Source organism: Triturus cristatus, chromosome 4_1, assembly GCF_964204655.1.
Source record: "Triturus cristatus chromosome 4_1, aTriCri1.1, whole genome shotgun sequence".
NCBI lineage: Eukaryota > Metazoa > Chordata > Amphibia > Caudata > Salamandridae > Triturus > Triturus cristatus.
In genome coordinates, this window is record NC_140585.1 from 768,584,581 (window position 1) to 768,656,669 (window position 72,089).

Here is a 72,089-nt window from a genome sequence, read left to right on the forward strand (position 1 = left end):
TTTTGCCATTTCATTTGAATATTCAGACCACCTCCTATTTCCCTTCTCTCAAAGAAAAGGATAAAAAAAAAGCTAATGCCTGTGTCAGAAACTTTCATGACAATAACCTGTCTGTCATAGAACATAAGATCTCCTTAAAACTGTTGAATAGTCAGGCCAACGCAGTGCCTTGCGCTACCATGACATGTGTTATTACAGTCTTGATGGAGGTGAGCGATGAACTTGCCTACTTAAAATTAATAAGCCACAATAGGCCCATTCGCTAATTACCCACTCACAGGTACTGCAACCCACTCCCATATAAAACAGTGAAGGCAAGGACTTGATATAACATAGGAATGTATTTTAAATAAATACATTTCTTTTTTATTTAAAAAAATATGTATATTGTTAACAATTATGCCTAATTGTTAAATCATGTATTGGCTTAAAATGTAATAACAATACACATAATTAAAACAATACATTATTTTAAATTGTAAAATTAGAATTAAATTAATTCTACACTTTACACAATTTATAAAATACAAAATCAAAATGTTACTGTGGGGCAATTTTTAATTATTCTTCCAAAAATATTTATAAGTTAAATATAATTTGATAATACTCTTAATTTAATGTGTTAATATGCTTTATATTTTATTGTATTAGTTCTAAGTTTATAATAAACGTTTGAAATTATTTAACATTTATATTTCATGTATTATTATTTTTTTTAGAAAAATAAACTTTAATAACTTTCCGTATCAAGCCTTCAAGCTGAATCTAGAAACTGTACAAAATAAATATACCAGCCAGGTTAAGTAACTTTCACGAGTCAGACATCACCTTAACTCAAAATCGTACTGGAAAGCTCATTGACTTGGTGTTCTGCTTGGGTTTTCGGATCAGATAGAACCTGCTCATCAGAGCCTCACTAACCCAGACAGAACGTTACCCCCTCCCTAGGGCCTATTTACAATAGTGCAACCACATATATCTACCACCTAAGGACAGGGAATTCCTACTATACATACCAAGACCTCTTATAATCGGCGGCCTCGCGATCCCATACGGATCCAAACCTCTCTGCCCATACGACAGTATCACAAGTGGCGGCCTCGCGATCCCATACGAATCCAGACCTCTCTGCCCATACGACAGTATCACAAGTGGCGGCCTCGCGATCCCATACGAATCCAGACCTCTCTGCCCATACGACAGTATCACAAGTGGCGGCCTCGCGATCCCATACGAATCCAGATCTCTCTACCCAGACGGCAGTCTCAGCACAATCGGCGGCCTCGCGATCCCATACGAATCCAGACCTCTCTGCCCATACGACAGTATCACAAGTGGCGGCCTCGCGATCCCATACGAATCCAGACCTCTCTACCCAGACGGCAGTCTCAGCACAAGTGGCGGCCTCGCGATCCCATACGAATCCAGACCTCTCTACCCAGACGGCAGTCTCAGCACAATCGGCGGCCTCGCGATCCCCTACGAATCCAGACCTCTCTGCCCATACGACAGTATCACAAGTGGCGGCCTCGCGATCCTTTACGAATCCAGACCTCTCTACCTAGACGGCAGTCTCATACGACAGTTCATCCTATGATCACCATAACATACAAAAAGGGAATCAGTCTCACTATTCATCAGATCACACAAGGATTGCCAGTTCGAGCATAGCCTGTTCTCAGGTTCGAGGGGCTCCTCTTTCCCTTATTCAGTTACCACTTACCTGATCAGGGTTAACATCTGTTCATGTAGCCGCAGCTGACTAGAAGAATAGGCTACCCTCTCATACAAGAACACGCAGCACATGTTGGTTCACTACAAACTGGGTACTTTATTACTCATTACATACACAATCACATAACATTACGATATAACACATAACCTGCAAAGAAAAGTGAAAGATTAAGTTGTACACTCTAATAAGAAAGGGTCGACATCACCTTAGTAGTATGTAGCCTGCACTCAGTGGTCATCTAGGTTCCCTTCTCGTTTGTGCCTCGGCTCGCCTGGAAGTCACACCTCCGCAGTCACGGATACATGTCTGCACCACTATGCGCTGTTCTCTTCACCCTTCTCCGAGTCACTGGGACCTCTTCCTTCTCGGCTACTCTCTCCTCTCTGGCTATTCTGCTAGGAGAGTATCTGTCTCTCGGTTCTTTTCCGCCTTCAAGATGGCGTCTGTCTTCCCTGGAATAAGTAGTAGCTTTACTGCTAACGGCTAGATGCCGCCTACGGACTGAACATGTAACTGCCTCAGACTTTCACTAATATAGAGGTGCGTTTTCCTCATGGAAAATTCCGGCCTGTAACCTGCCGCCCACCAAATTCTTGTACCTCCCCGTACCAAGGACACGTTCCCAGCCGGCCGGCCTGATGTAGTGTCTTCGGCATGAAGAAAAATACAATCCTTCGATAAGGGCCGGCCTGAACCGGTTCTCTCCAAGCGAATAACACCTCATAACTAAAACATTACATTTGACCTAGAAGCATCCCAAGCTGCCGGAGCAGAAAGAAAGATGGAGTCTCTCCCGTTTGAGGCCTACCAGGCCTGAATTCAGCACAGCTCCATGAAATACCCTCACTACAGGACAGGTTATCCCTAATACTAACGAATCTATCCCCTAGGCTATGTGTGCAAGCCCTGATCTATGGGGAAGAGCACAGAATCATGTCGAAGTGCCTAGTAAATAGGCTCCATTCACTACTCTAACCCTTAGACTTGAATGATAAGAGACTGAAGTCACATTCCATCATTGTCCCTCACAAGAAGGCCGGGAAAATCGAGCAGAACATTTCACCCTTGACTTCAGTCTATTATACATTCATTAAACAGAACTAATATCTGTGGAAGAATAATATGAAACAAGACTAACTGATCTATGTCTAGTACCAGGTGTGCAGAATTGAAGTAGTGAAGGAATACACTGAATAAAGCAACAGATAGAAATCAAAATGCCGATAGTAATCAGAATACCTCCTAATATCTGACGTAACATATGCAAATCAGGTAACCAATTAAAGAGCCAGTCAAACCAGCCCTGGTCAATGTGTTTTCTAACTTCTTCTGTCAAGTCATGTAGTTTATCAATGTGAGCTTGAATGGATTTTGTATGATCCGACAAGTTAAAACAACAAAGACCCTCAAAATCAGAACAATCGTGTCCATGTTTAAGCAAAAGATAATCAATGGCCGCTCGATTTTGCAAGATAGCCCTACGTTCACCCTGGGCGTCTAATAGCATGTCAGACAGGACTGTAGAAGTATGATTGATGGATTTTACCATCCAGCAGGCCATTTTCCCAATAGATTTGGCATTATAAACTGCCAAAGCAGGAACACCAACAATTGAAATAGCCAGGCTAAGGTATTCAGACTTGGAATATAAATGCAAAGATGAGTCACAATCCTCCTGTAACCTCACTGTATCTCGAATCACACGAGAGTTGGCATTCGGATGTGATGAAAACATTAACAAGCTCAGTCTAGTAATGGCACAAGGGCCTCCAGAAATATTTGCGGGAATATATGGCCAGGAAGTATTACCACATGAGAAAAGCCATCCGGCAGGTAGTAACATCGTGCGATAATGACTGGGGGTAACTACCAAACTCTTGCAAGTCATGTTATTCTGAACAGAAGTACATGTTTTCGGTGTCCTTTGAAGGCACAAAGTTCGTTCATGAGCGGTGAATGAAGTGGCACCTTTCAATCTTAAACGCATACATTCAGAAATCGCACTAGGATCACAAGTAAGGAAAAAACACAAATCACCCTGTGTGATATTATAGGTAACTATTTGGGACTGGATGGGGGGTATCGGGTCTGACAGTACAGTACACAAGGGGCAATACTCATGGGCAGCAAAATCGCCCAGAAGAACATTGGGGCGAGCATTCGATATATTAAAAATATGAGTCAAAGTCTCCAATGAAGCAGGGACAGCAACTAAACAAGTCGCTAGAATGTCCGTCACCGATCTCATCGGTGTCAAGCAGAAATGAGGGGCTTTAGTCACTTGATTGGCTAATGTAATCCAAAAGTTCGACGACGAATCCCACGCAGCGAAGGAACACGACACTCGGGTTCTCAACTCAGCCCGGGTTGATGGGATCCCTCCTCTCTCGTCGTACCAGCCCAAAAGGAGTCCAACGCCGACACATCCTGCAGAAACAGTCCAAAGAATGATCTGAAAGAGAATCAAATACAGGCATTATTCATTCTCGTAAGTAACATTTGTCAGCCGGGACTGCTTCCCAGCTATCTTTCCCTGGTCTCAAAACTAAAATGGTGTTGTCTTGACCGGTTGCAATGACTTCTGCTTGTTCAGGGGGATTCTTAGGCGACTGCACCCAAACTCTGGCCCCAGGATTATCTGTGGAGCCAAAACCTTTCTGGCCTCGTACAGTTAGCAACGTTGGGGCAGTGCCTTTTGTGATCTCACCACTGAAAACAGGCATTATTAGCAATTGAGCCACTCGGTCAGTTTGATGTATCAGTAAGTCAACCTCACTGCTATTCAGCAGGAGCACCTTAATCTCTCCCTGATAATCACTATCAATGATTCCTCCAAGCACCTGAATGCCTTTTACAGCCAGCCCCGAACTAGGGGCGATTAATCCGAAATTTCCAGTTGGTATATGAACACCAACACCAGTTTCAATGATGACTCGATCCTTACTTTTTATAACGGTGTCATCCATGGCATGCAAGTCTAAACCTGCCGACCCTGGGGTCGCTCTACATGGAGCCAAAGCTCCGGGAGTAATTTCCCAGTACATCACAGTCTCTCTGATTTCATTGGGCTTAGCATCAACATTCGGAGGAAACAAACGCATAAGTGGGGATTCAGCATTTAGAAAAGGACGGTTATTCAAAATCAATAGCGCTTGAGGCAAAAAGTCTCGCCAATTTTTATACTTGTCATCTGTTAATTTACGTAGCTGATCTTTCAGCAGGCCATTCAACCTCTCCACAAGACCCGAGGCCTGTGGATAATATGGTATATGAAACACCCATTCAATATTGTTTTCCACACAGAATTCCTGCACCAATCTTCCACGAAAATGGGATGCATTATCAGATTGAATTTGGAATGGCACACCATAATACATCATAATCAATTCCACTGTTTTAATAGTATTCAATTGGGTAGCTTGCTTACAGGGAAGGGCCACCAACAGGCCACTGTATGTATCAACAATAGTGCAAACATATTGACAATTCCTACTCATAGGAAGTGGACCAATGTAATCAATCTGCCAAATTTGAGCGGGCAATTTCCAGCGATGTAAATGACCTTTAACAATTTGGGGCACTTTGCGCTGCCTGATATGCTGACAAATGGGACAATGTAGAATAACATTTTTGATTAAATCTAGGGGAATATAAATTCCTCGATCAGCAGCCCACCTGCTAGTGGCTTTCTCTCCAAAGTGTCCTGCTTTCTGGTGGGCCCATTTCGCCAATCCCGCAATATCAGAATCTTGCCTGTCAACCACTGCCTCAGCAATTTTAGATTTCTCATCTGCAATATTATGAAAGAATTTGTCAAGAGAGTCTATCGGGGTATGAGCATCCACATGGAAGATTGTAACAGTACTCTGTGGGAGCATTTCCCAAATCTCCTGCCATAATTCTTTTCCCCACAGTTCTTTTGAATGGATTTTCCAACTATGGGAATGCCAAGTCGGTAACCAAACTGCCAGTCCATTGGCAGTAGACCAAGAATCGGTGAAAATATGACATGTGCCAGGTAACTCTTGTTTCAGAACTTGATAAACAGCATAGAGTTCAGCAAATTGACTGCTCTTACCCTCACCAGTTGTACTCAGCAATTTTTGTGTGATCGGATTATAGGACACCGCCTTCCAATGCCGTTTCGTCCCTATGAACCTTGCTGAACCATCCGTAAACCAGACATGGTTTCTGTCCTCTGCGGACAAATCATCAAAAGGTCTACCCCACTGAACAGGAGACTCCTGTACTAAAGGTACGGAACATTCACTCTCAGTCTCAGTCGATGGCGCCCGTGCCACCTGCTCATGCAAAGATGCAACTCCTTTTTGTCCCACACGTGCCCTGTCTTGTATATACCATTTCCATTTAATCACACTCGCCTCTTGAGCGTGTCCAATTCGGTGAGTTTTCGGCGAACTCATAACCCACTGCATGATAGGAATTTCAGGTCGCAAAACTATATCATGTCCCAAAGTCAATTGCTCGGTATCCACCAGAGCCCAATAACATGCAAGTAACTGTTTCTCAAAAGGTGTATAACGCTCACCAGCATCAGGTAACTTTTTGGTCCACAAACCTAACGGTACTCTACTCTTGCCTTGTTTCTGCCACAAACTCCAATTCGCATAAAGGCCTTGTACGGACACATTCAAATCCACATCACCATCACATACAGGCCATAAATCCAGAGCATGCTGAATTGCTTCTTTTGCCAGACTGAACGCATCTTGCTGTGGTTTATCCCATTCAAATGCATTCTTTTTACGAGTGACACAGTACAAAGGGGCCAATATTTGACTCAAATGAGGAATATGCTGGCGCCAAAAACCAAACAAACCAATGAAGCTTTGGGCTTCTTTCCTGTTCCTCGGAACTGCAAAATCAAGAATTTTCTGTTTAACCTGAGGGATCACTTCTCGGTGCCCCTCATGCCAATTAATACCCAAAAATTTCACAGCCTGGGACGGACCTTGTAATTTATCCGGGTTGATTTCCCAACCTTTCTCACGCAGGCACTCAATGACTCTGTCCAATTGGGTCTGAACATCCTCTTGTGTTTCACCTTGGATCAAAATATCATCAATATAGTGACATATCTGAATTCGCGGATGAACCGGTACCTCAGCCAAATGCTCTGCCACCAGCCGGTGACATATCGTAGGACTATGCACATAGCCCTGGGGAAGACTTCTAAACGTCATCTGACGCCCGTTCCACGTAAAACTGAATTGTTCCTGACACTCAGGGGCAATCGGAATCGAAAAGAAAGCATTAGCAATATCAATGGACGCATACCATGTACCTGGATGTTTTTGGATTCTTTCAATTAGGGTAATAACATCCGGTACTGCAACAGTCAAAGGGGGTGTGTGTCTATTCAATTCTCGATAATCAACAGTCATGCGCCAAGAATTATCACTCTTACGTACAGGCCAAACAGGATTATTCCAAGCAGAAGTAACTGGGGTTATAACTCCTGCATCCACCAACTCCTGAATAGTGGTACTAATCTCTTCATGACCACCTGGAATACGATACTGCTTCTGACGAACCACTTTTGTCGCCTGGGGAACTTTTATGGGGGGCATTCTTAAACGACCAACCCGTACAGGCCTGGACGATATATAATGTTTAGTTCCAAATTGGTAACATCCATCATCTAAGTGCAAAGTCATTCCTTTCAAAATATCAATTCCAATTATGAATTCTAAGAGTGGTACCACTAATACAGAGTATTCTTTTCTAGGAATTCTACCTATTCTCATTTCAAGTAAAGTTTGAACTGCGGGAGTTTCCTTTCCACCTAATCCGGTAATTGTAAAAGGCTGACCTTTAAACTTCTTTGATTTTCCATGAATAAGAGTGGCCTCCGCTCCTGTATCTACCAATGCTCGGGCCCTTTGGACATTACGATGTCTCCAATAAATATCAATATCTACATAGGGTCTATTATCTCTGTGAGCCCATCTGTGTACTGGAGCTTGACCTATTTCCTAGTCATTTTTACTGCGTTCTGTGTACCAGGATAAATCAGGATAAAGACTCTCACATTTCCCAGGTATCGATACCTCCTGTTCATATCCATCTCCATTACGAAATGGATTCCTGTCCTCTGCATTGTACTGCGGGTTTCGATCGGCCAATCTGTGTCGATCCTCTCTCCTTCTCAACTCAGGGGATTGATCCCTATCATCTCTACGTCTGCTGTTAACATAATCATCTCTCCCCCTCTCTCTTTCCCCCTCTCTCTCCCTGTCTCTCTCACGACGGGGGGACAAATCACGTACATAACGTCGATCATCACGACGATCAGAGCGCCCACGGCGGTCGTCATCACCGCTACCGTCAGAAAAACCACGATCACACTCAGTCGTCCGAACACGCCGGGCACCCTCCTTTCGATCCAAGCCACGTTTGCGAAACATTTCCCACAAACGAGAAGTAGTCTCACCGTCAATGTCCTCCTTCTGCACACCATCGGCCATAAGACCAAAAAACATATCACGTCTAGTAAGTTTATTGTCACCAGGAGTACGAGTGTCAGGCCGGGATTGCCGTTCAGGTTTAAACCACTCACCCAACTCACCGAGTTGGCGTACCGATTCCAGCACCATAGACAATACGTTACCAGTCTGATTAATCAATAAAGTCATCATGACCTGCTTATAAGCAACAGGGGAAGAACGAATAATACGATTCCGCACAGAAGATGTCAACAAACCATCAAGCAACCTGTCAGCAGTATTCAGAAAAATTGCCGTTTTCATCACCTCCTCTTTGAGACGTTGTGCAGCATCGCGCAAAGTATACCACGGTTTGTCATTCACAGGCCAGTCAGACTCAGTAGGATATTTTTGATTACAACCCTCAGTCGCCAATTGAAGCAAAGAAATTTGACCACCAACATTAAAGTTACGAAAATGATCCTGGACAGTAGAATCCGAACTCAAGGAACAAAACTTCAAACAATCACCAGCATCCAACATAATGCCAGCAGCGCCCAGTTCATAAAGGCGCACCATCCATGTGAGTAAGGACTCACCAGCTCGCTGCCGAAATCGCTGCAAAATATCACTAATTTCTTGTTGAGTAAAATCCTCCAAAGAGTCTAAAGCAATACCATTCGGAGCACCGGGAGCTTGCTGCAACTTCCGCCGAAAAACTGGATGCACCGAGACCGCGGGACGAGCATCACAAGGAGCTCGACCAGTACACATAGAGGAACAATCAGTGTAAGAAGCATCGACCCCACTCGAAGGACGAGCGCAATCATGGGGTGCACCATCAGAGGCGCAAGAAGCAGACTTACAATCACGGCCGGAGCGAGAGGACTCGCGCTTGGCAGACTCCTCACCCGAGGAAGGAGAATCACTCGAGTTCCAGATATTACCATCCCATTCATCAGGATTCCAATCCAGTCCGGCTTTCGCCACGACCAGACGCACCTTTCGCGTCGAAACCCGACCACGCCGATTCTTGTATTTATAACGAGCAATTCGCACAGCCGCCCTCTCGGCAATAGTTTGGTACGTCTCAAGTTTGTCAGCAAGCAACTTATTTTGACACCGCAACAAAGTATGAGCATTCTGAATCTCAACAAAGTTCGCTTCCACATCCTTATGCAATTTCTGCAACTTCAACAACCTCTCATGCAGAATCCTGTACGCAGACAGAACAATCCAACCTCTGTGCCCCAAAACGGGAAGCTCATCACCCTTAGATACCGGCGCCTTCTGTTAACAAGTAATCACATTAGCCGGCTCCGCCAGCTCCAAAAAAGAATTCCAATTCTCACTCAAACCAGTAGAATCAGCCCACTCACGGGCTAAGGCTTCATAAGGCGTTGAATCCCAGCCGGGAATATCAACGGGCAACTTAAAAGTAGATTTCGACTTTCTAGAAAACATCTCGGAAAAGAAAGAAAAAGAGAAAAAGAGAAAGAAGAAAGAAGAAAGAGCAAAAAACGACACTCACAATTATATAGAAATAATATACAAACGAAACCACGCACGCGCCGTAAGCAAACACGATACAACCACAACGCACACAGGTTTCGTAAACGGTTCGTGACGCCAAATGTTCTGCTTGGGTTTTCGGATCAGATAGAACCCGCTCATCAGAGCCTCACTAACCCAGACAGAACGTTACCCCCTCCCTAGGGCCTATTTACAATAGTGCAACCACATATATCTACCACCTAAGGACAGGGAATTCCTACTATACATACCAAGACCTCTTATAATCGGCGGCCTCGCGATCCCATACGGATCCAAACCTCTCTGCCCATACGACAGTATCACAAGTGGCGGCCTCGCGATCCCATACGAATCCAGACCTCTCTGCCCATACGACAGTATCACAAGTGGCGGCCTCGCGATCCCATACGAATCCAGACCTCTCTGCCCATACAACAGTATCACAAGTGGCGGCCTCGCGATCCCATACGAATCCAGACCTCTCTACCTAGACGGCAGTCTCAGCACAATCGGCGGCCTCGCGATCCCATACGAATCCAGACCTCTCTGCCCATACGACAGTATCACAAGTGGCGGCCTCGCGATCCCATACGAATCCAGACCTCTCTACCCAGACGGCAGTCTCAGCACAATCGGCGGCCTCGCGATCCCATACGAATCCAGACCTCTCTGCCCATACGACAGTATCACAAGTGGCGGCCTCGCGATCCCATACGAATCCAGATCTCTCTACCCAGACGGCAGTCTCAGCACAATCGGCGGCCTCGCGATCCCATACGAATCCAGACCTCTCTGCCCATACGACAGTATCACAAGTGGCGGCCTCGCGATCCCATACGAATCCAGACCTCTCTACCCAGACGGCAGTCTCAGCACAAGTGGCGGCCTCGCGATCCCATACGAATCCAGACCTCTCTACCCAGACGGCAGTCTCAGCACAATCGGCGGCCTCGCGATCCCCTACGAATCCAGACCTCTCTGCCCATACGACAGTATCACAAGTGGCAGCCTCGCGATCCTATACGAATCCAGACCTCTCTACCTAGACGGCAGTCTCATACGACAGTTCATCCTATGATCACCATAACATACAAAAAGGGAATCAGTCTCACTATTCATCAGATCACACAAGGATTGCCAGTTCGAGCATAGCCTGTTCTCAGGTTCGAGGGGCTCCTCTTTCCCTTATTCAGTTACCACTTACCTGATCAGGGTTAACATCTGTTCATGTAGCCGCAGCTGACTAGAAGAATAGGCTACCCTCTCATACAAGAACACGCAGCACATGTTGGTTCAATACAAACTGGGTACTTTATTACTCATTACATACACAATCACATAACATTACGATATAACACATAACCTGCAAAGAAAAGTGAAAGATTAAGTTGTACACTCTAATAAGAAAGGGTCGACATCACCTTAGTAGTATGTAGCCTGCACTCAGTGGTCATCTAGGTTCCCTTCTCGTCTGTGCCTCGGCTCACCTGGAAGTCACACCTCCGCAGTCACGGATACATGTCTGCACCACTATGCGCTGTTCTCTTCACCCTTCTCCGAGTCACTGGGACCTCTTCCTTCTCGGCTACTCTCTCCTCTCTGGCTATTCTGCTAGGAGAGTATCTGTCTCTCGGTTCTTTTCCGCCTTCAAGATGGCGTCTGTCTTCCCTGGAATAAGTAGTAGCTTTACTGCTAACGGCTAGATGCCGCCTACGGACTGAACATGTAACTGCCTCAGACTTTCACTAATATAGAGGTGCGTTTTCCTCATGGAAAATTCCGGCCTGTAACCTGCCGCCCACCAAATTCTTGTACCTCCCCGTACCAAGGACACGTTCCCAGCCGGCCGGCCTGATGTAGTGTCTTCGGCATGAAGAAAAATACAATCCTTCGATAAGGGCCGGCCTGAACCGGTTCTCTCCAAGCGAATAACACCTCATAACTAAAACATTACATTTGACCTAGAAGCATCCCAAGCTGCCGGAGCAGAAAGAAAGATGGAGTCTCTCCCGTTTGAGGCCTACCAGGCCTGAATTCAGCACAGCTCCATGAAATACCCTCACTACAGGACAGGTTATCCCTAATACTAACGAATCTATCCCCTAGGCTATGTGTGCAAGCCCTGATCTATGGGGAAGAGCACAGAATCATGTCGAAGTGCCTAGTAAATAGGCTCCATTCACTACTCTAACCCTTAGACTTGAATGATAAGAGACTGAAGTCACATTCCATCATTGTCCCTCACAAGAAGGCCGGGAAAATCGAGCAGAACACTTGGTCAAGAAATGATGAAATACAGCAGCCGCACCTAATAATTCCAACATTCTCACACCTGCAAGAAGTTCTTACTATTCTTTGATAATAAATAGAGATCATGTTTTCACTTGCCACCACTAAATCAGATATACTTAAAGAAAACAATTTTCAAAACTTCAAAAGAATTATCACACCATCCTTCCAGGAGGTAACTAAGAGTTATTTGTTGAACACAGTTCCAGGTCTCAAGCCATCAAACTATTTTCCTGATGCTATTCTGGCACAAAATAGTAGGATACAAATATCTCTTTCACTAATTAGCTGACAAATGCAATTACATTCTCTCTGAAACAAAAGGTAGTCCCCGACTGTTGAAATATTGGCCAGGCTATCCTTCTTCTTAAAAAAAAAAAAAAAGTGGGGAACTCGAATTCCTAAACAATTTCCACCCCATGTACAACCTAGTATGAATGTATCTGGTATTTCTATAGCGCAAATCTAGCCAAAAGGCAGTGGAATGCTATAAAGGGTCAAAGACAAGCAATGAGTGATAAGCGAGATTGCTGGTTTGTAGATAGTTATTACATTGTGATGTAGTGTTCCTTAAAGAGGCGTGTCTTCCAAATTTTCCTTTAATTCGAACAGTGTTGGGGCAGGCCTGATGGATATAGGGTGTTGTTCCAGATCCTAGGTGCATATTTGGGAAAAGCCTGCTCCTTTGTTTCTTTCGTTGCACTTCTTAGCCTGTAGGCTGATGGTATCTTAACAGAAGGTGTGCCAAGAACCATCAGAGATAGTGAGCTAGTCTGCAAGATAAGCAAACATTTTGGCTGTGATTTTTTTCACTTCATCGCTAAATATCTGGAAAGATGTGCCCGTAACAGCTGAAAGAGTTCACAAAGGAATATAACTTTACTTGATGACTCTTAGAACAGCACCAGTTCAAAAGCTGGAAAGTTAAAAATACTTGATGCATGGTGCATTTTAGACAAAAACTGATTGTCATTCTTCTTGATCTTTCACAGCATAGGGCAAAGTCCACCATGCTGCCTTACTGTAAATCTTCAAAGAACAGATGGATATTTGAGGCGGTTTTGAAATGGTTCAAATCATATATTGTCAACTATTGGCATCAAATTAAATTGGCCAACAATCTTCAGAACTCTACACTTCTTCAAGAAGGAGTCTTACAAGGCTCCATCCTTCTCACAACACTCTTCTCCATATAAATGGAAACCACAATCTTTTTCTAACTAAATCAATACCCTTTTTTCTCTTAGACTGTGATGATACACAGTTTTACATAATAGCATCCTCCAGGGAGGAGAAAATGGTTCTTGCAAAGAGCCTGAGAGAGCTCATGTTGTGGATGACATTATGTATTGCTTACTTATGCTTGTTTAAGGTTCCATATAAAACCTTTATGTGTTGTTATGGTGCTCTGTGGTGCATGTTCCAAGAAGAGTCAGTTGGTGCCTCTCTGCTGTACTGAGAGGAGCGATGGCTCGTTGTACCCACGAATAAAGCCATCTTACCTACCATTGTGTCCTGTGGTCTAGACACTACCTTTGGATCACAACACTATTTTTGGCGACGACGATGCGAGCCACTGCAACATGACGCTGTCTAATGGAATATACCTTGGAGGCATATAGAGGTATATTCACAGCCTGACTCAAGGTGAAAGCGGAAAAAGAAATCCAAAGAAGAAAACAAGATCACCAGTAACTATCAAAATATTCCCTACCTACCTCCTCCAGCGACTGATCGATTTTGAAGAGAAGCTTATGTGGAAACTTCTCCAGCGGCTGATGGAGAGCATTCATCTGGTCTGCATCTAGAGAGCGGTGAGGAGGTCAACGGGAGGGGTTGGTGTTTGCCCACTTGTGTCCTCTTGCTGGGAGGGTTGCTCCTGGCTGGCTGTGTGCTGGTCCCAAGTTTATGCAGACTGGCGACTGATGACAGTGCCCGTTTCAAAAGAGCTCTTTTCTTTTCAACTCCAAGGCAAGAATGATGACGCATTAGAATCCTACAGAGGATTCAGTGATTGCTCAGCGTCATCAGCCTCACTGCGTAAGAAGTCATCGAATGGTTTCCGGAATGTCAGTAATGTGAAAGGTCCTCTGCTCTGTGCGTGCGTAAGCGCCATTCACGCTTCGTCAGTTCCCGGCCAACAACGCTTCGTACTCCACAGATTTCTAGGGTGTTGTTTGACATTCCGGTGACAGATTGTTCATGGAGCAGTGGCGATTTGAAGGAAAAGAAGACACAACTGAATGGTACTTTGGTTGCACTTATTCAGCCTTGTCAGACACATTTTTTTTAACGTACATATATAAATGTACAGCGTTTTAAGAATTTGTCTTACAGCCTATATTTCAATAATAGGTTGGATCCTTTTTCCACTTACATTCTTCGTATCTCAACACCTGGCTTGACAAATGTTTTGCTGATGCTTTCACTATGGAAACAATTTCAATATTTATATTTCGTGTGGTGTATTGTCTGATCTTTTTGCATCATACCGCCATCTAGTGGCTGATTTACCACATTTTATGGATAGCATTATTTGTAGTCATGGATATGTGAATATTGTTAGTTAAAGGAAAAATGGTGTTCTGTATTTAGAGGCACTGTTAGAATTGCTATCTAATTGTTACTTGTATTATATGTGAAGCATTGCAAATTTATACATTTTAAAAATGCAATCTGTTAATCCTCCACCCCCATTTCTTGGGAGCCCTGGCACACCTCAGATCCAATGGAGGCCATGGTTTGATGCATTTGAAACGTACATAGATGCAATTGGGGCTTCAAGATATAGGGCTGAAAGAAAAAGGTTTCTTCTTCTAAACTCTTTAGGGTTTGAAGGTAGGGAGGTTTTCAAACATCTTCCTGGAATTGTGTTGGCGGAGGGAGAAGTGGTCGATGAATACCAAGACGCAGTTAAGAAATTAGCAATCAAATTCGATGTGCAACCCAGCTTAGTGGTTTTGGGGCACAAATTTTTTAAGCGTGCGCAACTTCAGAGTGAGAATGTTGATACTTATTTGAGCGCGTTACGTAAATTATGCGCATAGTGTCAGTTGGGTGAATTCCGTGACCAATTAATAAGAGACCAGTTCATAGCACAGTCATGATAAGCAAATTCAACAAAAGTTGCGTACAATGGATAACCCCAGTCTTGAAGAGACCATTAAAGTGGCGAAAAGTGTGGAATTGGCACAAAACTCTATTAAGGAGTTGAATGTGATTACTAGTTCAAAAGAAACTGTCAACGCTGTTGCCTCTAGCAATTCTACTAACAACACTTTGCAAAAAATCAAACCTAATGAGAAAGTGATGTTTCAGAAGAAAAATATTTGTTACAGGTGTGGTTACCCTCCACGTGGCACTGACAACAGATTCTGTCCCGGTAAGAATGCCAAATGTCATAAATGCGGAAGGATTGGACATTTGGCAAAAGTCTGCCAATCTAGTCTAAACAAGGTTGAGAAAGTCAATTGTGTAGTGAAGAATGAACCTTTGTGTGATAGTGACATTGTACAAGATTTTCAGGACATGATCGACACTGTCACAGATGATGATATTTTCACTGGTGATCCATCTGAATGCGTGGATCCTTATGTTGATGTGTTGGTGGGGGATGTGTGCCTAAAGTTGTTGGTGGACTCAGGAGCACGCATAACAAGGATCACATACGAGCTCTTCAAGAAATCGTGGTGCGACAGAACACTTTTTCCCCCTGACAGAGCACCAGTATCATATGAGGGGCGCAAAATAGAATTGGAGGGCTACATTGAGGATGTGTTAGAGTTTAAGGGTCGAAGGATTCAGGGAAAAATCTATGTTGCAGTTCGGGGCTTGAACATCCTTGGTTGGTATCACCAAGGCCTTTTTGGCATGGTGTTGAGGCCTGGTACAAGTGAACAAGTATTAGTTATACAAGACATGCCCGAGTCTTTTTGTTTAGAACAAGAATTTCCAAAAGTGTTTTCTGACACTCTTGTGAAAATTGCAGGTTTCAAACACAGAATTAAGATGAAAAAGGATGCAGTGCCTGTGAAGCACAAGGTCAGATCAGTCCCTTTTAGCCTAAGGGGGGATCTCAAGTCAGAATTAGACAGGTTGGAGAAATCTGGGATAATTGAGCCAGTGGAATCCAGTTTATGGTTAAGTTCATTGGTGGTCGCAAGAAAACGGAATGGGGAGATCCGTTTGTGCATCGATCTGAGAAGCTTTAACAAAGAGATTTGGGTTGAATCCCATCCACTTCCCAAAATTGGTGATTTGTTAGAGGAACTGAGAGATGCTAAATGGTTCTCCAAGATTGATTTAGTGTCTGCATACCACCAAATCATGTTGGAGGATGAATCACGTCATTATACTGCGTTTAAGTCTCCTTTTGGATCTTTCCAATTTTGTAGGATGCCGTTCGGTCTTGCGTCCGCCGCTTCGGTGTTTCAAAGAGTCATGCAGTCAGTGCTACGAGATGTGAAGGTTCGTTGTCATCTTCCAAGTCGATGTACTCATTTTTGCAAATCATTTAGAGGAGCATGATAAGATTTTGAGAACTGTGCTTGGCACCTTTGTAGTAAAAAAAAACCAGTGTGAGTTCTGGAAAGGGCGATAGAGTTCCTAGGACATCTTGTTTCCGCTGATGGTGTAAGTCCCAGACATGGTTTGGTAAGGGCGGTGGTTGAATGTCCTTGTCCCAAAAATAAGGATGAGTTACGTTCTTTTTTGGGGTTGTGTGAGTTTTACTCACACTTCATTCCTGATTATGCTAGCAAGATGAAGGTACTTTCCAATATGCTGAGGACGAATGTCTCATTTGTGTGGGATAGCAGTTGTCAGGAAACTTTTGAGCTGGTCAAATCTGAAATGGTAAATACCAAAACACTCAGAGCTTACGATCCGGCAGTTCCTTGTACTATTACCGTTGACGCTAGCAATTATGGTCTAGGGGCGGTGCTTACACAATTTGTAGGTGTGAATGAGGTTACCATTAATTACGCCTCTAGAGTTCTCGGAGATCCTGAGTTGAACTATTCAGTGATATAAAAGGAACTTTTGGCATGTTATTGGGCATGTGAGAAATTCAGAACACACATTTGGGGCAGGAAGTTTGTCATTCAAACTGATCACAAGCCCCTGTTATATATTCTGGGTCGAGAACGTCTCAAGTATGCTACGCCCCGTATTGTACGTTTAACCACCAAACTCCTGCAGTATGATTTTACGGTACAGCACATCCCAGGGAAGCAGAATGTAAGGGCTGACATGTTGTCTAGACTTCCTGTAAGTGGAGATGACACTACAGATGTGGAGGAAGACAAAGAGGATTGTTTCATTGCTGTTGTGGATGCTGTTGAAAACAAAGCTTGCAGCGAGACTGAATGGAAGGAGGCTCTCAGTCAAGATTCTAGTCTGGCTAAAGTCAAAGAATATATTGTGAAAGGTTGGCCTAGGGAGAGATCTGTGTCCCCGGGTATTCAGCCATTTTGGAAAGTGGCTGAAGAGTTGTCCATTGAGGACGGAGTAGTCATGAGAGATGGTAGATGTGTTCCCCCATGAATATCCGTACCAAGTTGGTTGACTGTGCACAAGATGGTTATCTGGAAGCGACCATGACAAAAAGGCGGGTCAGGCTGCATTATTGGTGGCCCTCCATGGACAAGGATATAGAGGAGAGGGATAAGGCGTGTGTTTTTTGTAGTGGCGCTGATAAGGGGATGAAAGTTGTTACTCCTCCCCTTCAGCCCATCCCTTTCCCCAAAAAACCATGGCTTAAGGTGGGTATCGATATGGTTGGCCTATTCAATTTTCTTCCACACAACTTACGCTTCGCATTTGTTCTTATGGATTTTCATAGCAAGTGGCCCGAAGTTAAGTTTTGTTCCTCACCCACAGCTGGTAATGCCATCCTTTTTCTCAAAGAGATTGTTATGAGGGAAGGATTCCCGGAGGCTCTTGTCTCGGATAATGGGGTGCAGTTTATCAATCAGGAAATGGGTATGTTCTTAAGTGAATCTGGCGTGAAGCATCTTAGAAGCTCAGTTGGACACCCTCAAACCAATGGTTTGGTAGAGAGGATGAACAGAGTGGTGGTAGAATGTATCAAGTGGGCAAAGAGTCATAGTTATGATGTTGAAGGTGCGGGCAGGTCCATGTTGTGGTTTTACTGCACTACGCCTCATTCACTTACCAAAGTGGCGCCTTTCATATCTCAGGTAGGGTTCCCACTTCTACCCTCTATCCTGCCTGGCTGTTAAGAACTGTTTCTGAGAAAGTGTTGTGTTGGGTTGACAATGATGTGCTAGAAACTCGAGTTAAATCTGCACAAAAGAAGATGTCTGATAGGTACAATCAAAAGAAATCTGTTAAGACTGTCAACGTGTCTCCTGGGGACATGGTTCGCATCAAAAGCACCAGTTTTGTTAAAAAAGGTGGTAGGTCCTTCCGTGAACCAGTCTGTGTATAGAAGGTGTGTGGGGTTGCTGTCATGGTTCGTGGAGGACATTGGTGGAACCCAGCAAAAGTTGTCAAAGTTCACTCTGCAGGGGATAATTGCAATGGCACCAGTTGTGTTGAGTTTGCAGAAAATTCTCCTACTGATCCAGCCGTTGTATCCTCAGGAACTGTCCCTAAAACCAATGTGATGTGCAAAGTACCAAGAAAGTCCATTCGTGCTAGACGTCTTCCTTGGAAACTACGCTGAGTTTGCGGTAGTGTCTCATTTTGCACAATGTGTATTCTGTGCCGATTGTAATGTATTAGATGTTTTCATTTATGTTTTATTCCTTCTGGTTTTTTTGATTTCTCATTTTTGGTTTCTCTTTACTGTTTTGCATTTAATGTTGTTTGTATTTCTGCAAAAAAAAGAGGTAATATGTTGTGCTTACTTATGCTTGTTTAAGGTTCCATATAGAACCTTTATGTGTTGTTATGGTGCGCTGTGGTGCATGTTCCAAGAAGAGTCAGTTGGTGCCTCTTTGCTGTACTGAGAGGAGCAGTGGCTCGTTGTACCCACGAATAAAGCCATCTTACCTACCATTGTGTCCTGTGGTCTAGACACTGCCTTTGGATCACAACACATTACATCATTTCAAACTGAATCCCCAAAAAACGGAGTTGCTGATGATATTCCCTCAATAGAGGAGCACACTTATAGAGTCTTGGCTGCATTGAACCAACATTCTAGATTGTGAACCGCTCTTTGTTGAAACCTCAAAATCAGGCGGGTTTCGCTCTGGATAAATAAACGGAGGGGCATAGTCTCACGGACCTATCGCCGAGATATCGGCACTTTATCGCAGCCAAAGTCACGAAAAATGTATCGCCCCCTTCACAAGCTGGTGCACACAGACAATATCACCAGTTTTCCGGCGATAGCATCCTCAAAAAACATCACCACAGATGACCCCGGCAACTATCACCAAAGAGATGCAGAGTAGGTGTTCCCGAGCAAAAAGCCAGGACAACACCACGTCACAACATTCTCAATGACCAGCCAGATCTGTGATAAGATCACAAAACAGGCAATAAGGCGCATTAGCAGCAGGAAATTAACACCTGCTCTGACCTGGTGCAAAGACGGACTACAACCTGCACCAGAAAAGGGAGCCCAGCCCAGAGCCACACCTGAAGAATAACAGATGCCATGGAGCCAACGATCATGCAGCTCTGACCCCCAAGAGCGCCACAACATCCACCGCCACCCATCCCCGGACCACCCCCCACAACCCCCGGGCACCCCTCACCTCCCCCGGACCAAGAGATTCCACATCAACGTCACAAAATCATGAACAAAATAATTTGCCTGATGCCACAGAATCAAAACAACTAACTGTCATGTGAGTACAGAAAAAGCAGAATCAATCGTTCACCATTGAAAGTTCAAACAAAATATCACAAATATGTCTCCAAACAACTATTTTGAAGAGCCAAGGTGGGTCATCCCTGGACAATCTGTAAGTGACAGCCTGTAAGACAATATCCAAGATAAGAAGGTGTGTCAGGCACTCATCAAAGTACAGAGAGAGAGAGAGAGAGAGAGAGAAAGAAAGAGAGAAAGAAAGAAAGAGAGAGAGAAAGAAAGAAAGAAAGAGAAAGAGAGAGACTGAACAAGGAGCGCAAGGCCAATCGGGCCCTTGGCTCATACATGCCAACTGTTGCGTGTGTTTCGCAATTGGTGCACCCTAAATTTAAGGCCTGACAACAATTTCAGCGCGTAGGCCACATCACATTTCAGAAATGCAAGCAGTATTCAGACTAAAATTAGACATGAAAGCTCCTTTGTCTCAATACACAAGGCGGAAGGACATCCGAACCTCCGACCTTGGTCTTCAATGCGCCCGGCACCCCCTGAGTGAGATACCATACCAGACTCTGACGACTCCCACACCACAAACTGCGCTAATGAAAGACCAACGTGTCCACACCCCCCACACACTTTTCCCTGCTCGAGCTACACCTGCATGGAATGCCCCTGACACATTGGTAAAAAACAACCCATACGTCCAAATGTTGAACACACATATGACTCAGTGCTCCAAGCTGTGGCATATCGTCCACAGAACTGCCGCCAGTGTGAGGAATGCCGGTGGTACGAGACCAATGAGGTTTAGGACTTTCCTATAGTCCAGAGTTGTCAGGGAAACAACACCCAAAAGACCCCTGAGTTCCTTCCTGCCTTGGTGCACAAATAAACAGAGACACGGGCTTCTCGATGGTGGCGTCAGAGACCAAGGTTTATTTACTGCAGGGACACAGAAGTCGTAGGAACCACACAAAGGCAGAATCTAGGAGACTGTTCGAATTGTAAAAAATGGGTCGCTCCTAAAATACACCAAATGTGTCCTCAGGCAGCATTGCAAAAATATCTTTCATGCCTAGCCCGGTATCCCAAACAAACAATAAACATATACCAAACGATAATTATTTGTAAGTTTCCAGTGTTCGATCAAGTCTTCATGTCAGTTTTCCATTCTTCGACCGATCCTCCCCATCATAAAAATTATATCCTCCCCATAGTAAAAGCCCAGAAGGAGAGGAGCGGAGCCAGGTGTGAAAGATTGATAAGTAGGATAAGAGATGCTTGTGGGTCATAAATGGGCATGGCTACTGTCTTCGGCCTCCTAATCGTGATCAGGCCAACGAACACAAGAACCAGTATAGCATGATTGGCCTCAGGCAAGGGAGGTAGCTTCTGCCTAGTCACGCAGCATCAGCTTCCTTGGACTAAAGCTTACGTGTCCTTAACAAGGTGATTCAGCCAGGGTCATTGCTTGTCCATTGACTATGTGAGGGCAAGAAACAAAATGGATGCCGTATCTAAGATGGATGCCATGAATTTACAACAGAATGTCCTACTTCTCAGTGAATCCATGCTCGGCCCACAGCGAAAAAACTGTCACCTACTAAATGGATCATTTACGGTTCACTGGTACCAAAATCGTGTCAGTACTACGATACCGAACACACGGGTTCGGATCGCTACAGAACCTCAGACCGTCCTTTTGCCCTTACATAGGCAATAACTTACTCTAGTCAGAATCCATCTCTATATTCATCAGGTCACTGATAAGTTGTTGGAGCATTATTCTATCCCGTGGCGTATCTCCTAAAACAGGTGGTCTTCTTACGCATGTTGCAGCACAAAGCCCACATAAGGCAGGACCACACTGAATAATGAGACAGCATGAGAATAAAAATACCAACAAAACACCAATGACTATCAGAACCTTCCATCCCCACGCAGATAACAGATTCCAGAGCCATCCCATCAGTGACCAATCACCTTTGTCTACATGAATAGAGTCAGTGATCTTGTGTAACTTAGAAATGGCCTCATATACTGTTGGCGCATTATTTGGGATAAAGACACAGCAACTCGATTGGATCATCTTACATACTCCACCTTGATCTGCAAGTAATACGTCAAGGACCATACGGTTCTGCAACGTCATGAGGTGATCCGCTTGAAGCTCAGCTGTCAGGTTACTAAGGGCACCAGCAGTTTCAGTAATGGTGGATTCAACTACCCGTGTTAGTTGACGCAAGTTCCTACTATTGGCCATGGGCCCCCAGAACGGAAGGAAACCTTTGAAAAAGTCTCCTGCTTCTTGGCCAGCTGTATCTTCCTTGTCGAAGACACCTCTCACAACTCTAGTCTTGTGATAATCCGGTGCAGCAGTGTATGTCGGAGGTAATAGTCGGGCGATATAACATGAGCCTGAAAAGTCAGCAGGCAGCCATGTATATGCTCTGTCTTTGCAGACAAAATAGATACCCTTAGCAGCTAAGAATGCAGGGGAAGATTGTGATGGAAAAACGTACGTTTCAGTACAGTCACTCTTCCCTAGTCGAGCTCTCGGATTCCTCCCATTCCCTTGTAAGCAGACCTGACCTTGGTTGGGTACGACCCAAATCGGAGTCCGGCTTTTACGCTTGTTTTCACCCAAACTAATGCCATACTCCGTAGCATTCCAACCCATATAAACTCGTAACTCATCCTTGGGAATAAACGGAGTGTTATTGACATCTCTAACCATGTCAGTAATTCCCTTTACCAAGGCTCTATTAGCAGAGTTATACCTAGTGGAACGTGGAGGTCGCGGGGGATAGGTCTCTAGAGCATAGGCAAACATGGTCTGGAATGCCCAAAATGATTCATTATAACTAAAAGGCAGAACCAGATAGGGGATACCCTTGTTCATGGTATGTGGTATCAGACCACACACCCAGCAGTTCGTTGTATTTACTACTAGTTGGTGTTGGTGCAAGAGCTGAATGAAAGTGTTATTTATAAACTCAGAGCGTCAAGCTTGCTCGTGTGCAGGAAAAGGGTGAAAAGAATGAAGAGAAACAACAGTCGGAGAAACAGAAACATGGGGAGGCACTGTAGATGTGACAGGTGCAAAAATCAATTGGATACCAAAAACGATTCCGCCTACCAAAGTTATTAAAACAATCAGAAAGGTCAGAGCGCATTGCATCATGAAACATTTGCTATGCAAAATTTCATACAGTTTTGTCTTACGAGCATTTATGACGTTAGCTCGTCGCAGTTCAGGAAGCTCCATCTTCTACAACCATTCGCAACGGATGGTTTGTACCTGTTGAAAAATTGCCTCTGTTTACCCTGGGAGTTCCCAAAATAAACAGAAGAGACCGACCTTGTGTCTGGCCCCCTGCAAGTTAAAACAAGGCACACGTTACGACCCTACAGCAACCCAGATGGCAAGGCGAGAGAACAACAAAAACAAAAGGACAACAAAATTATAGAGCAAACTTCCTGACTGAATGCAATGTGATAAGATCAAAACAGTTATCACACGGAAAGGTGATTATGCAATGTTATTGGTTCATGGAATGAGAACGTAGGTTATATCTGTACTTTCCGGGCCTTGTCTGATCTTGAAACAGCTGATCTGCAGGTGCAGTAATGTTCAAATCCACAGGTGGCAAATGTTCACTTTGTAGAACACTCTGTTCAGGGTTCAAAGGAACAGTTCCTGGTGCAGTATCAGAGTTCGGTGTTTCAGATCGTTTGTCCCTCATGTACTCTGCATCACTGAAGGGGATAAGCATAGGAACAGGTTCTGTCTCGGATACACCAAATCCCTGTCTAACCCAGTTGTCGTAGGGGAGTGGGAGAGGCACACGCTTCGTATGGGTAGCGTGCACCCAATTCTTCCTGCCAGCCAGGCGTACAGCAGTTCTTGTGGCCAGGAGCACCTGAAACGGACCCACGAATCTTGGCTGGAGGTTCCGGGTCCGTCCAAAGTTCCGCACCACAACCAGATCACCGGGTTTCAATGTGTGACCTGGACTCTCTGGCAGCTTAGGCAAGGATTCAAATACCTGTTGGTGAATAAGACTCAATTTAGCAGTCAGGTCAAAAAGGTAATCAATCAACATTGGATATTCGATCTGTTTGAACTCCTTGGGCCTAGGGACTCCCAAGACATTAGCAGGGCGACCAAACACAATCTCATATGGGCTAAGCCCTACTCGAGAGTGTACAGTCGCTCTGGTGGACAATAAAGCCAAAGGCAGTGCGTCTGGCCAAGATAAACCAGTGGAAGCTTGGATTTTAGCAAGTTTCAGCTTCAAGGTACCATTGTACCCCTCAACCAAACCTGCTGACTGTGGGTGATTTGCACTATGGAATTTTTGCTTAATTCCCAAACCCGTACACACACTCTGCATAACTTTCCCTACGAACTCACTTCCATTGTCCGACCATACAATCCGTGGCATACCATACCTGGGGAAGTACTCTTTGAGGAGGATTTTGGCAGTGGACATAGCAGTGTTATCCTTTAACGGATACGCTTCAATCCATCTCAAAAAAGCACAGACTACCACTATGACATATTTGAGATTATTACATCTGTCCATGTGGATAAAGTCCAACTGAATCACTTCAAAGGGACAATAAGGGGGAGCAAAGTGACCAGCTGGGGTTGGGGTTCCCTTGCCAGGATTATGCATCAGGCATACCATGCAATTTTTCACCACTCTCTCCGCGCACTTAGTAATTCCATCGTTCTTCCATACTGGAGCTAACATCTTACAGATCACTTTCGAACTGATGTGCGCCGCTCCATGCGCCATAGTGACTACCGCAAGTACATACGCATCAGGTAGCATCCAACGCTGATGCTCAGACAAATCAATCCAGCATCCACTCGAATCCATTTTACCCGTTTTCTCCTTCCATGCATTCTTCTCATTTTCAGTTGCTTCATTCTGGATTGCCTTCACACTTTCAATCGTATTCTCACACATTCCTGATTCAGCAATCCATCTTGCAGACGTTGCAACGTACATTCGGCTCATCATGTTCTTGGCCGTCTCTTTGGCGACCTCATCAGCAAACGCATTCCCACGGCCAACATCATCCGTAATCCTCCGGTGAGCACTGCATTTCACAATCGCAACTTCATTCGGTAAGGTCAGAGATTCCAACAGGTCATTGACTAACTGTCCATGTTGGATCTTAGTCCCATGGGACGTGAGAAAACCTCTTTCTTTCCACAAGCGACCAAAACTATGTGCTACGCCGAAGGCATACTGGCTGTCAGTAAACACATTCACTCTCTTTCCCTCAGCTAAAATACACGCTCTTGTCAATGCAATTAATTCTGCAGCTTGGGCAGAATTCTGACTCACTCTTGCAGTCTCGACAACCGTACTCAAAGTCGTAACTGCATACGCAGCCGTCACATCACCAGTCTGTAGCTTGAAACACGATCCATCGACATACAAAGTACCATCTGGATCTAGTAAAGGAGTATCTTTTAAATCAATCCTACCTTTTGTCTCTTCCTCAGTTCTAAAACAACAGTCATGGGGCTCTGAATCACTCGACTCCTGAGTAGTCGGCAACAGCGTTGCTGGATTCAATATGCTGCATCGCTTGATCTGAATGTGACTTGCCAAAAGTGTCAGCTCATAGCCTGATAGTCTAGCACTGGTGAGGTGCTGAGTTTTCGTTCGATTCATGAGTGTATCCACAGCATGTGGAACCATGACTACTAACATGTTGTTCATGACCAATCCAGCAGACTGTTGAATAGACACTGCAGCTGCTGATGTAGCTCTCAAACAACTTGGCAACGCTCTGGCTACCGGATCTAATGTGGATGAGAAATACGCACAGGGTCGCTGCTTGTCACCAAATTGTTGCGTCAAGACACTCAACGCACAACCCTCTCTTTCATGGACATATAGTGTAAACGGCTTACTGTAGTCAGGAGTACCTAACACAGGAGCTGAGCACAACGCATCACGCAATTCCGAGAAGCTCTGTTGACATTCATCAGACCATGGCAAAGGACTCGGAACACCTTTTCCAGTCAGAGCCACCAATGGTTTTGCCATGAGAGAAAAATTTGGGATCCATTGTCTGCAATATGACGTAATACCCAAAAACGCACGCACTTCTCTCTGTGTGCTTGGTACAGTCATCTGTGAAATTGCTTTGATTCTCTCAGGGGTCAACCTTCTTCCCTCCTTTGACAAAAGATGACCTAAGTAGGTCACTTCTTGGCAACAATATTGTAGTTTAGAAGGTGAAACCTTGTGATGTAAGTCTGATAAATGACGCAGCAAAGAAATTGTAGCTGTATTGCAAGTTTCCTTGTCGTCAGCGGCCACTAAAAGATCATCTACATATTGGATCAGAGCAACACCAGGTGGAAGTACAAAAGCATCTAATTGACTTTTTAATGCTTGGCTGTAAATTGAAGGGCTTTCACAATAACCTTGTGGGGCGCGCTTGAATCTGAAACTACGACCACCTAAGGAGAAACCAAAAATATCCCTACTTTCCTCGGCTATCGGAATGCTGAAAAAGGCATTCTTCAAGTCGATCACTGTAAACCATGTAGCTGAGGCAGGAATCAACGTCAATAATGCAGTGATATCTGGGACCACAGGAAACTGTGGAACCACTATTTTATTAACCTCTCTGAGGTCAATCACAAATCTGTAGATTGGATGTTTGGAAGGGTCAGTGCGTTTCAAAATCGGCAGGACAGGACTATTGCAGACATTTCCTCTAGTTTCTTCTATCACATCTTTCTGTATCAAATCTTGCACGATCAGTAAAAGCGCACGTTCACCTTCATTTGAAATCCGATACTGTGGGATTCGTGGGAATCTAACATTTGCCTTCAGACTCACCACTTAAGGGGGAATTTCCAGAAGACCTACATCATTAGGACCAGTCGCCCAAAGATTATCAGGGAGAGAACGCAGCTCCGGTGGGAGCTTATCCATCGACAAGTACATTGGAGAGATGACTCTCTTACCCAACGTGAGCTGTACTCCCGAAGGAGAACAGTACAATGTCGCATGCAGGCGTTTCAACAGATCTAAACCAAGCAGATTCTCATTACAACCGGTCGTCAGAATAAGGGGTGCTTCTAGTTGACATGGCCCCACAGAAATTGACAAAGGACCAGAAACAGGGTTGTGAACAGGGGCGCCTGAGAAACCTACTGAAATGTTCGTTGAGCCAGACAAAGGTGCACCAGGGAGTTTCGCGTGCATAATTGAACTTTTTGCTGCACCAGTATCCAACAGAAACGGTTCAATCACGCCTGATGTAGCTACTGCGACATAAGGTCCACTCTGATCAACTGGAACTGATACTACTCCCTCTCTCTGCCTGTGGCTGTCCTAGTACTCACTTTGCTGAACTTCTTCACTACCTTCATAATAATCCTCAACATGGTATTGGGGAGATCTACCTGATTGTGTAGATTGTACATTTCGCTGATCGAAATAATTAGATGGGCGATCAGTCTGTGGAGGCATAGCACCACGTCCTCTACCTCTAAGAGCTTGCATAGACCCACCACGACCTCTCTGAGCTGGGACACCACTAGTTTGTGAGTGCAGAACTGGACACTCATTCTTATAGTGACCCTCCTTTTTACAATAGGCACACTGATTCCATGCTAACTGTTGTCGGGGAAAACCATAGTCAAATCTTTGGGACATCCCTTGCTGGAATTGTGGCTGTTGCTGAAACTGGGGTCGTTGCTGTGAATCTGACTGATTCGAGCGAGGCGGATACGCCTGTTGCAAAAGAACTTTAGTTTTCAAGTCTTTTGTCTTCTTTTCTGACTTTTCCTTCTCTTCTTTTTCTCTATTTTCGTAGTACTGAGCAGTTGCGAGTATCTGTGCTGTCGTCGACACCGCCCATGCACTCTCAGAATCCTTCAACTTGTTACTAAGCTCAGGCAATAAATTAAACACAAACTTGTCGACAAACAACCTCTGACCTCCCTCAGTACTCATATCTTGCCCACTGTGGTCTACGAAGGTCTCTTCAAATCTAGTGAAGAAATCAGAGACGCTTTCGTCCTTCTTTTGCTTGCACGCTGATAATTTATCCCAGTTGACCTGTAACGCTGGCATCAGCGTTTTCATCAAATTGATTATTCTGCCAGGCAAAGCAGCAATCAGAGGCTCAGGTTTAGCACCACCAACTTGTTGTGCATCTGCCGCTATAATAGCTGGCCAATCACCTCCTAAAGCAACTTGGTGATTCTCATGGCGAATTTTGGCCCATATAGGCTGTGGCACTACGTTGCCAAATAGCATTTCGATGTCTGCCAAATTCATGACGCACGCTTGAACTGTCTGGGTTAACTCTTTATAATACCCAGCAGGATTCTTACGCGGGTCCGGCAACGCCTGTTTTACTGCTAATAATTCGGCCCGCTTCCAAGGGATATGTATCCACACTCTATGGAAATGTGCTGGAGCAGCTAAAATATTATTAGCCGCATCAGCTTGAACTGCATCGCGCCATATCGGCGGAACTTCCCTCATCGGATACTGACCTCGCTTCTTCCTAGTAATCGGAGAACCATCAGAGTCCCTTGGTGCTCGAAGAGGAGAATCAGACCTGTATGCTAAAATCAGTTCTATTGCTTCCTTTACTTCCGAACCTATTACCATTCCTGCAGCGAACCTTCTCTGAATATGTATCAAGTCAGCGGGAACGGAATCTAAGTCATCATCATCCCATTCCTCACGCAAAAGGGAACACATCACGTCAAAGACATAATGCTGAGTTGGTTCATTCCATTGCATAAACGTATCCAACACTCTTCGTGCATCATACTTCGCAGCTTTCGACATCCACCTAAGAGCTGTCGAATCTAATATTCCTCGTTCCTGGGGACCAGGAAGCTGACTATGTCTCTGTGTAGAGTCAGAAACAAAGAAAAAAATTAAAGACCTGTAGAGAGGAGTTAAGATATTAGTTACAGAGTCAGTTATTTTCCGACGAACAGAAAGCGGAGTCAGAATGTCTACAGAGTTCGGGGACAAGGAAGCTGGAGCAGATGAAATTGTAAGGGTAGAAGTAGTAGGTAAAGCAGTTTGCGAAACGTCAGGCAAAGGCGGAATAGGCAACCCAGGTAGACGGGGTGCCGGAGGAACATTAACCACAGGAAGAATAGGAGCTTGAATCAAAGGAAAAGGAACAACTATTCCAGGCTGACCAGCAGCCGGTTGCACAACAGGTGGTAACTGTGGTGCTGTAATACCCTGTGCATACGGTGGAGGTGATCTCAATAGGTAAGACAACAGGGGATCCTTTTCACAGTCCTCTATTGGCTTAGCAGGACACGATGGCAAGGCAGGCTAGCACTTATCAATCACCAAATTATGTTCTCTATTCGCTACCTCTATTGCTTTTTCAGTTTCGTTGACATGCAACTGCTTAGCAGACTGCATTAAAGTCAACCCTTTCTCTTTCTGTTCCTTCTTCATTTTTCTAATTTCTCTCTGTCTAGCTTCTTTACGCCAAAAACGAAAAGAATCGAACATTGCCGGCCGGGCTTTCTTTTTAAACAGCTTCACTTCTAGATTGTCTAGAATTTTAGATTTCAAAGCTACCATGTGGTGGCCAACTAAGGACACCATCTTTCCTGGTGTAACGGACCCACACTCCATTATAAGTGATAGGACCCACACCATATTTACAATAGAGCTCATATGTAGGAGTTCCGATCGGAGGAACCGGACACGAGTCCTCCAACCGGGAATCCCTGTTGCAACTTAACCAGGACAGGAAACAATTACTACGGCTAGTCATTACAAACTAAAGACAAATTCTAACCAAAATGCGCAAAGAACTTAGGCCTACCAAATGAACCAATACCAAACCAAAGATTATCTTAACAAGAGCAACCAATGATAATCTACCAATCCAAAACGAACGTACCCAGAGAGCAAAAGGATTATCTGAACAAGAGCAACCAGTGATAAATCCTTACAAGAGCAACTAAGAGCAATCAAACTGGGCGCGACCCACTTAATACTTAACTGAAATGTCGAAGACGTCACCAAGGAGAACCCGCCTACGTCTCGCCGTACTAAGGTCTGCACCTCGGGTCCAAGACAGGGCGACAGTCAGGGCAGCGGTCCTCTGTAGCTGTCTGGGAGCGGGAACCTTCGTGGAAGAGATCGTCGGGCCACTTTTACGACATACAGGGATCGAGGAAGCGGGGTACCCCCCTCTGGAATCTTCACACGAAGCTCCTCGAAATCTTTAGGCTTTGGACCAGTACCGGTTGACGTCGCCCCACGTGGGCGCCAATTGAGGTTTAGGACTTTCCTAGAGTCCAGAGGTGTCAGGGAAACAACACCCAAAAGACCCCTGAATTCCTTCCTGCCTTGGTGCACAAATAAACAGAGACACGGGCTTCTCGATGGTGGCGTCAGAGACCAAGGTTTATTTACTGCAGGGACACAGAAGTCGTAGGAACCACACAAAGGCAGAATCTAGGAGACTGTTCGAATTGTATAAAGTGGGTCGCTCCTTAAATACACCAAATGTGTCCTCAGGCAGCATTGCAAAAATATCTTTCATGCCTAGCCCGGTATCCCAAACAAACAATAAACATATACCAAACGATAATTATTTGTAAGTTTCCAGTGTTCGATCAAGTCTTCATGTCAGTTTTCCATTCTTCGACCGATCCTCCCCATCATAAAAATTGTATCCTCCCCATAGTAAAAGCCCAGAAGGAGAGGAGCGGAGCCAGGTGTGAAAGATTGATAAGTAGGATAAGAGATGCTTGTGGGTCATAAATGGGCATGGCTACTGTCTTCGGCCTCCTAATCGTGATCAGGCCAACGAACACAAGAACCAGTATAGCATGATTGGCCTCAGGCAAGGGAGGTAGCTTCTGCCTAGTCACGCAGCATCAGCTTCCTTGGACTAAAGCTTACGTGTCCTTAACAAGGTGATTCAGCCAGGGTCATTGCTTGTCCATTGACTATGTGAGGGCAAGAAACAAAATGGATGCCGTATCTAAGATGGATGCCATGAATTTACAACAGAATGCCCTACTTCTCAGTGAATCCATGCTCGGCCCACAGCGAAAACACTGTCACCTACTAAATGGATCATTTACGGTTCACTGGTACCAAAATCGTGTCAGTACTACGATACCGAACACACGGGTTCGGATCGCTACAGAACCTCACCAACAAACACAATGGCAGGCAATCCCGGGCACATGCACAACCCCTGTCACATGGAAGTGTACCGTGCACAAATTCTGCATCTGTTGGGAGCTCTGCCAATGGCAGTTTTGCGAATCAGTTACCGTCTGAGTTTCCTGCTTGCGTACATCACATGTGTCCAGACATTGTTCCACTGTCGATCATGCACATTCGAGTGGTCCAAGGATGTCTGCCTATCCAACACAATGGTAGCTGAACTGGATTATGACTTCTGTGTGCACCCCCTGTTGGTCCACGAACAGGAGTGCAACTGGGATACCCGTGCATGAGATGCCCTGATATGTGGCGTATATGCTTGCAGTAGTGGATAGGAGATTGCACAAGTCATCGTGTGCAGTGACCAGATTGAGGCGCTCCTCTATTGGGCTGTGTTGCGGATTGGTGTAACTGTGTGGACGGAGCACATCTATCCGGTCCAGTTAATGGATTGGCTCTCCCTCATGTTCCTTGAACTCTAGAATGACTTACTTCTGGAACTGATTGCCTATGAAGCTGCACGCGCATTGATGGACAAGTAAATACCTTCCTGCAGCCACAACTGATTGACACCCAGAGCACAGGTCCCAACACTGTGTTGCATTGTGGAGGAATGGTCCCATAAGCCAGAACAACAGTGGACATGTTTGCATTCGCCTGGACTCAGAATGCATGTGCGTGCACCTAAGCGTGTTGACACACACCTGTGCAAGGTGATGCAGCCCCATGGGCGGAGCTGCACAGCGTTGTTTGGCAAAGTTGCTAAATCTGACATACTGCTGGAGGGAGACTACACATAAGGCAATTTAGCATGACATGAGACCTTGTTGGTACCTTTCACCTGCTCACTGTCAGCATAGCACACAGTCAGCCCAGTACGGTGGTACAGCTCCATGCAGATCCCATGGGCTGTGAGTCGTGTCCCCTGACACGGGGCAATGAGCAGACACCAAACATCACATCACTCAACCAGCAAGGCAAGGTGGGCTGAGACTGTTGCCATCCGTAAGGATATGTGTTCATTTTGGCCTCCCCATTTCTTGCACCTCGACACGTTCCCATTCTGCCTGTAAGTGTCTGCCTTTTGTGGCCCATTCCTTGCCGGTACTGACACGCACATGCTAATAAAGTCAACAGAACTTCACCAGTGTACAACTGTGATGAGTGTTGATTAGTATGACAAATCCTGTGCCTCAATGAACATTGTCCGTACACAGGGAGGGACAGACTGCTGCATGTACATTGGTGGTGAATCCCTATTGGCAGCTCCACCCCTGTGAGCCAGACATTTTGTTTGGGATAGTTGCTGGTAGACATGTGCACTTACGTGTCTTCAGCAATGTGAGTATGGTGCTCAACTTCTTGCCATGTGGATCAATGTGATCCATTAAAATAGACTGTGTCCACACTGATGTGTGTGAGTAGGTCATGTGAAGAGATGTTCTGTAGCTACATGCGATGGGGGACACTACTTTAGGTGTGCTACCGATTTTGACATTTCTACACACAGCTCTATATAATACATGGACGTGGGGCTATGTTGTGGGGTTGCAAGATTGTTGTTCATGTGAAATGAGGCCACAGCTAGTTCACACCTTCACAGTCATCTAATGGGCCTTGCGGGTCAGGGTCAAACATGCCCATTTATGACATTTACCAGGGTGTACCTTTTTGTGCAATCAATGTATCTACATTCACCTTTACTTGTATACGTGAGTGAACATAGACATGACACATCTGTGTGATTTGGAATGTTTTATTCACATTCTGGAGAGTGTCAGAGCTGGAGGGGTACATGGCCAATTCAAGCCCACATAACGTGGTTGCCCAGTGGTGGGCCAACCAGAGTCCTTGGTGGAATGCAAGGTCAATCTGAGGAGGAAGAGTTCAGTCTGCAGCCGGATTGCTGTGTCATTGGTACCAGAGCAAATATGGCAGGCCATGTCGCGGTCCAGGTGAATCTCGCAGAGTGTTCTGGGGGACAGTGGGAGGTGTTGTTCAAGGGCATGATGCATAGGACTGAACCAGGCAGGAACAGGACATGTGGTGGGTACGGATGCTACTGCCTCCTTCCTCACACAGCTATTACCCTCCACATCTTACTCCTCTGAGACGTCTTCTGTGTCCGGTGTGTCAGGTTGTTAAAGATTGCAGGAATTGCTGTTAGCATGAGCTAAAAGCCATTTTGTTCCTGGCAGCTTTTTGCTTTCTCCCTCTTCCAGAGCCTTGCACATGCTCAGAAAGACCTGTAGCTGCCAGAATGCACCTGCCTTAGACTGTAACTGTCAGGCTGTTCTAACTGATGTCAGCAACTCATTACTCCTCCTACTTGTTGAATGTGCATTTTCTGTATGACCATTTATGTGTGTAACTCTTCTCATGAGTGCTTGCACCGCCTCCTTTTGAGCCCCTGTGTGGGTATATAAGGCCCCTGTTCTCTGTACTCCTTAGACTGTCTCCTACAGTGGCCTGAGGGTACCGTACGATGCAGTCTCCCTCATGTGAGGTTAATAAATACTTCTCTTTGATATTACAGCTTCCGTGCCAATCTTTTCTTTGTTGGTTTAAAGGACCAGGTGTATCAGTAAACCCCTAAGAAGCTTTTTATTTCTTCAAATGGCGCCCAAACGTGGACCTCATTGAAGAAGCGGCTATCCAAGGGAGTGGTCTTGACAGGAGACAGGAATCTACTGAGGAGGACAGGACAGGAATCTATTGAGGAGGTACCCTGCGCACAGATTCTTTGTCTTTGCAGACCCATGTGGTTCTGGTTTCCCTGATCTGGTCCTCCAGGTGTCAGACATTCTTTGGCGTGAGTATTCTAAAATGACCGTTAGGTCACTCAGAACTTGGCAACGAGAGGCTGGCGATTTGTGCTTGGTAAGGTCGTCGACATTTGTTTGCTTGTTTGGCCAAAATGTTGACTTGTTTGGAAATATGCAAATTGCAATTTGTATAGGCAGGTAATGAGAAACTTTGAAAACTTGAACGGCACACTTTGAGTTAAGTGCTACTTTGAGTATAATATTGTATATCTTACAATATTCTTGGCATGCCTGTTTCAAGCGCACATCGAAGAATGTGCTGCTTTCTCGGAGGTACCAATGTGAATCTTGAATGAACTCAGCCAGTTCCCCTAGAGGAGATCCCTAAATAGGTTTAGGTATAAAAAGGTATTTCTTCCTTGGTGATGTGTGTGGTGGTGTTATGGCTGCTGCATTGCTGTGGTGCACTGACATATCAGGTTGCAAAGGTGATAGGGCTGCATCACTGTGCCAATGATACATCAGGGGGCATAGATGTGTGTGTCGAAGTTCCAGCAGCAGTTATCTGGGAAAGGCTCTGTGGCAGCAATGGCAAGATGAGGATCTGCAAGGCATGGAAGATCCCAGCTGCATCTCGCAGGTGTTCAGCTCTGGCAGCCTTACTTCCAGGCTGCATCGGCTCCATGGTCTCCATTGTCCTCTGCATTGGTGCCAACTCTGTGCTGTCATCGCTGGAGCCTGTCTGACTAGACAGTTCTTGTATCTGAGTAATGGCCCCAGCGAGGTCAGCCAAGGATTGTTGGTGAGCATGGTGCAGACAGTGGGTGTCCGTTAGGGACTGTAAGTGGTCCCTGATGGGACTCAGACACACACATATGGCATCGAGCTTGGCTGCCATGAGGTCGAACCCCACCCGCAGCTGATCAGCCATCTTCTCCTGGTACCCTAACACACGGTGTTGGAATTCCATGTGTTGGTGGTGGGGGTCTTGTGAGCCAGCCGTGGTGGTGTGCGCTTCCTGCTGTGTGGTCGGAGCAGGGTGTGGGGTCACCGCGATGCAGCTCGGCTGCCCTGCTCCTGGGGGTGGGGTGCGGAGGCTGTCCATGAGCCATTGGAGGGTGTCTGGGCAAATGTGCAGTGTGTGCTCTTCATCATCACTGTAGAGATGTGTGGTCTGCTCTGCAGGAGGTGTTGATTGTCCCTCTGCAATGTAACGGGGAGATGCAGGTTAACAGTGTGTTCCATGTATGTTCACGCATTGAAGATGTTTACATTCAGACTGCATGACAATGTACATTTTGGCTGTTTTGGTGAAGCTGGCTATTTGATGGGAGACTGTGGACATTTCAACTGCTTGACGGATGTGAAGTTTTACTCGTACATTATCATCTCACAGTGTCATGCAATGCCAGATGTGATTGGCCAGTTTCTACGCACAAGCGGCACCAGTTGTGTCCTCTGTCCTGTGGTGTAAGGGTTGCACTTTGTACGACATTGTCGTCAATGTTGATGTACTGTGATTGCTATGTGTGTGTGCTGCATTGTTGGCTAGTTGCCCCTGCAGCTCTGATTTGGCAGCCCCTTATCCCTTTGAGTCGGTGTGCCCTTGACTTGTGTGCTTTTCGGGTGCTGGGATGTTTGCAACTTGGGTCATTTGTGCTCTTGGACATTTAGATCTCTTGTGCATTTGTCTGCAGATGTGTTTTTGACGTCATGGGTTGTAGGTGCACGTGGATGTGTCAGAGTGTGACCTTCTCCTTTATGAATGTGGTCCACACTCAGCCACCTCAAAGTCGTCTCATGCACCATGTCATGTAGCGTGACGGCAGCCATGCTATCTGTCATGCAGTGTCACTTGCATAGTCCGTGTGGCTCACAGAGCCGCTTCTTTTCTGCATTAAGCACATGTGCATGGGTAGGTTGTGGCATTGGTGATATGGAGGAGGGCCCATTTGTGCACATTGCGGACAGGGCCAACTTGGTGTTTCTATGTGTGCTGCAGTGTGCCAGGGGTATCAGGGACATGTTCCACACTCATTGTGGTTGTGCAGTGTGCTGCACATGATTGTGCATGTGTGCCATTGTGCCCATCTACCTCCGTCCCCCCAGTCCCTGGTCATTACTCACCCTGTTGGGTCAGGTCATATCTAGCTGTGTCCAGACTCCCAACTCCTTGAACCTAATGACTGTGGCCACCATTTCCTTCAGCTCATCCAGCTCCTCCTGTGGCTCAAGACTCCCACCTCCAGTCGCCTTTGCTGCCTTCCTTTTGGCAGCGAGTTTCTCCTTGGTTTGGCTGTGCACTTCATGCCAGTGCCTCTTGACCTCCTCCATTAACCTCCTCGATACTCCGACTGCATTCACGTTGATGACGATGGACTTCCGTTTTTCAGTTTGTGTTGCGAATGACGCCATTGAGGTGATGAACAGTTAATGGTAGTGTTCTATCACCTCCGTGACGATGATCCGGTCTTCCTGCGGACTGAACCCCATCTTCCTCTTCTTCTTCTCCATGCCCTTCCCTGAACACGGGGTTCCTGGCTGGTCCTCCGTGGGGCTTGTGGGGTTCAGGTTGTCATCTGCACTCAGTCCAGGTGCATCCATGGTGTGACACAGTTTTATTTGGTTTTGGTGTTTTTTTTTTGCTTTTATAGTGCATTTTCCCGTATGACGCGTGGGAATTGCCGGCCTATAACTGGTTGTCGCTGATTTTTGTGTGTCACGATTTGGGGCATCGCAACATTTTTTGCGTTGGTGTTTTGCATTTTTGCAGAGCTGCGTTGAATTTAGCTCGGTCTTTTGACGCGTTGTCGTGGGACTATCGCATGGTACTGCCGGCTTGAGAATACCATGTTAACACAAAGTTATTTTCCTGCAATAGACTGCGATGTGGCGAGTTGCGTTAATTTAATTTTGCGATGGTTATCACACGTTCTTGAGAATATCCCCCTGAACCTTTGTGCACATGCTAATGCTTTTTAGCAAGTAATCCAAAACCAGATCAGTCTTCTCTGGTCAAGTCCCTTATTTCAACTGAAGAATTCAGAACTAGAGTGCAATCACATGTTCTCTCAAGCCTCAACTGCAGATTGGCATACCCAGAATCTACTTAGCCTTCTAAGTGCAGTACTGAGGCTCCTTTGGTATCCGGCTCCAAACGTCCTGTGCGGAATAACTGTCTGGCACACAAACTCATCATTGTCTTATGTGGATCCCAAGGACACTGAAGTGCTGAGTCTCTCCGACATGGACACTCTAAACCTTAAAAAACTGCGAAACCTTAAACACTCCTTCTCAGGGAGGGTCCACATAGCCTGTAACCCCATCCCTCCAGTTTTAAGCTCCAAGTCTTCATTTCTACAAATAGCTTGAAATCCTGCTTTTCAAACGTCACTTCAACATGTAATCAATCCTATGTTAATCAGACGTCAGTGAGAAGTCTTATTGTAGGCGATTCATTAAAATTGGTGGTACTGTATCAGAACTTCCAGGTTCGTAGCATGTGCACTTGTAGATTCACATGCTCTCCACACTCCCGCCATCAACTGCTGTGCCTTGACCTTCACAACATGCCTTCACTCGAAGACGTCCTTCGAGTTTCAAGGCACCAATATCAATAAACATTGAAAAAACTGTTTTGGTGGTGCAGGATTTAGATGCGGGACTGTGGACATTTGGACTACATGAAGGATGTGAGGTTGTACGTGTAGATTTCCATTTCAAAGTTTACAGCTCTGTCAGATGCAGTAGGTCTGTTTCTGCAGTGTGCGGAGCCAGTTGTGTCCTCTGTTCTGCAGTGTCGGGGTTGCACATTGGACCACATTGTTGTCAATGTGGATGTGCTGTTATTGCTATGTGTGTGTGCTGCAGTGTGCCACGGGGATGAGAGACATGATCCTGGGTCACTGTGGGTGTGCAGTGTGCTATACTTAATTGGGCATGTGTGCTGTTGTGCCCGTCTCCCCTGCCCCTTAGTCCCTGGTCGTTACTCACCCTGTTGTTTTTGTGTCAGGTCCTCCCGAGCTCTGTCCGCACTCCCGACTCCTTGCACCGTCTCCACACTGTTGACTGTGGCCTCCGTTTCCTCCAGCTCCTCCTGTGGCACAGGACTCCCACCTTCTGTCGCAGTTGCTGCCTTCCTGTTGGCAGCGGCTTTGTGCCTGGTTTAGATTTTCACATCATGCCAGCGCCTCTTGGCCTCCTCCATTGGCCTCCTCGACACTCCAACTGCATTCCCAGTGGTCTAATTGTGGGTCAGTTGATGGTTGTGTTCTGTCACCTCCGTGACGCTGATCTGATTTTGCTCCGCACCGCACCCCGTCTTCCTCTCCCTCTTCTCCTTGGCCTTCCCCGAGCCCGTTGTTCCTTGCTGGTGGTCTGTGGGGCTTGTGGGGTTTGCGTTGGCCTCTGCGCTCGGTCAGGGTGCATCCATGTTGCTATGCACTCTGGATTGTTTCTGGTGTGTTGTTTTTGTGGCTTTTATAGTGCATTTTCCTGCCAGACGCGTGGGATTTGCAGGCCTACCGCTGGTTTTGTATCGCGATTGGCCTCATCGCAGCTTTTTTTGTGTTCGTGCTTTGCATTTTTTTGGCGTGGCATTGATTTTAACTTATATTATACTATTCCAACATCCAGCACCCCCCCTCTGCAAGTCGTTGTTCCGACTTGCGGAGTAATGGTATGCGGAATCACAACACGGTTGTTGTAACGACCGCGTTGTGATTCCCTGCGGGGAAAAAGAATGTGTCATAAGAACATACATTCGTCATGGGGTCCCACGAGGGTATCTCCTTCACCAGACATCTCCCTGGCGGTCATTATTTTACTAATTCAGCATGCTGCCTACAGTATCATGCTGAAACAAAGTAAAATCAGTGAGGAAATCACGAATGTGCCCTTACCTCTTAAGCACTAACTTAGTGCCTACCTGCCATCCTGAAGCGGACGAATACCACATCACACGTTACTGCGAGTAATCTAACTGTAGATTTCACATTTTGATTCCAAAATAAACTTTGCTGTTCGCACCAGCATAAATTGATGAAGGTAATTACACCAAAGTTGGCATGATGGTGGAACCATACTGAAAAATCTTGTTCTTTTGGTTGGGTGAAATCCAATCAGTAGTCTTTAAGATATCTGCATGACGAACAGGTACTGAGTGAAACTGAAACAGTTAATATTTTGTATATTTGGACCGTTATTGTGAGCTGTTCACAAACACTTTTAAAATGAAACTGACCCAGTTAGAAAGATTGCGTTGTAATTCAGAAACAATTCAAAGGCGCTGGCTGTTCGCAAACCTCCACGATCTGCTCGGTTCCTGCAACTTGAACAGTTTTGTTGTCCCAGGGGCCACAAAATATGGTTCCTGGTGTGCCCGAGAGCTGCATAGATGCCAGCGGGATGGCAGTGGTGCTGTGCAGGCTGGGCGTTGGGGAAGCGAAGCAGGTACATAGTGTGATCAGTAAGTCATTGAGTTATTTTGAGGGTTTCAGTCCATACTGTCTTCTAAATTAATCCCCTAGTCTCTAGAAGAGTCCTAGATGTGACAATTCTGTGCTAAGCAGTATCTGAATCGCTATCCCTTTACCAGCCTTCTCTACTTGCTATCACTTCATTATTGAAATGGAATGAAGTGGAATTGCACAATGTGAAACCAAAAAAACCTACAATCAATCCCAGCTTCCCTACTTGATCAAATTGTGTGACCCTAGGCAATTGTTTTATTTCACTTTCCCTCCTTTTTCTTCATTTAACATGTAAGAGCACCTTGAAATATCCGTGTTCAGGATATGCATGGTACATAACCCTCTAATGCATTTGATTTAATTAACTGTAATGTTATCCATGTATAGTAGCCACCCAGATGTTTCGACAGGACAACTGACTTGCCTCTTAGTTCACTATTGGCATTGTTGTCGGGGTGGGAGGAGGCAAGAAAGCTTCTATATTCATTTTTAAAAACTATCACTTTTAAAAAATACTTCTAAATGCACTGATGCAATCTTATGAACTAAGGTGAAACGCTTCTGCATGTTAATGAAAAAACTCTTTGAAATTGGAAGAGACTTTGTCATTTTTTAACTTGTTTTTTGCAAGAGGTCTTAGAAATGAATGTGTTCCCGAAAGTTAAGTGGTGAAGGACAGCTTTTTTTTGCTTCTGTTCTTTTACTCCGGTTATCTTGTAAATAAACGCTTGCCTGTTTGTTTATCATCTTTCTGAAAGTTAGTGCTCTCTTAAGTAAACAGCAGCCCAGGGCTGCTGTTCACCAAGAGGCCTCTTGATGGTCAGGAGGCTGCAGGCGGGCCGTACTTTATCACTGCTTTAGACTGTAAGTAACCCAGTAAGCCTCATACACCAGAACACACGATCAACATGCTTCCTTCCACAACACACAATTGCAATCACATCCATCCATCCACTACAAAACACATAAGTAAAAAAGATTTACATTTACAAAGCCAATAGCTTTAACTCCAAAACTTGCGAGACCTATTGCGTTGCAAATGCTTTTTTTGTTATAGGCATTTTTGTTTTAAATCACAGGTGATCCGATGCTGTGATTCATACCTAGTTCTCCTGTTCCGAAGTCTGTATCTCTGTCCATTAGGCCACGTGTTCTGGAACTCGTCTTCCGATGTCAGGCGTTCTTTGCTTGTTACAGTCAGAGCTTACATCTCGCGTCCACATTGTGGTATGTTCAGCGCCGGGAGTTGGACAAATTAAGTTGTGTGCAATCAACAAAAGGTGACAGACTGCTTCTATAATTAGTGAAGGGTGCCGACCGTGGCGCCGCTTGGCCAAGGGCGTCAAAACGTCCGTCAGATACTATATCGCTGGGACGCATTGTTCTCTCTGCTCCAAACGCAGAGTCAGCATCGACCCTCGGCCCGCGGTTCACCAAGTCCTTTCCGTTAAACAATCAACACAGCAGAAAAAGGTTGACTCTACGGAGAGGGGTCAGTAACAAAGAATAAGCAAACATAAAGACTCCAAAACAGGAAAGAACACGGTGTGCATCCAAATGCAAGAAGCAGACGCATAGAATCACAATTTTGAAGTGTATTCCTGGATGTAGTGTCAACTATGGACATTCAAAACTAGCACTGAGACCTGCCATGCTACGGCCTCATACGGCCCAGTGTGCGAACACTGTTCTAATGTGAACATGTATATCCTACTGATGTCAGCCACACAATCCTGGAAGTAAACAACTGCACAAGGACAACTCACGTGCGCATCTGAGCCGGTGGAGACCAGTTTCCAGGCAGCGCCAGTCAGATATGCGCTTCCTGAGGATCTGGACTTCAGACCTGGCGGATGATAGAGACAAAAGAAAATACAGACACAACTATCTTCTAAATGGCACAACTAGATGGTGCAGTTCGCATTTTCTCTCTTTAAATCAAAATGTGGTTACTGCACACATTAATAACCAAAACCATAAAGTCTACGCAAAAGTCGTATGTGCAATTTTGTCATGTGGTATACACAACAGAAATGTCCATTGTCTTTTGCAGACATGAGACCCTCACACAGAACAGTATCACAATTATTCACAATGTGTATGTACAAGTGAGTTCATACTACTCACTGTGAGTTCCATACACACAATAGCTCAAAACATTAGTGACGTGAACAAACTGCACTGCTTGAGTCATCGAACGAGAGCTTCTTTCAGTGATCAGGTGAATTGCGAGTACGCTGGACACAAATCACAGTTATCTGACTGGTCCAGTCAAACTGGCCCAAAAAACCTGATTTCCAATTGCTCTGGTGGTGGAAAATGATCAGGTTCACACTAGTGCCTCGAGCAGGAGCACGTGAGCTATCAGCATTCTTGATGCTGCCGGACAATTCACCACTGACTCCTCCACACGTCCCAGTGTGAGGCATCCATATCTGGAGGGGTGTGGCTTAAATAGGAAGTTATCCCGGAAGGCCACCGAGACTTCCAAGCCTCAGGTGCCTGCATACATTTCAAGAGACTTGGAAAGCCAGAACCACAAACCAGCTCAAAATAGTCAATTACCCACAGAGACCACATCGTCTGGTTGAAGCACTTCTGTGAGGTAAGATAACACTGCAGATTTCATATGTGGTTCTCTTACCACAATACTTCTACACATAAGTGTTTAGACCTGGTGCACAACACCCTTGATGCATGGTTCCCCCACCTCTGCATCTAAAGAGGGCAGTATACTTGCCCTGCTAAAAGACAGACGAGGTCCAAGGAGCTACGGAGATTGTGGTGAAACCTCTGCTCAGGAACTTGCAATGTCTTGCAACAACCATCAGTGTATCAGCAGTTAAAGTAGAATTGTGCAATCACAAATTTTGGAGAAAGACTCACGTTATTTGTGTAACTGCTCTTTTCAGCCCTGATGATCAGTTTCACTGGAATTCGTGACTTTTAATCTACAACATTGAACTCATGCAATCTCTTCAATTAGGCATTTGTGTAATGTATCACTGTGTAACTAGCAAGAAAGCAATGTGCAATAACATTTATGTGCACACTCAAACGTAATAAACCACTGCACTTTCAACCTACCCAGAAGGAAAAATGGGGTAAAGACCAAGAATCAGGCAAACAGAACCTCCCATAGACAAAGTACAACGATCACATCACTTGATTCGAGCTTTAGAGACAGCGACAGCTAATTACATGTCAAGGAAACCAGAACTTAAAAACCTGTTTTACCTTTATTAGTTTTGTGAAATAGGGAGACTTCCAATGTGGGAACTTGGTAGTTAAGGTTTTCCTACCAAAAACATTTAATTTGTACATATTACAATATGCAGACGGCATTGTTTGTCATCCTGGACTGTACCATGGTAGGTCTTCAGAGACCTCTAAATGCTCTCCATGCTTAAGATAAAGTTAATAAACAGTAGGTGATCTTCTGATGGAAGCATCAAAGGTCCAGTACTTGGTTTCTCAACAGCTTAAGGGTTGGGCTTGTGCCAGGTTATATTTATTTGGGCCTGAGGTTTGAGCAGCACAGAGGCACAAACTCCATCTTGCTGGTATAAAAATTACATCTACCACCCACGTTTATGCTCTTAAAATACTCTATGCCAAATTAATTAGACTCTACGCACCATCCATCTGTGCAGGTCCTCAAGCTAAGTCCTTACCCTTTCTGATTTAATAGGCTGAGGTCGGCCCAGGTAAGTTATTCCACCTCCTAAATGTGGCTCAATGCACTATCTCTATGTCACTATTTAGTTGTACAGCTTTCATTATCCAATCACAGGTTCCTTTAGAGCTCAGTTGGAAGCCCCATTCATTGGTCACGACAGCTCAATTTCGAAAGACACGATTAGAGCAAGGTGCTGTTCAGTACAAGGTCTGGTGGGAGTATATGAAGAGTGCACCTCCAGTGCCCAGCAGAAGCCTTGGCTCTGCGACCTGAATTGTGGAATGTGGGGATGAATCCTACCTGAGTCTCAAAAAGGGGCGCAAGTCAAAGCTCTGTAAAAGCTTCGAGGCAGACATGCAGGATGTGAGAAACATATATCTGATTTTATTGTTCCAACATGTCTCCTCAACTATCCGCAATGTGAGCACTGCATTAGTGCTCCAACTCTACTGTCACTGCCTCTGACTGCCTGTGGCTGTGTGCACAACCTTGTGAATACCACACACGATCATCCCTGACCATCGTCCATCTATCACTTTTTATTACTGTCTCTGTTGGTTTATGGAAAGTGCTAGACACACATTTGCAATTACAAAATTATTCAGGCACTTATGCTGATTTGACTACATATTTCTAATATAACATTTGTATCGTTCTGACCTGTTCCTCCAGTCATACCTGAACCATTCGTCCTCTGATGCACCATCATCCATCCAAGCACCTAACCAAACCAACCATCCAACAACTAATCCATCCATCCATGCAGCACCTACCCATCCATCCAAACTTCCTTCCACTCATCCATTCATCTATCGATTCAAGTACTCACCCAGGCATCCATCCGTGTACTCTTCCAGGATTCATTTAAACATCTATGATTCCATCAATCCATCCAATCATTTATTTATTTATTTTTATTTGATGAGTTTTATATAGCGCTGGCTAAACCTGGAGGTATCAGAGCGCTTTACAAGAGGATCAGCAAGTTGCAAGTTACAAAGAATAAAATAAGTTACACAGTGTTACACAGTAAAAACAAGAGTTACTAGAGAATGGCAAATAAAGACACATAATGAAATAAAGTTACACAGTAATATGACATTATTAGCGCATGACAAAACAGAGACAAGCCATCCTAAGGGGCAAAGAAGTTAAGGGGGAAAAGGAAAAAAAGGGTAAGGAAAGCAGATCAGGACAGGAAAGTGACAGATGAACAAACCGGTGTTGGGACCTGAAATTTTAGCAACACTAATAGGGATTGGAGACAGTAGTAGGTGAGAGGAGTGTAAGAGACCTAAGGAGGGGGGGGGGGGGTTAGAGGTAAGGGTCATACAGGCGAAAATGTGGAGCAGTCCAGCGGAAAAGAGAGACGTTCGAAGGTCACCCAGCTGGAGACCATGGGGAGGAGGAACGGACAAAGGTAACTAAGATGGCGGATCTAGGTCATGTGATCATCCACCCCACAGCCTCTATCAGCTATAAAATGGCCAACCAATCAGATTACAGTTTATTTTGGTATTTTAATTTACTTTCCCCCAATTTTTTAGACCTCGTTGCTGCCAAATGGCTCCAAGTCATGTGTGCCACTTTTGCTCATCATTAGTTTTTAAACAAAAGTACCTTGCATGCTCGGATTTACGGGTCCATAGTATATGCAAAACTACAGGTATACTATATGAGACTGCAGGAATCAGGGGACTTTAACTGTCTGGATTAGAGCAAGTATACAGTTTGCATTGAACACAACAATGGATAGAGAACAGTGAAACACAGAGGCCCAGATTTACACAATTTCCATTCGGTGCAGTGCAGCAACCACATTTTCTGCATTGTGTCGAATAAAACTGTAAAATCAGTTGCAGGTCAACATTAGTAGACATAACTCTGCATTGATGTCCACAAAGCTGCCATGTACGGCGCACTGCGTTGCACCCTGGTGCACAGGTGTGTGTGCTCTGTCTAGCAGAGGATTTGTACTAGAAGCATACCCTTTTAGTACACATTCCTGTGCCTAAACAAACTCAGAAGTATCCTACAATTGAGTGTATTCTATGAACTGCAGCCCTCATGCAATGGTTTGTTATTATTGAGAAACATTCCTTCTAGATACCCCTGTTCATGTAGGCATTAGGTTTCGATGCAAAGCCCAGTGTAGCTGTTTTTAGAATTTTGGGCTTTTCATCAAAACCTATTGGTGTTTGTGCTGATATGTCCCAGTAACAACCCCTTGACACACAGCAATGCGAAGTGATTTTTGTGCAGAGACAAGGGCATCTTTCCAGTGCACAGATAGCAAATAACGTGCTGATTTGCATTACTTTGCGCTGGCGCAAAACCTTCCTAAATCTGAGCCAGATTGTCCTTCCAACCCCCAGTATTTACGTACACTTATTAAAGCGACAACATAACAGCTCTGACCCTTCTCCAGAAAAATTAAAGGCTATGTCTCTTCCACACATTATATAGATGGTGTCCATGCAGACCATCGCGTCACATCCCTTCGACCAAACAAACCACCCAGTCCGTTATTAACAGGCTTAATTACTGGATTGAAGTGGGACACTTTCTATATAATGTTAGAGTAGCCTTACTACTCAGAACTTTAGCATGTGTCCTTGTGTACCCACATTCCATCCCTTTTGCATCTTTATAGGAAGTAGGCCTTGGCTGAAATTTAACTATGCAAGTGAAATTCGCGTAATTCCCGACTTTCCCCTTACACAAAATGTCTGCATTGTGCATGCAGGAAATCTCTTGGCAAGTTACCATTTCTGGTGGAACCAGTTTCTGCAGTATCGACTTAGACTTTTTATGCAAAGTGTGTGCTCACATGAAAATGTAATGCAAGATGCCCGTAAAGCACGTATGACTTTTAAAGTGCAATTTCATAAAAATTTGTATAGGATTTGGCGAAATTGTAAAAAAAAGAAAGCCACCTGGTACGCTTCTAGCAAGAAAGCTTTGGATGGACATCTGCATAAATAGCTCAATAATTAATAGCCTTTAGAAAAAAAGCAGCAAGTGGAGAGCACTGCCCTAAAAATAAAAAAAAAGAATTATATTTTGAAAGAGCATACCGGCCCCCAGTAACAAAACCAGCCCCCACCACTGAAAACCGGCACCTACCCTTCCAGCCTCCCTGAAAAAACTCCTGATGTCAGCTATGGCAAGTCTGGCCCTGATGACCTGTGAAGTGCGTCCTGCAACAAGCAAACGTTAAACCAGTCTACAAGTTTTTTTTTTCTTTTTTTAATTTAAAGTCCATTATAGATGTGGATATACAGAGTGTCACGGCTGAAAACTGACCACATTTTGGAAAAAGCAGGACATACGAAGCATCACAAACGGAAAGCGTGGCTCCAATAAGAAATATGAAAAATTGGCCAATATTTAAGTCGTAATTAAACCTTGTTGTAGAGCTAGAACTATTGCCAGGATCCTTCACTAACCAGACAGGGAATACACAAGAATTGTTCTGGTAGCCTAAGTGCACAAAGTGTAACATGTGGCCTCACAGACTAGTCAGGCAGGATTTGACACTGAGGCATCAACAGAATGACCACAGTACCCACCCTGCATATTTTTTGGAGCTCAAAGGAGTCATCTCTGTCCTTTAAAGTCAGCCTAATGAGTGCTGCTGGGAAGAATTCAAGCCACCTTTCCAGGCTGAGCACGGGCTGGGAGTTGCTGGAGAGTTAATACAAATTAGCCTCCAAGAATTTCAGGCAGAGAAAAAGTAACTTTTTTAAAGTAATTTTTGCTTAACATTTTTTATAATTCTGAACTGCCATTGATTTCGATTTTTAATACCTATTTTAAAATAGGTGTTATTTTATTTTTCTTACTGGTCCAGTGCCGAGATACAGTATTAGTGTTTTAATCTGTACTCTGATTTTCTACTTAAGACAACTAGGCCTTCCACCGTGTAAATAGCTTTTAGGGCCTTGTCACTGTAGGGACAAGGTAGCATTACATTTCTATGTGTCCCAATTTTAAGTGCCTAGCACCCTACCTTGTGGGCTAAAAGGCCTACTTAGGGGTGACATTTTTAAATATCAAAAGAGTAATTTTAATAGGTCACATCACAGGTTTAACCTGCAGCAGTCTGGCTAAAATAGTAGACCCCTAACAATGTTTTCCTTGTCATAGTATTGGACAACACAATAAGTGCTGCACTCCATCGGTGAAATTTAACAATCAGGGATTAGTCAATTTCCGCATTTTTTGAGGGTCAAACCACATACGCTGAATACTGGGGCACTGCTATCCGGAGTCCAGAGTTGAAAAAAACAGCAATAAAATTCTGCAAAAAATTAGGTTTACTATGCAAAAGGGGCCTTTTCTCTCAGTACGATGTACAAAACAGTTAGCCCTGTTGGCAATACTGCACATAAAGTCAGTCGCCCCCCAATACATCTTACTAAATCACAGTGCAAGTCAAAATACCACAAACCATAGCAATTGGTATGGAATTGGGGTTGGACCCCTTCAGTTGCATACCCCACGACCCTCTGAACACCACCTTTTAATGAAGATGGAAAAAATATGCACTATTTAGGGGTTCCAAACCATAGTCAGGATGTTGAAACACACAGCAGTGCTGTAGTTACTATTTCGGATCAAGGAAGTCATACGAGATGTACAGCTGAGCTGAGCGTCATTAATCTATATCAAAGTTTTAGACAGAAGTATAATGCTTCCTTAATTTAAACAAATCGACATTTTGGTGCAGAGAACATAGCAGAGCATTCTTTGCCCCGCTAAATTAAAAGGAAACTGTTTTCGTAAAGCACTGCATAATTTGATGAATCTTTGAAGAAATCAATAGCAGTGCCAGCAATATTTTAGAAGATAAATTGCTAAGTGTTAATATGAATATATTATGGTATTAAGCATCATTTTGAGGACCATCTGGAATTTTTTTGCAAGAATGTTAAGTATTCAGCACACCTTTCTGTGTTTCAAACACGAGTTGGCCAATTGCCCATCACCCATTGTATACCAACACGACTAATGTGTTTGAAGTCAATATATTTTAGGTAAATTTCTCCCCACACCTTAGTTTTATCTTTTTTCATTTTGAGCATCGATGGAGTGCATTAGCAATGTAATTATTTTCACTTTAATGTCAACAAAAACCCACCAAATTGACCCATACATTACCTAACAATTGTTTTGATGTGAATGGTATCCACTTTAAGAAACTAAAATTGAGCCAGTGAGCGTATGAATGCACGAGAGAACCCGACAGCGAGGTTGTCTACATGTAGTACATTCTCTGGAATAAACGTCCAGTTGGTGTAGGGCTGCTCACAGATCTGAGTACCTTACTTAGCAGTAGATGGTTTTTTTAAGGAGTTGTTTCATACCATGAATGTGCTCAAGCTCGGGGATGGCTGCGGAGTACCACGCCTCCGAATAGCCACAGGTGATCCCGCCCCGTTCCCAAGCAATGGAGTTTCAGCGTCCCCGAGGCACTGCTGTGTAGGCACGGAGGTCAGGACAGCGGCCCCTGGAAAAGTGGAAGAAAAAAAAAGCACAGAAAGGACGAAACCAGCTAAATGCCGTAACGAAACACGGCAACATTACTTTCCTTCCTTCTACCTTCCTTCTGACGCTTCCAGCCGGGCGCTACTGGGTATTGCTGCTGGATTGCTGGTTTGTTAACGGCTGCTGAGATGGAGGCGGGTGAAGTCTGCAGTGGCTGAATATCGCCTCAGCTGACAGCTTCTTCCTACGATCCGGCATTATAGCAAAACAGGAGACGTGGCGCTTGAAGCGTGAATGGTGTAAGCCAGTGACAGGAAAACGCCTGGAAAAACGCCCTGAGCCTTCGCAGAGGCAGCCTGCAAGACGGGGTGACCAGAGAGGTGAAAGGTGAAGGAGGTGAAGGGGGCACAGATTGGCTGTGGAGCTCAGAACCCAGGAGGTAGAAGGAAGTTGTTCTACTAAGCAATTGGAATTAATTAATGCACTCAGGACATTTTTGCTGCTCAAATAGAAGTGGTGGCAGAAACGCACCATGCAGGCTGCAGGCTGAGGGGGGTGAAGAGGCACAGAACTTGAAAACAAGAGGCTGGAAGTAGGAGGAACTGAGGCAAAAGAAGAAAGAAGAAAGAGGGGGTAGAGAGGAAAATAAAATTGGGAAACATCTTAAACAAATTAAACCGGTGGCTAAAGTTGATTCAGCGACTGGGCTGAAGGCAAAAACACGCCGAGCACAGGCTAAAGCACTATCTTCTGTGACGAGAGCAGAGCAATCAGTCAATCGTCCAGGCCTCAACTCTAGCTTTGAAAGATCCGAAGAGGAGCTTCCAGAGCCTCTCTTGGAAAATGGCATAGTGGAGGTGCAGAAGCAAATAAATGGTGCACAGAATGCAGAGAAAAAACGGGTAGCTGAGCCCACAGCAGGATCCAACAAAGATGAGGTGCAAGCCGCCAAAGACTTTCCACTATTTTTAAAGAAACCTCAGGCGATACCGCTCAAAGCAACAGTGGAACTCCCTCTACCGGTGGAATTAGGGGCAGTAGTCATCCACAATACTCCCCCCAGACTCCTTCTGGGTTGTCTCTATCACAGCCAAAGAGCGTTGGACAAGATCCAAGTCAAAACCAGGTGGTAAAGCATACATCCTTGACTCTAACAGACACCTCCCCTCGACGGCAGATCCAGCATGAACAGACCCCCAGCATTAGAACGGTCGGAAATGCAACTGGGGAAGCAGGAACAGCCCCAGAGCCAGCTTTTGTGGTCTGAAGGGGACGAGACAGGACATCTGGGTCTTCCAGGCCAGCTTTTTGGGGAACAGCAAGGGGAAGAGAAGGAACAACAGGAGATATCAGACCCTGAGGATGGAGCCCTCACTAAACAAATAGATATTAAAATGATGTTAAATCTGATTCTAGAAGAAATAAGAGAGATGAAGAGATCTCAAGTAAAGGAGATTGCCTCTCTCCATCAGCGCCTTGGGAAGATTGAAGAAGCAGTGGCCTGCTTCCCTGAAAGAATCCAAGAGGCAGAGACCAGGATTTCACAGTTGGAGGACCAAATGAACTCTATACTTGTGGAAGTTAATGAAGTCACAAAGGATAAGAGGAATCTAGAGAATAAGCTGGAGGAACTCGAAAATCACCCGCGACGGTCAAATCTACGACTAGTAGGGGTTCCCGAGGGAAGTGAGGGATCTCAAACACTTCATTGGATGGAATCATTTATCAAGCAGAAGGTTCTACCTGACTATACGGAAGATCTGACAATAACAAGGGCACATAGAGTTTCCTCACATCCCCTTCCTAACTCAAAAATATCACATACTAGTCTCGTCCATTTTGACGACTCCTGGATTAAAGGCGTCAATAGCCCAACAATCAAAGCTTTGTGTATTGGTCAAGGGCAAATTCCATATGTTTTCAAATTTAGAAGATGCTCAGGATCTTTTAAAGGAGATTTCACCCTCAAATTGAAGGGACCTACACCTATACTGTAGATGTTCCCATTGCTGGGGGGGAGCGGTCACCAAGGGTGTAATTTCATGACACCCAAAATAGAATCGGGGGTGAGAGGTGGCTAGCGTGGTTGTCCACATTTCTAGAGGGGTTTTTTGGGGGGGTGGGGGTGGTGTTGGGAAGTGTATAGCAGTAAAAAGAGCAATACAAAATGCAATAGAGTAAGCATGGTTTTGAGTCGTTTTTTTAATTGGAAACATTTTAGAAATGACCGGTAAGTACTGCACCATTTCGGTAATGTAAATGGAATCCTAAACAAACAGAAGTATGGAGGGCTTATAAGGTGGCTGGCTTCTTTTGCACCACAAGTGGTATTTCTTCAGGAAACTCATTTAAAAACGAATTCCCCAAACCTTTTTCTTCCAAGAGCTTTTTCCCATGCTTTCTATGCCTCCGCTGGGTTGGCCAAAAGAGGCGTAGCCATCTTTTTGGTAGAGATGTGCCTTGGAAATTTGGTCAAATCCAGAGAGACCCACTGGGTAGATAGATTTGGGTTGAGGTAAAATTAAGCGGGTCTTTGTAAATTACTATGGTCCAGTAGTAGACGATCCCCTACCATTAGTGAAAATCAGTGAATTACTCAAGGGAATACCGGGAAGACTATTTTGGGAGGGGATTTTAATTTTATTCAAGATTTGAGGAAAGACATTTCTAATAAAAATAAGAAACAATTAAAACCAAAGACCAAAAAAGTAGTCCTAGAAACTATAAAACAGGAGTTTCATTTGTTAGGCCCCTGGCGTCAAAGTAATCAGCTAGCGAGTAATTATACATGTTACTTTCGCCAATTTAAATCGGCCTCTGGTATTGATTATTTCCTTATTTCGCGAGGGGGCTAATGCATTCTCGGACCACTCCTTTATAAAACTTGAGTTAGTAATAGAGGAGGGCAGGAGGACAAGATCTAGGTGGCAGATGGATAACGGAGACAAGAGAATGGATTGTGGATTATTTTAAGAACAATGAAGGAATGGCAGAAATATTTGCTGTTTGGGGGGCGGTTTAAGGCAACATTACAGGGCGGATGATTGCTTTTTCTGCTGCCCAGTCCACAAAAAGACGGGCTAAAATTTCTACACTTCAGCAGGCAGTGGATAGGGCATTGAGGATGCGGAATACCCATACACAGGGGGAGGGGGGAAGTGGGCGACGGATTAAAAAAGCAAAACAGGCACTAAGGGAATTCTTTTTATAAGAGGAGATAAATAGCTCTAGGACCTATCAACAGTGGGTATATGAGAACAGTCAAATGGTGGGGAAACTGCTAGCTGGGGCCACTAAAAGCAAACAGGAAGCAGCCCTTACTTCTGAGATCATAGATACCAAGACCAGTGATGTAAAAACAGACAAGCATTGCATAGCTCAAATTTTTATGGAGCATTATCAACAGCTCTATTCCACTCGGTATGAGATTGGACTGGACTTAATGCAGGAATATTTTGAGAAGACAAATCTCCCCTGCTTGTCTGAGGTTCGTAGTCAACAAATTCAACTAGACATAACAGAAGAGGAAATTGTAATCGTTCTGAAATCTATTCTCGGCACAAAAGCGTGTGGTAACGATGGGCTCCCTATAGAATTTTACAAGACCTTCTCAAAGGAAGTGATCCCCTTCTTGACAAAGTTAGTTAATAATATTAAGAAGGGGTCTGTGTCCCCTCTAGTTTTAAAGATTCTGTGATTATAAGCTTTGTTAAAAAGGGTAAAAATCACACAAAGACGTTAATTCTTATAGGCCGATTAGTCTCCTAAACGCAGATTATAAAATTATTATGAATGTCTGGGCCCAACGTTTCATTCCACTCGCGCAGGGACTGATACATAAAGATCAGTCAGGATTTGTCACCGGAAGGTCAATGTCCTCGAATACTGGATTTTTAATGCAAGCGCTTGACTTTTTAAGAATAGTACAACCCCCTCACTTATCATGATGGTAGATGCTGAAAAGGTGCTTGACCTGGTGAATTGGGATGCTCTGTTTTTTGGTCTGGGCAAATTTGGGGTTCCTGCCCAAGTGATAGATATGTTTAAGAAAATCTATCAGGGTGCCCAGGCCCAGGTGGTCATCAATGCAAATCAAATAGGGACAGTGAGCATTAATCGTGAGACCAGACAAGGGTGCCCGATGTCCCCCTTGTTGTTTACCTTCTTTATTTAACCCCTGGCCATGAGCATTCGTGACAATGTGGAAATTAGAGCCCAAATACCAGGTATGACAAAATTAAAACTCTTCGCTGATGATATTATTCTATATTTAAGCCCTGAGAGATTGAATGTGGATCGGGTGTTACTAGAATTTAGTCAGTTTGAAATGATTGGTGGATATAAATAAATCAAAACAAGACCGAGATTTTAACTTTCTATACGGACGTGGAATTTTTCCCCACCAACCTTAAATCCCAGGCGTTAAGAACGGCACCAATTCGATATCAGGGAGTATTTGTCTCTAATCAATATGAACAAATATTTAGTTTAAACTATCTAGCGATGCAGAACAAAATCAAAATATTGCTCGATAAATGGTCAATTTTACCATTAACGTTAATAGGCCGTGTAGCCCTAATAAAAATGTCCATTCTTCTTTTATTAGTTTATTAACATACCTTTGAAAATTAATGTTTACATTTTTAAAGAGCTGGAATCAATGTTTAGAGAATTTGTCTGGAACAAAAAAGCCTCCAGGGTGAAGCAGACAGTACTTCAGTGAGAAATTAAGCAGGGTGAACTAGCACTGCCTAAAACACAAACTTATTATGAAGCAGCGATTTTAGATCTTACAGCACACTTGCTGGAACCAAAGGGATTAATAGACAATTTATTCTTTGCCAAAATGGTTCAGGAATCAGGTTTGCAGATACCAACATTCTTAAAAATAGCTAAACTACCGAAAAGAACTAGATATAAGACGCTACAGGACTTTGTTTCTAGTTTGAAATCCTTTTTTAAACAAGCTGGCTCCTCCGGGCTCCACTATTTAAAGTTGATCGAATGCAAAAGTTTGGGTCTCCAAAGTCATTCTAGTCGTTTGAAAAACTGGAAAGATTGCGGGCTACAGGAGTTGGGACGTTTGTTTACGAATAACAAAATAATTACCTGGCAAGAGGTGCAAAGTAGATGTGGCGATCACAATAAGCTTGTTTTTTTTAGTATATACAGATTACAAACTTTATAAAAACTTTTAAGTTTACATCAAGTGGTGCCCCAACAAGCCAGGTAAGCGCCCTTATTCAAGCTAAATTAAGGGGGGATAGGCAACTAGTATGCGCAGCTGATGAAACTCAATGTGTCCCCAGTGGTCGAGAAACTTTTAGAGTAGCACGTGAAACTAATTGTACGTTGTCTAGTCAGGAGGGGCAGTTAATTTCCCAGTTGGGCAGTAAGGCATTAAGAGCTGCCAACTTTAAATGGATGGCCTCCCTGTCTAGTTGGCTGGCATACTACACCCCTCAATCCCTCAGTAAAAGATACCCGAAAGTAGAAAATAAATGTTTCCAATGTCAATTAGAGGGGGGAGGAGATTGGCGCCATACTTTTTTCACGTGTACAAAATTAGAGCTTTTCTGGGGGGAAATCTTCTCTGCAATAAGCCAGGCAATTCAAAAGAGGGTAGACCCTGAGGATGTGGTAGCTCTCTTTGGCATTTCTAGAGTAAGGGGAGACTTGACAAAATCAGAGGAGACTTTTATTGCGATCAGTTCTTTTGTTGCCCGCTCCTTAATTCTCCAGAACTGGAGGTCGGAGGATGTACCCTCCCACTTGAAGTGGATAAATAAAATGAAACAAACAATGGTATTTGAAGAAGCATATGCTATGAGGGTAGGCGCCACAAGAAAATTTGAGGCTGTTTGGAAGTATTTTAAGAATTAAGAAACTATGACGTAAATAGAAATTTTATAGATTTTGCACTATAACACTTTGACGGTTCAGCACGAAGTACTTTTTGTGTGCTGTAACAGCACACTTAAAAAGCACTATAGCACTTTGGCACTTTTTTGCACTTTTTAAAATAGAGTAGGGGGATCATTCCTGAGTACTGTAGCACTTAGCACTTTAGCATTTTAATAGCAAAACTTATATAGTTGGAAGTAGTTTAAGATATGGCCATTTAACTGTTGAAACTGGTTGATTTTTAACATGTTTTGATACTTTGATCCCTGTTGGTTTATAGCTAATTTAAGGTTGGCTAAGTGAATGTAAAATGATTAGTGTAATATCTTGATGATATTTGTTTGTAAAATGTCCATTTTTGCTTTGCTCAATAAAAAAAAAAAATAATGTGCTCAAGCTCCAATGCAAGGTTGACAGGGCCAATAAACAGAGCTATCTAGCCATTTAAGGTTTCTGCAGGAGACGAGACAGTATGAACAGGTGAAAGGGGGGCGGAAGACTTAATAAACAGCATTCAGCATTGAAAGTATCTTGCACCCTCATCGTGAAGAGATGTGCATTTTCAATTTATTAGAAATATCTAGGGGTGGGTGGAACTCAGGTATTTTCACTTAGTGGAGTTACAGAAAACTCAATGAGATGCTGTGTCATTGTGCCAATGGGCAGAAAATATACAGTTTGTGTAGCAATTTAGCACTGATAGCACAAGCGGCTCAGAAAATCAGCGCAAACGGCATCATGCGCTGCACAAGAGCATGTGGCCATTCGAGTTGATTTTGCTGCTGCTCGAGTAGAAAATCTACTTGAGCGGCAGCAAATCAACTTGAACGGAAGCCCTCTGACCGCGAACGCCGGCAACTGCCTGAGTTAGAATATCACATTAGGGGACGTCACATCTTGCTTGAAAAATTCTTCCACGCTGCGGATGGCGGAATATGGCGTAAACACAGTGGCCAAAATTCTGCAAATGCAGCAGGCAGAACAGAACATTCCGCCCACCCTTAGAATTTAATAATTTAATATCCATGGTTAAGTAGTTCATTGGGTGGTCTGGATATCTTGTGCATGTTTCCTGCAGTTGAAGTGGCAGTGAATGGCAGAGTTCCTAGCTTTCTGCATTGTTTTCATAGTGTAAGGGCATCTAGGGTGAATACATTATCATAGTCTTGCATCCAGAGCTTTCAGAGGCATTAGTTTACGAATGATATAAGAATTTATATTCTAATATAAAGTGCAACAGGAAATCTGGAATAGTGTAACAAAGGAACCGTGAAAGGAAGTGCCTACTGGTGGATTCAGTGGATTCTAAATTCGTATGGCGGTAAGTTTTGATCCTAGTTAAAAGAGCAAGTGAGCATAGCAAGCGATTCTGCTTGGGACGGGGGGGGGGCATTCTCCCAAAGCAAGTCAGTTTTTTAAAGTTTGAACTCAGGTGGAGTATTTTTCTTCATAAATTTCAAGAAAACTCACTAAGAAATGTTGGAAAAAAAGAGTTAAGATTGTCTTTTTTAAAGCAGACTCCTAAACTACTTTGGAAAAGCACAAAGGTGATTGGTGGAATGCTTGCAAAAGTCTCGCCCGTTGGCTATCACAAGGGCCCTGTTCCAGTCCATCATACCACTTCAGACAGAGACTAATCACATGCAAATCTGCCTCCGATCTGTTCCCATAGGAACAGCTTAACAATAACTACCAGGCCTAGTCAATCTTTGGGAATACAAGCAACCACAGGCTGATTTATGGCGTATGTAAGCCGCATTAAGAGGTTCTACAATATGCAGTATTCTGTGCCATTGGTGTTTCCACGTCTAGCCTCTCACAAAACAAGCAACAAGTTGAATGCAGACTCAGTTTAGAGTATCTAGTGGGTCAGCTGAAGGACTGATGAAGCATGACTTTGCATCCTCAGATGAAGGATTTCCTTCTTATTACAGACATGGCCAAAGAAGGAACCGCTTCCCATATAGTCAATAAAAAAATAGCTTTTAAAAACGTGGAGTCATGGGAACACTTTATATAAAATCCTTGAATTGATACATTTCGATGGACGCTCAGGGTAGAGCTATAAATAATAGAGAGCACGCGCAGGGAGACAGGAGCTGAGGAGTGTTAAAGCCTTCTGCACCCCAGTTATGTTCATCTTTTATTACCCCAACATTTCTCTTGCTTAAATTTGGACCCATGGGATCCTTGCTGCACCAAGGATGATGGTCCACATTTCAAATTTAGCGGACGAAATGCTTCTTTACCGTGGGTCTGTCTTGGAAGTCACAGAATGCAACAATTCTAGTGCACCATACATACAGTATCTCTCAACGCCCTAAGGCAATTGTACAAAATATGAGAATGCGGTGCCGAGCAGGGTGCTGGATTGTCGGGGCAGGCCAATCACCAGAGGTTGCCATGGCAATGCCAATTACTTAGCATGTTACACAGTGAGTGACTTACAATAAATCTCAAATTAAATTAACTGGGAAAGGAAAATCGTAAACTGTAAAGGAAGTTAGAGACAGTTGTCTAAGATATCATACCAGCCCTCCTATAAATGCAGACATTTATTAACTTAAACAAGACATCCCACTGGCTGGAAACTTCTTTAGGAACGAAAATCTATAACACAATTGCACATATCAATGCTGTAAAATAAAACGCAATTAGCTCAAATATAAATTGAGGGTTGGCACTAAGAGCAGCATAGCACAATATAGTTATTAGAAATAAGCTGCATGGAGTTCTGGATTAGCTGCGACACAATTCAGGAAATGGCGCAGTGCATTAACGTGTGTTGCCTTAAACTCTAGCAAGGTACAGGCTCGCTGAGTGCTGTGCGTCTCCAAAAGGCAACGAATCCAAGTGTTAAAAAAGGTTTTAGTGCCAGCAGTTTGTATTATCCATTCTACTGAAATAAACTGAGCAGCAATTGACGCAAGAGAGCTGGGTGGCCCCCAGGCCATTTGGCGGCCTAGCATGGTCCCATGGCAGAGAGGGAGGCTGGAAGTTTCCGTAGTTACTATAGCGCGGCGTGTGTTCCAAGGTCAACATTCTAAAGGTAAGAACGCGGCCAAGCACGCTGTATGAGACCCGAGCACTTAGACTGCATCACAGCAGCAGCCGCGAGGCGCCGCTCTGCCTCATGTGGACTGACCTCCACTTTGGGTTCAGTCCACCTGGGCTACAACTACCTGTTGGACTCCTCCCCTACCTTAAACCCCAGCACTACTCAAGCACTGAACCCACAGGCCAGCCCTGACCGCAGCCCTTTTACATTCATTTCATGGCGCTCTTCACACCCCACCCTGAGCTACAACAGTCAACACCCCAACGGACACAAACATGGCGCTGCCAAACTCAGCCTCAACCGCCACTCACCAAGGAAAACCGCCATGTTAACTGCTTCTCAAACGAAACCCAGCAGCTATTAGTGTTGGTCTGCTTTCTGTGTTCTGCCTCCTCTTTCTTCCACAAAGGAATGACAGAGCATCGTCCCATAGCACCAAACGCCCCTGGCTGGAAATAGCGAAAGTCACCTTCATGAATGAGATGTGAGTTATTGGAGTAAAAGAGCCAGATGTATGAAACTATTTTGCATTTGAAAATGGTACAATTTTCAAAAATCAGTCATTTGCAAATACAAAATAGCCTTTCCCAATGTATGAAAGGGTTTGCATTTGCACAATTGTTAATCGCAAAAAATGCAAATTCACATTTTGCAAATACCTATTTTGCAAAACTCATAATGGGGAATTTGCAAATTGGTAATCGCAGACCAATGTTTGAACCATTAGCAAATGATCCAAAATTCACAATTTTTCACATGCAGATTACCACTAATTCCAGTAATGTGGTAACCAGGTACAAACTATTTAAACAGGCCTAAAGGGCCTCAGAATGTTTCACAATGGCAGCTCTGTACGTCATAGCAAGGAGAATGAGGATTCTTGCAGCAAGCAGCACAGAGAAGGAGGAGACAAGAATTCATTTTTAGAGTGCGCCTAACACTATTACAGCAGACAGAGGAAGACATGTGCGACATATATAGATTAGACTCCAATGTAGTCCTAGACCTGATAGCTGAACTGAATCCACTACTGCAGCATCATACTTGTAGGACCAATGCCATTCCAACACATGTACAGGTCTTATGTTCACTGCGTGTTCTAGCTTCAGGGAGCTACCAGGGGGTGATGGCAGCAGCAGGAGGGGTCTCTCAAAGTGCTTTTCAATGCTTCCTTAGATGCAATAGGCCAGAGGATACACCATTACATTAGTTCCCCCACTACACCACAGGAATTGCAGCAGACCAAATTAGATTTCTACCAGACAAGCCAATTCCCCCTCGTAATTGAGTGCATTGATGGTACATATGTAGCCATTTGTCCCCCCTCAGGTAATGAGTATGTGGCCAAATTCCCTAGCAGTACACACACTTCTTTCATATTCAGAAAGAGTGGTGTTTATACACATGTCTCCTTGTTGATGAATTTGGCGAAGGATACCTGCTCGGTAAATGCATGAACACAGTCTGGCAGACTCTCTGGATATGGAGAAATAGTACAGTCTAATATATTGCCTTTTACCCTGTAGATGACAGTGCATATGCTGTGCACTCCTTCATGTTCACCCCATACCTGAAATCTGCAACTCAAAGTGAAATGAAGTACAATGCTGCGCATAAGTCTACACGCAATGTGATAGAGCAGACCGGACTACTGAAGAGTAGGTTCCACTGAGTACACAAAAGTGGAGGTGCACTGTAGTATAGACCGGAGATATGTTGGAAAATTGTGGCCACTTGTGCCATGTTGCTCAACCTTGAACAACCAAAGGCATACCATTGGATTGTGTCTCTGTTGCCTCCCTTGATGAGGCCTCTGAGGCAGAGCCATGTCTGAAACTGCGCCTTCTGCATTCAGTATCTGGTAGGCATGATGCCTCCTCACTTTCCCCCCACCCAGTAAATTGCTACCACCATCAGTAGCAGTTTGTAACTTCTCTACAGCATTTGTGACCTGAAACAAGCACCTGGCCACATCACCGCTGTAATGTGCCATTTCAACTTCCATTGCCAATGTGCATCGAGAAAGGAGTGCTGTAGTGTTACTCATGCAGTTGATTGCCCTGGTGCAGCTATCTAAACGGCCAAGTAATTATTGGTGCCATCTACGATGGGACACATGGTCTTCCTTCAGGTCATTGCAGAGTTCCCTGATGGCATTCGTAATGTCCCTGAAGTTGTCTGAACTTTCCATCTGCCCTTCCACAACTGCTGTACTGAGCTGTGTTATACTGTCATTCATATCTGAAATGTTATTTTTGATGGAAACAAGCTCTGACTGCATTGACCACATGTGCCTATTTACAGGGGCTGCACTTTCAACATAGCTGTCTCCAGATCACCAAAGACTGAAGAGTCGTCGTCTTCCTCCTCTTCCAACTGTCTTATTGCCCTGTGCTTCCTGCTTGAGATGTTGTGACACCTCACGTGGACCTGGACTCTGGGGGGGAAGTATGCTCTGCCTGGGTGTGGGCAGGTCAGGTTGCTTTCCTCTCCTTCCACATCAAAGTCAGGTAATGGTGCCACTGGATTCCTGTGTCTTGTAGGTGCAAGTGCAGGTACAGGTGTTGGGGTTGAGGGGACCTCTGTGTGCACATCTCCTGACTGTTCCTGAGTCTCCACAGGGTCATTGGATGGACTTCCTTCTTACTCTTGCACTGGGATATCTATGACATTAAACAGTACTTGTTTAGTGTAAATATTTACTAGCATGTCACATTTCACATTGGTTTGTAGAATAAAGTGTGTTTAGCATCACCCACTGTGTCTTAATGTCACTTGCTTGTATTACTTAAATAAACCTATGCTGCTTGGTCATACCTCCTTGCCATTCATCTTGTGTCTACAAACTACTACTACCATATTGCATTGCTGTGTTGCAACAATATGTGGACTAGAGTGGTATTAGCAGTTTTCTGCCTGATCTCCAAAATTTGGTAATTTGTTGCACATACCATACACGTGTAGTTTAACATTCATCTTACCTTGGGAGGTATCTCTGCCTCTCCTATGACAGCTTGAGGCTGAAGGGTAGACTCCACCAAGTCCTCCAAGGATGTGGAACAAGTTGGTATGGGAGGGCCTCCTCCTTTCGTCTTTACCTCTGCAAGCCTTGCAGGCACCTTTTCCATTGCCCTGCTGCTCAGATCATAACAGCTCTTGTGAAGATCCTCCATGAAGTGCTTTGCGACCTCCCACTGCGTTTAGTTTTTGTTTGATGTCCTGCCATGTTTACCTCTTCGCACACTCAGGGATATGGAGTGATATCTTACCAAACAGTTTATCATGGTAAATTGCAACTTCTTCAGTCAGGGCTTCTAACACCTTTTCTTTTTCTTTTGCATATTGCTGCCTCCTTCCCACTGTCTTCAGATGCCATTGTTGTTGTATTTCACTGGCTCAGTTCTCCAAATAGGCTTCCAGGTGCTGTGCTCATGCAGTATGACTCCTCCTCTCACTCAGAACACAGGTGTGAGTATGGTATCCCTCGTGCCCTTGTTGTGAGATCATCATGCTGCATCAAAATAGAAGATTACATTGCAAACTTGCTAATATGAGAATCACAAATTGGAAATCTGTATTTGCGAATGTGAATTTTACCGAATCAGTATTTGTTTGTGAATTTTTTATACATTGTGTTTTGCCATTACCAAATACCAATTTGGTTACATTTGCCTTTTGAAAATCACAAAATGCTTTTTTCATACATCTGACCCAAAGGTTCTAAACCATCAGAAAAATCTATTTAACTCCTTCAATATGGAGCGAAGAGGCTAGAAAATCTTATGAGTCACCGTGCCAAAGGAAGCTAACTCAGCAGAGGAGAGAGAGAGAGAGAGAGAGAGAGAGAGAGATAAAAAAATATTAACTGCTGGAACATTATCATACATCGAAAAGCACTTATTTTGTACCATATTTAGGACACAGAGCTGTATTGTGGTTATCTTCAATAAACTCTTCAGTCAATCAATCAATCAATCAATCAATCAATCAATCAATCAATCAATCAATCAGAGCATTTTTTAGAGTGCACTACTCACCCATGAGTGTCTCAAGGTGCTAAGGGGGGGAGGTGCTGCTACTGCTCGAACAGCTAGGTCTTGAGAAGTCTCCTGAAGGTCAGCAGGTCCTGGGTCTGTCGCAGGTGGATGGAGAGGGTGTCCCATGTCTTGGCGGTGAGGTGGGAGAATAATCTGCCGCCGGTGGTCGTTTGGTGGATGCGTAGAACGGTGGCGAGGGCGAGGTCAGCGGAGCGAAGCTGGCGGTTTGGGGTGTAGAAGGTGAGTTGTTTGTTGAGGTATGCTGGTCCGGCGTTGTGGAGTGCTTTGTGTAGGAGAGTAGGGTCTGCAATCCTATGATCACCCAGATTTTTTGCTTTTGCTTCATTGGTTTACGACTTTCCCCGGCTGCGGGCCTGCCAATCAGACCCACAGCCTAGCTGTTCTCTCTCGAAATTAACACACATGTACATTAGGTGCATCCACTAATTGGAACTGGGCCGCCTTATCAGTCCCTGTATCAGCATACCACAGGTATCCAGGGTATCGGTGTACCCAGGGCCTACCAGGGGCTGCAGCATGTATTATGCCACCCCTGGATGGCCGCCCAAATCTGACACAACTGGCTGCACGACAGCTGGGGCAAGGTGGTGTAATCACCCGTTGCTGTAGGTGTAGTATTCCTATACCTAACCCTAAAATGGACGCATGGATTCCTGTCAGTCACTCCTATGGCAGGCCTTATCAATCCTGAAGGCAGAGTGCTGGGAATCATGTGAGATGGTGCTCTGGCGCGAGCTGAGCCCGTCGACGGCTTGTGGAACCAAATCCTAATAGCCGTTCCATGGTGACGCGGGCCAACTACCTTAAAGTGCATTATAATCCTCGCGGTTATTTGCTAACTTTGGCATCGCATCACCCAAACATGTCGAGTAAGGTGTCATACGAATTGGAATACGAACCCCTCGCCAGTTCTGGTGACGGGGTTAGCATTCCACCCTTCTAGAGGGACACGACATGGAAGTAACCTTGAACCCCGGTTAAAGTTGACTCAAGCCTCAGCATCACAAAATGGATGCTGCCACCAGACACAAGTCTGACCTCCTGCTGCTGGGAGACCTTCCAGCGAGGGGAGCTTGGACAAAGGGTTTCCTGTCGAGGGCGGTGTTAGCACCATCCCAGACAGGGTTTGTGTATCCCAGGTAGGCAGGGCTGAAAGGAAGGTGATTGCAAGTGGCACCCCGGTGCTCACTGTGCATAGCCCGGCTCAAACCAGTTTCGGGGGCACACCAGCCCCTGAGCTGGGGCGAAGCCGGACAAAGGATAGGGGTGTAACCACCCCCCTCCTGGTCCCACCCATAGGTAGGACCTAGTCACGGGCCAGCCCCTTTTTCCTAGAATAAAGGTGGGAGCGGGTCCCCTTCCCAAATTGGATAATTCTGAATCTTGAACTACTTTCCACGAAAGGAACTCTTGACTATTTCTGAAGACTCTCCCTTGTGGCTAAGGAGTAGCCACCCTGCACCAGCAGGCACCACCTAAGCGCTTGCGGTTTGCTGTACGTCTCTCCCACGGATCAAGACTGCCCAGCTCGACGAGACCCGGGTTCCCTGCCATCTCTGACCTCTACCTACATCATCAGCCCAGCTGAGATTCGTAGGTGTGACGAGACCTGCGGGACCGGCCATCTTCAGAACCTGCACGACGCTTATCTAGCACGCCCACCGAGGGACCCTCGAGTGAGTGCACCTAGGGTTTGAGAAGCCCTAACCCTGAGCGGCTCCAGCACCGAAGTCTGCCTCCCCAGTATCCACGAGATCTGCGTGGGGGCCCTTCTGCTCCTTGCTGCTCACCGCGTTGTCCGGCCACTCGCCGACCGGCTTGTGGCCCTCTTCACGACGCACCACGACAGACTTTCATCACTGGTCTGGTTGCTCCAGACTGGCTCTTGCTCCCCTTCAACAGAGGAGTACCTCGGACCCTCCTGGTCCACTCCCGACGCCATCTTGACTCCACCGCGTGGGTTTGCCACTGCCAAGACCTGCTGCCCCATTCCTGGGCCCAGCATCATCGACAGCAGACACCTTCGTGGGACAGCTCGCCCTCCATCCTGGTCGCCGCCGCGCCTCCTGGTCCGAGGAACAGCCGAGTCCGACGTCATCCACTCACCTGGTCGAGGTGACTTCAGCCGGTACCTTCCTAGTACCCACACGATCGCTGGCTAGCGGTTGAGAACTGAGTCCCCTCTGCTTTCAGGTTTTCTTCATCACCGATCCAGGCTTGGATCTCTCTGAACATCAACACTGGTCGCCTGCCAGCAACTTCTTCTTTCAGGCTCCTGAGACTACAACGAGGACTCCCGACATCTTGCTGAACCCCACGCAGCCGCAGCCTCTGGGCTAGGTAACTCGAGCATCTCGGTGCTCCATCGTAGGTTCACTCTACAAGTGTCCAGTTCCTTTTCCGTTTAGTCCCACTGATCGGATTCCTCCGGAATCAGTAACTTTAAACTATCTAACCTCTCCCATTCCACTTGCAGTGTAAATGGTTTCGTGCCCTTCGGGCATTTGTGTAAATTGTGCAACCAGAAATATTTTCATAAGAGTTTTGTAGTGTGCTTAGCTCCCTGACTCATAAAGAGCCAGGGTAGTCTTGTTATAAATAAATATCCTTTATTTTCATAACAACTTGTGTGGTGTCCTTTCACTTGGTGTTCAAGGGGTATATGTGATGGTAAACAGCTGGCTTAACACGCCCTCTAGAGTTTAGCCTGAAGACTGCTCTTGTCCACGCTACTAGGATAGCTGGTCTATAAGGTTGACTTACAACCAATCATCAATAAGGGTCGTTTGGCATGATACACAGTGATCACTAGAATAGTGAGCACTACATATCAGGCCAACTTCTCACACTTTGTGAGTGTGGGCGAGGAGCTTGAAGGTGATCCTCTTGTTGACAGCGAGCCAGTGCAGATCTCTTAGGTGGGCAGTGATGTGGCTGTAGCGAGGGATGTCGAGGATGAGGCGTGCGGAGGCATTCTGTATGCGTTGAAGTCTTTTCTGGAGTTTGGCCTTGGTTCCTGCGTAGAGGGCGTTGCCGTAGTCCAGGCTGCTGCTGACGAGTGCCTCGGTGACCGTCCTTCTGGTTCCGGTGGGGATCCATCTGTAGATCTTGCGAAGCATGCAGAGGGTGTTGAAGCAGGAGGAGGAGACAGCGTTGACTTGCTGGGTCATTGATAGTGATGAGTCCAGGATGAACCCCAGGTTGCGTGCGTGGTCGGTGGGTGTCGGTGCAGCTCCCTGCGTGGCTGGCCACCAGGAGTCATCCCAGGCTGAGGGGCTGGAGCCGAGGATGAGGATCTCTGTCTTTTCTGAGTTCATTTTCAGGTGACTGTTCTTTATCCATTTGGCGACGGCCTTCATTCCTTCGTGGAGGTTGGTTTTGGTGGTGGTGGGGTCCTTGGTGAAGGAAAGGATCAGCTGGGTGTCGTCGGCGTATGAGACAATGTTGAGGTCATGCGCTCGGACGACGTTGGAGAGCGGTGCTATGTAGACATTAAAAAGGGTAGGGCTGAGGGATGGTCCTTGGGGTACGCCGCAGGTGATCTTATTGGCTTCGGATCGGAATAGGGGTGGCGGACTCTCTGTTTTTGCCAGTCAGGAAGGAGGTGATCCAGTCCAGGGTTTTGTCGTGGATCCCTGCGTCATGGAGGCGTGTGCATAGGGTGTGGAGGCAGACGGTGTCGAAGGCGGCCGAGAGGTCCAGGAGAATGAGGGCCTCAGTTTCACCATTGTCCAGCAGGGTACTGATGCCGGCGGTGGCGGCGATGAGGGCGGTTTCGGTGCTGTGGTTGCTGCAGAATCTGGATTGGGACGAGTCTAGGGTGTTGCTCTCCTCGAGGAAGAGGGCCAGTTGCCTGTTGACAATTTTCTCGATGACTTTTGACGGGAACAGGGAGATTGGCCGGAAGTTCTTGAGGTCCTTTGGGTCTGCCTTGGGTTTCTTGAGTAGGGTGTTGATCTCGGCGTGTTTCCAGCTCTCCGGGAAGGTGGCGGTCTCGAAGGAGCTGTTGAGGATCTTCCGGAATTGGGGTGTGATGATGGAGCTCGCTTTGTTGAAGATCTGGTGAGGGCAGATGTCAGCTGGTAAGCCGGAGCGGATGGTGTTCATGATTTTGATGGTTTTCTCGTCGTTGACGTGGCTCCAGGAGAGCAGGAGGCCGGTGTGGCTGGGGGGGGGGCAGTAAGTCAGAGGTGTCGGTGGCTGTCGGGGGGGGTCTAGGTGTTGAAGCTGTCATGGATGTCTGCGATCTTGCGGTGAAAGAAGTTGGCTAGGGAGTCGCAGAGGTCTTGCGACGGCGGGATGACGTTGGAGCTGGGGTTGGCGAGTTCCTTCACGATGTTGAAGAGCTCTTTGCTGTTGTGTGCGTAGTTGTTGATGCATTCCTTGAAGGAGGTCCTTTTGGTGGTTCGAATGAGTTGGTGGTGCTTGCGGCTGACGTTCTTGAGGGCTGCGTGGTTGTCCAGTGTCTGCTCGTGCCACCACTTCTTCTCGAGTCTTCGGTGGGTCTGCTTGGATGCCTGGAGGTCAGTGGTGAACCAGCTGGCCCTTCTGTCAGTGCGTCTATTTGAGGGTTTCTTGATCGGGGTGACAGTGTTGGCGCAGTTGTCAATCCATGCCTCAGGTTGTGGGTGGCTGTGTCGGTGTCAGTAGGTGGGTTTCGGGCGAGGGTAGTGATTAGCTGGTCGTCGGTGACCAACTTATAGAGCTCTTTATTTCAACAAGCTTGAAAATAAGTGAAAGGTGACAACTGATTTTTAAGTTCTATGAACTGACAGATCATAGGAAAGTTTTTTAGAAGGGTACAACCCAGCCTTATTTAATAAAAAAAAAAATGGGGGCACTAATGTCTGTTTAAGAAACGCGAACAGACTACAATGGACTGGGTGGTCCCACCAACAGAATGTTTCACAATTGGCTTGATTTGTGTTAATGTCATGCTCTTTGGCCCGCACTGACCTCATGATGCTTGGCTAGCCTGGAAGTGCAATACTTTGACCTGCTTGATGGTGTGTTTATTCAGAAGCAGGAAAGTCTGGCAGTGTGCACACACTTTTGGTGCCACTTGGAGAGAGGCTATACATCTTCACTGGACGTGATGTACAATTTGCCTGAGTTGAGTTAAGGAAACTACATGTCCAATGAGGAAAACGGATTCTTACAAGCTTTGCACGGTGCAGTGGCCATTTTTGTGTCACAAAGTATAAGATCCTAATGGTCCAGCGCATCCTTGCTTAGCAATCGAGGTACATAGTTGCTGCAGCCAAGACCACCTTGCCAAAGTTAAGAGTAAACTTGTAGACTGCCATGGTTAGTTCATCTCAATGTAGGATAGAACTGGATACAGAGAAATATTCTACGATTTTAGCTGCATTTGCCAAATACTTGTTAAGCAGCGATTCTATAAGAATTATTAACGTATATTTTGCAAAGATTATTCCACATGAAGAATGGAAAGGCTCTTCTTCCTTTCACAGACATTGCTGATACTTCTCTTGACACAGGTATTGTAATTAATGCTCAGCGTCTTCCATTATTACTGATTCTTCTTCCCTCTTGCTATTTATTTTATTAATATATTGAACAAGTGGAAAATAAGCCTTCTTTTGATTTATTCTCAACACTATCAGACATATAGACCAATGGCTGTGCATACTGACAGACATGGGAGTTGCATCGAAGCCAAGGTTTTCTGGTGAAAAAATAAAACTAACTAGCTGCAGCTTCACTCTTTCACAGAACACAAAATAAATAAGATAGATATTGATCAACGTAGCAAAAATTTAAATATGAATACATACACATGGAAATGTTTAAAAAACAAATACCGGGAGTGCTAATTGCTTTGAAAGTATCAATGTAGGTTAGGGGAGTGATTGTTTGTTGTTGGATTAACTTTATAATCCTAATGCATTTTTATTACATTACAGTATATGAACCTGTCACTTTGAAAATAATTTGAATCACACAAAATGTTCTTATAATACAAAAAATAGGTGTCTGTAATAAAAAAGCAGAAAAGCTCTGAATATTTTTGACATTCATTTCATAGATAATAGTTGTGTTTCAGCTGTATGAAGATCCAGCGTTTCATCAAGCTTTAAAGAGTTGGAAACACAGAGATGTTGTGAAGGTACATCATATTCATTATCAGAAACATGGGGGCATATTTGCAACAGGCAGCGATAATCATCGCTGACCTTGTATAGCGCATTTTTTTCTATCGCTGGAATATTTCGCCAGGCTAGCGTTGTATTAACAACGCTTAGCGCCATGGCGATGTATATTCCAGTGATAGCGCTCTTTTCCATGGAACATCGCTGGTTTTCCAGCAATGTTCCATGTAAAACGGCGATATGCTTGATGATACGACCCTGTGGTCGTATCACATGAGTCCACCTCCCATGTTAGGTATGCCTTAGTCAGGAATTTAACAGACGTTAAATTCCTGCGTTAAGGCATACTTAGCGCGATTAAAATAATCGCTTCCCCGCATTGTAAATATCACGAAGCTGCCTTCGCGATATTTACCCATGTTGTTTCCACAGACACGGCTACTTTGCATCTCATTAGGGATGCAAAGTTAGGCGTGCTGGAAACGGGAGCAAAATCAGCAAAACACGCAATAGCGCGTCTTTGCTGATAAGGCGATAAAATTATCGCCGCTTTTCGTCCGAAAACGGCCGCAAAAGCGTTGATAATTTTTTATCGCTGCATTGTTAATATGCCCCTAGGAGCAGTAAATAAGATACTAAAGGTTCATTTCATCTCCAGACATCAATGCTCCTCTAGCACCACTTCCAGAAAAATGTAGCCATACCCAGTACTTTTTGTTTTTCTATTCTGTTATATTCCTATTTCTATGTGCCTACTTCTAACCATCATAATATTCTATGTCAGATCTGTGCTGAATTCGGAGAAGTGTGGAAACATATTGCTTCCAATGGATCTGCACTACAAGGTTAGTGCTTCCTGATAGCTAATCAAAATGAGGTAGATGAGGATAGACACCCGATACCCATGCTTTTTTTCACACTGGCTCTAAGAAGGAATAGCACATTTTATAATAAAACTCCTTAAACCTAAGCTTGAAAACATAACTAAAAAGGATCTGTATTCCATGTCACCTATCAATTGTGGGAGATTACCAACGCCACGATGCACTTCAAATATGAGGCTATTCCTCATCTAAACAGCATTTAACAATAGCTGAATAGTCAGCACATAATCAAAGGTCATGCCCAAGACTCTCAATCATCAATTTTCTCAGCAGTAGTTCCTTTGAAAAATATTATTAGAATCCAAAATTGTTTCCAGATGAGAATGGGCCATAAAGGTCCTAACAACTTCATTTTGGTCATATTTGTGATTACCAAGTTGTAGTTGCAGTATTTCTCTAGCATTCCATGTGCTTTGTAACCATCTATTTGGCACAGCCTTGATGTGTGAGCCAAATGTTGGCAAAAAAAAGACCTGTCTGGAAGATCCGATATTAATGTTCATGTCTCAATAGATTGAAAATGAGCAGTAGTGATTTAGTTTGGTTAGGATTTTAGGACTTTCAGTAGGTCTTGTAAATCCCCAAAGTTTTTGAATGTTTTTTCATGAGTAAGTCTCAGGTGAGTTTATTTACAATGATGCGGTAATCAATCAATCAGGGAATTGTAAGCGCGCTACTCACCCGTGATGGTCTCAAGGTGCTAGGGGGTTGGAGGGGTCAGCAGCGATGTTCAGCTAAAGAGCCAGGTCTTGAGAGTCTTCCTGAAGGTGTTCAGGGAGAGGGCGTGTCTGAGCTCCTTCCAGGTCTTGGCCGCGATGTTAGAGAAGAATCTTCTGCCAGCTTTGGCTCTGTGGATGCGAGGGATTTCGGTGAGTATGAGGTTGGCTGTTCTGAAGTTCCTATTGGGTACGTGGAGGGTGACTCTGTCGTTGAGGTATTTGGGTTCGGTGTTGTGTAGGCATTTGTAGGCGTGGGTGAGGATTTTGAAAGTGACTCTCTTCTCCATGGGGAGCCAGTGGAGCTTTAATGGGTGTTGGCTGATGTTCTCGTGTCGAGGGATGCCGAAGACGAGTCTGGCGGCGGTGTTCTGTATCGTCTGGAGTTTGCGGTGAAGGGACTTGTTTATGTCAGAGTAGAATGTGTTTCCATAGTCCAGCCTGCTGGTGAGGAGTGCGTGGGTGACTGTCTTCCTTGACACGGGGGATCCATTTGAACGTCTTACGGAGGATGCGGAGGGTGTTGAAGCAGCTGGAGGCGACAGCGTTGACCTGTAGGTTCATGGTGAGGGATGAGTCGAGTAGGATGCTGAGGTTTCTGGCATGGTGTGTGGGGGTCGGTGGGCTGCCGAGGGCAGTGGGCCACCAGGAGTTGTCCCATATTGAAGGGATAGTTCCTAGGATGAGGACTACTGTCTTCTCGGCATTGAGCTTTAGGCAGCTGTTGCTCATGCAGACTGCGACGTCCTGCATTCCTTTCTGGAAGTTGAGTCTGGCGGTGGTGGGGTCCTTGGTGAGGAAGAGGATGTGTTGTCGGACGATGGCAGCAAGAGGGGTCATGTAGATGTTGAAGAGGGTCGGGCTGAGTGATGACCCCTGTGGGACTCCGCAGGTGATTTCCATGGGATCGGAGAGGTAAGGTGGTAGTCTAATCCTTTGGCTTTCTTCCGGTGAGGAATGATCGGGTCCAGTCCAGGACGGTTCCTTGTATGCCGGCATCGTGTAGTCTGGCAGCCAATGTGCGATGGGAGATGGTGTCGAAAGCTGCTGATAGGTCGAGTAGAATCAGGGCTGCAGAGTGGCCTTTGCCAAGGAGGGAGCGGATGTCGTCTGTGGCAGTGAGTAGGGCGGTCTCGGTGCTCTGGTTGCTTCCGGATTGGGATGGGTCGGGGACAGCGTTGTCTTCGATGAATCTTGTCAGATCCCCGTTGACTGTTTTACCACAACTTTGGCAGCAAAGGGGAGAAGCGAGATGGGCCAGTAGTTCCTGAGGTCCGTGGGGTCAGCTGAGGGCTTCTTGGGCAGGGGCTTGACTTCTGTGCATTTCCAGTCGTTAGGAAAGGTGCCTGTTTCAAAGGTGGTGTTAATGGTGCGTTGTAGTTCGGGTGCGATGGCGGTGGTGGCTCTGTGGTAGATGTGTGGAGGGCAGAGGTCAGTGGGGGCCCCTGAGTGGACGCCTTTTGTGGTCGAGGCGGTGTCTTCGACCGTGGTCAGCATCCAGGAGGAGATGTTGGGCTGGCTGGTTTTTCTAGGGGGAGGGCCGGCTGTGGAGTCTGGCGGATGGTTGACGAAGTTGTCGTAGAGGTTTTTGATCTTGAGGTGGAAGTAGGATCCAAGCTTATCGCAGAGGTCTTGGGACGGGGTGATGTCCATGGCTTCGCTGCGGGGTTGGTGAATTCCTGGATGACACTAAAAAGTTCCTTGGAGTTGCTGGAGTTAGCGAGGATTTTGTGGTGGATGAAAGTCAAAGAAATGGACATCCAAAAGGAGGCTGATAATTGGCAGAAGGAACTGCCTGCTTTGGTCTCCTACATAAAGGAGGGTGTCTCATGGCAATTCACTCACTGTAAGCTTTAATGCTTCCAGAACATGCCTTCAACACCTGACATCATCCAATGACACCAAAACTCTGGTAATTTAATCTTAACAACGTTAAAGAGCAACATTATAACTAAGTGTCTGACCTACGATATTGATGTAACAAATACTTAAAAAATTACAAAACTATTTATCCTTGCCATTATCCTAATAATTCAATATACACTTCATCTTATGAAATCCTATATTTCATCATTACACATTAATCCACTACAACAGCATCCCCCAAATATTTGTTTTGTTGAAAGCCATCAATATTGTAAAAGAACACTAGTGTTAAAGATGACTGTTGCACAAACAACATTCAAAAACACCATAGAACACAAAACTGTTGTTAAAGAAACACCTCTATTATACTACAACATACATCCCATGATTTAGACACACTTCCATGTAATATAAATATTTGTGTTCGATGTAATATAGATATTTGTTATAAATAACCACATATTCACTATCAAAAGCAAACAATATTGAATCAGTCAAAGTACCACAAGCAACAACAAATATATATTTTACATGCACTATTAGCATGTAAGATATATTATGATATGCATACACAAACAGAAAAGTAACCTCACTACACCATACCCCTAATTTAATATGTAATCAAAGAAAGTCCAACATACATCAATTTAACTGTAATAAAAACATTCAACTATTAAACCAAAAGAAGCAGCACCTCCTTACATTGTACAAAAACATACTTAACCAATAAAAGCCTATTCATTACATATACATTTTACTGTCACTAAAACTGTAGATTATATTACATATAATATGCATATCTAAATTTCAATACACATAATCAAAACATCAAAAACAGCAAATTTCAATGGTTTTCACTTTTGAAAGCATAACTCTACTTTAGCTGTTGTTCTTTCAGAAATTTAGAGGTTTTTTGGACTGCCAAACACATAATGTAGGTGTGGTGGCAGTCAGACCGCCATACCTGCCAAAGATCCATGATCCCTGGTGGTGGCGCGGTGGTCTGAAGGCCCTATGTGTTAAAAGTTTGTATTATTTTTGTAATGTATGTTTAAATTTTGTAAAAGTAATTAA